Genomic DNA, 60,948 nt, shown 5'->3' on the forward strand with positions numbered 1-60,948 from the left:
ACTGGCGACCTTCCGGTATCAAGACCGATCCGCTATCCGTTCGGCCACCGCTGCCACAAAGTCTGCCCTCCCTTCATGTTCCCCAATGGGTGTTCACCGCTCGTGTTGTTGCGAGCACATATTGTTCACATTTCACGAGGTGATTTGATATTTCACACCAAAACATTGTGAAACCATGTCAAGTTGTGGTCTCCTGTGGTGGCCAATGATTTCGACAATGGGGCAATGTGTTTAATTTGACGAACGAGGGGTGTGCGATTCAAATTATGTATTAAGAAGGCTTATTAGCTCTCTCCCGATACTGGCACAGCTCGCATGTTTTATAAACAGCTAAACTATTTGACATGGCTACGAGCTGCCAAAAACAATACAGACTCAAGTGTCTGTTTATCTTTTGAGATAGAAAGATTTCAACTACATTCAGCAACCTAGCTTCCCTATTTTGGGCATGAATTGAATTCTGAAGATAGCAGGTCCAATAGCATGGCTAAGCTTCTAAACTCAAAGCTCAATGAACTGATGTGACTGACGTGTAGATTCCACGGGGTCCCCTAGACCCTAGGGCCTAGGGTAGGTAGGTACCTCACAAAAGACATGCAGTAATAGTGGTCTCTATACTGCCTCCCCCTGTCCAGCCTTGGCCTGATGGAGGGGAACTGGTTGGAAAGAAGTCACTTCCTTCCTTGAAAGAAGTCACTTCCTTCCATGCATACATCCAACCGGGGAAACTCCCCCCTGGCAGGTGAAAAGAAGCGGCTTGGACTCCTTGTGCATTGAAGGAAGCATGAGGTCAGTCCGTTGCTCTCCCCAGGTTGGCAGAGGGAGTGTAGCGCCCAGGATTACATTAGATAAGATAATTGACACTGGGTGAAAAAATGGGTTACTAAAAATAACATAAAACGGAGGCTGTACTAAACCCACAACCATTCTCTTCTCTTATGGGGGTCCCTGGCACAAACATCTTTTAAAATGGGGGTCCGCACTCCGCAGCCTATAGTATATGTATACATTTTGGGAGGAGTCCTTAACACGCACATGTTTGAGGACCACTATAGTCTCGGAACCCACAGACGTTTAAGAACCACTGACATAAGGTCCTTACAAAGGTTATCACCAAGTAGTCTGGTAAACATGAAGAACCCAGGCATGAAACATAACAAGCATTCACTCAAGAGCAACAAAGAGACTTCTTGATGGAAACCACACCCATTCCCCATATAAATGCACCACGTCTCTGTGTGTCTGTACGTCTGTAATCCACGTAACTTGAGAACCGTAGGCCAGTGCCCAAGGGGCGCCGCTCTAGTCTATCTTATCTAACTATAAATGCACCAAGTCTCTCTGTGTGTGTGTTTACGTATGTCCGCCAACGGGCAATGTTCTAGTAATTCAATAAAAACCTAAAAACTTGTCCAAGAGTTCAGCCGGATATCTTATTTTGAAGACCATTAACTCCCGGCCGATAACCGGAAGTTAGTGTAGCCCCCAGCCGAGACCCGGCCTACAAACAGACCTGCCAAGCCCAATTGGCAGGACAGGTTGTGCGTCTGTCTGACGAGTAGACTGGGGTTCAATCAGGACAGGTTGTGCGTCTGTCTGACGAGTAGACTGGGGTTCAATCAGGACAGGTTGTGCGTCTGTCTGACGAGTAGACTGGGGTTCAATCAGGACAGGTTGTGCGTCTGTCTGACGAGTAGACTGGGGTTCAATCAGGACAGGTTGTGCGTCTGTCTGACGAGTAGACTGGGGTTCAATCAGGACAGGTTGTGCGTCTGTCTGTCTGACGAGTAGACTGGGGTTCAATCAGGACAGGTTGTGCGTCTGTCTGACGAGTAGACTGGGGTTCAATCAGGACAGGTTGTGCGTCTGTCTGACGAGTAGACTGGGGTTCAATCAGGACAGGTTGTGCGTCTGTCTGACGAGTAGACTGGGGTTCAATCAGGACAGGTTGTGCGTCTGTCTGTCTGACGAGTAGACTGGGGTTCAATCAGGACAGGTTGTGCGTCTGTCTGACGAGTAGACTGGGGTTCAATCAGGACAGGTTGTGCGTCTGTCTGACGAGTAGACTGGGGTTCAATCAGGACAGGTTGTGCGTCTGTCTGACGAGTAGACTGGGGTTCAATCAGGACAGGTTGTGCGTCTGTCTGACGAGTAGACTGGGGTTCAATCAGGACAGGTTGTGCGTCTGTCTGTCTGACGAGTAGACTGGGGTTCAATCAGGACAGGTTGTGCGTCTGTCTGTCTGACGAGTAGACTGGGGTTCAATCAGGACAGGTTGTGCGTCTGTCTGACGAGTAGACTGGGGTTCAATCAGGACAGGTTGTGCGTCTGTCTGACGAGTAGACTGGGGTTCAATCAGGACAGGTTGTGCGTCTGTCTGACGAGTAGACTGGGGTTCAATCAGGACAGGTTGTGCATCTGACTGACGAGTAGACTGGGGTTCAATCCCCGCTACCAGCGTATCGCTGCATCAGCAATGACCTTTTTTAAATCATTAAAGGAGCATTCAGTGATTTGAGTGATTTGGGGGAAAAAAACGGTCCACCCCGTAACAAGATGTGCACATGCACACGCTCTACAGTGGGGGAAGTACAACAGACCAACCGCACGTGCACCAATGCCCGCCCCACTCGATCTTGATTGGAGGAAGGCCCCTCTCATCCTGATTGGATGAAGGCTTTGCCACCCAAAGCCCAAACCGAAACTAAGGTTTCTTGACCCCAGGGGCTCACTGGGGACAGGGAGGAACTCCTTATATGGTCAGCACACTTTATAGTAGGGAGGATTATCCAAAAAATAAGAAAAAATAAGTGATATTTGAATTAAGTGAAATCACTGAATATACCTTTAATCGAATTATTAAATTATTTTTGTGACAATTAATCGTCAACTTGAATTTGGAATCGTGACAGTCCTACTGAAAAGATATCAGAGCCTGTAACTGAGTCCAAACGTAAAGAACAGCCACAGCACACATGGGCTCTCTGCCCGCCTGCTGCTCACAACCACCTATTATCTTTACCTCTATGCCTTCAGCTTGTTGACTAGTTGGACAGATGCCAGTTATTTTATTTAGATAAGATAGGTTTACTTGTTTACTTGTGGACATAATGCTAAGCATGCTATTTAGATACACGTAGACGCGCGGTTACCTTGTAGCGATTGTAACCATTGTTTTCCAGGAACTGTATTTACTTTACAACGGAGCCTGTTGTTGGTGGACTAGGCTTCATGCCTCCCAGTGGTGTAAAGTAACTAAGTACATTTACTTAAGTACTGTATATAAGTACAATTTTGAGGTAGGCCCATTTTGTACTTTCATCAAGTATTTCTGATTCCCAGTACTTTTACTTCTACTCCACTACATCAGATAGAGTCAGATATTGTACTTCACCACAATTATTTGAAAGCTTTAGTTATTAGTTACTTTGTAGAGTTTGATTATTATTACAAAACATACATTAACCGCTTAATTTCTGCCATTTCATTGTGAGCTTGCGATCTACAAGCCTGCACAATAAGTACTTTCTACTTTTGGTACTTTAAGTACATTTTGATGCCAATACTTTTGTACTTTTACTCAAGTACATGTACATGTTGAATTCCGAACTTTTACTTGTAACAGAGTATTTCTATATTGCAGTATTGATACTAAAACATTTGAGTACTTTTTCCACCACTGCCCGTCATGTACTTTGTAAGTCTCTCTGGATAATCTGCTAAATGCAGTGATGGACAGTATGTCACAGTAAAAAAGTACATTTACTTGATTACTATTCTAAAAAAAAAACAAAAAAACAACAACAATGTGTATCTGTACTTTACTTGGAATATTTGAAAATAAATTTGGTAAGCTTATGACAAAGTCAAATATTTTACTTTTGACTCCAATCGTACAAAATTAACCACTTTAAAAACAAAAGTAAAAATGTCCTCATTTTTGTTTACTGTATTAATGTTAGTGTCATCACTACCGTATTGTGTCGAACATAAGACGACTCTGACTAAAAGATGACCCCCATTTTTCAAGACTCATTTGTGGAAAATGAACATTGAATGTCAAATAGTCTAGTCCCTGATTATAATACGACCAGGTTTGTTAAGATATTTCCATTGAAATAAAAACCGTAGTCTTATATTCAGGCCAATAGGGCAGGGGTTCTCAACCCGTGGGTCGCGACCCCTCGGGGGGTCGCCAAATTATTTTAGGGGGTCCCCAAATTATTTTTAAAAAAAAAAGATTTTGTTTTTTAATTTTTTTTCACGATTTTTCAAAAATAGCAGACCTACAAGCTCGTAGTGGCGCGCTATGAGCTTGTAGATCTGCTATTTTTAAATAGCTAAATTATAACAATGCTTAAAACACCAAAAGGGGTTCCCGCCCAAAATGGTTTAAGGTTATTGTAGCAGTCAATTTATATTGGGGGTCGAGAGGGGGCGGGGCGGGGGTCCCGAGACATTGCCAAAGCATTTCCGGGGGTCCCCGGCCAAAAACGTTGAGAACCCCTGTATTATACAGTAGCATTCTCTTAGCCGAATAAAGCCTCAATGCTCAGATAAGTGTGCTTAGCCACATAAACCGCATAATGGTTGAGAGGAGTCACTCAGAGTGCTATACTAGTGTATTTTCTGTTTTCTGTTATTATGAGGAAAGCTTTCACAGAAACATAGCCGGCATGGGGTTGATGTGGTTACATTCATTTCAATGGCTTGTAAACAAAGACCCATAAACACCATAGGACATGATTGGACTAAACCAGAGGATCGTCGAGGTATGGTTATCTGACTCAGACAAACAAGCGGAACTGGAGTCTGGACTCTGGAATCAACCGGACTAACAGGTTCTCTGCAACGTGGCTATAAGCCTCGTGGAATTTTGATGTTGCGTTAAAGTGGCTGAAATGGTATGAAATATTGTCGCCTCCAGGTATCGGTTGACATGCCGTGGCAGTATACTGTTTCTTGGGGGGGGTGGGGGGGGGGGGGGGCAAAAGACTTTCATGTGAGTGTCATAGACGAAGGTGTCATTTTGCAGTTTCTGAAAGCAGAGTCATGCAGTTTCAAAAGGTTCATATGTCTTCAATTTAATTGTTGAAAGCATGTCATACAAGGTTTACAGTAAAATAATAGCTGCTTAGTTACCAGCTAGTTAGCTTATATTCCTTAGCATAGGAAACGTTTATGCTGGCGTCTAACTAACTAGGCCACATTAATGTATAATACAGGTTCTTATAACATACAAGAGACTGTATATTTTGGGGGCGGGGCGGGGCGGGGCGGGGGGGGGGGGGGGGGGGGGGGACAGACATTAAAGCCAGGTAGGTAAACTTAGTTCATAAACATTCAGACATTCTCAGCTTAGTGAACTTAAGGCCAGACCACACCAATGCAACTAGTCACTCCTTGCAACAACAGTTTTAAAGGCCAGTCCACACCAATGCAACTCCTTGAAACTGCCATTGGGGATAATGGTTGCAAATAGTTGCAAGTAGTTGCATGTTGCAAGGAGTTGCATTGGTGTGGATTGGCCTTATAGTGCTTGTTGCGCCCGTTGTGATGCACCGAAAATAGACGACCCGCAAGCTCACGTCGCAGTGCATGCGCAACACGTTGTGACATCAGCAACTGAATGTGTGTGTCTGTGATGTAGTTGTGGGGACGTGCAGTATAGGGTATAGGGTGGTCCTTGAGGATATGGTACAATGATGCTAGGGCCCAGAGTTCAATAGGGTTGAGAGACACTGAACTATAACTCTTGTGTCTTTGGTGTTTGACATGATATAGGGACGTGACGTTGACCTCCGGGGGGGAGAGAGAGAAGCAGCAGGGGGAGGAGTGTGTGTGTGTGTGTGTGTGTGTGTGTGTGTGTGTGTGTGTGTGTGTGTGTGTGTGTGTGTGTGTGTGTGTGTGTGTGTGTGTGTGTGTGTGTGTGTGTGTGTGTGTGTGTGTGTGTGTGTGTGTGTGTGTGTCTGGGAAACCAGCGTGATTCACACGCTATTCACCCCATACAGCACTTATTCTCTTATTCTATACGCAGCCTCGGGCTCTGGAGGCATGGAGTGAACTGAGAGAGAGCTTTGTTAGGAGATCTGAGTGTCTGTGTGCAGTGCATCTCTCTGTACGTACGTGCACCGTGCGTGCGTGCGTGTGTGTGTGTGTGAGGGGAGAGAGAGAGAGGGTCTTCAGGGACTCGACAGTGATAGGTCTCATTTGTCTCCTCCTGACTGACTCATCCTTCAAGTGGTTTCTCTTTCGATGCAGTCTTTCTTTCTGCTCTTTTGTCTTGCAGTGCTCAGTCAGCGTGGCTCACAACAACACACTCAGTCAATCAGTCAGACTGGCTGATCGGTCAAAACAAGGAGACACATCAAGCTAGCGGCGTGTTTTTCAACATGTCTGCTGAACAGCACATGGGCCGTGGTGGTGGTGAGCATAGATATTATAAGAAATAGATGCCTCATTTGCCGCTGCAGTTCATTGGAGCGACGTGTATCCCAATGAAGGCGGAAGTGCAGTGCTGAAGGCTTTTTTTTTTTTTTTTTTAACAAATCTTTATAACAGTCATGACAATATACATTACAATACAAAACAAGACAAACAAACAAACACAAACAACAAAGTTATTAACAATACAACATCAGAGCCAGGGGGGATTAGATTACTAACAGAAAACATTAAAGAGTGAACACAAAGCAACAGTTCTCCGCAGCTTTCTTATTTAGAAGTGCTGAAGGCATTTGCTGAAGGCGACTGCGTCGCTGCCCAAGTGACGTCACTCATGTGTCTCCTCCACGTCTCTCGCTGTCACTCAAGTGACTACTGGCCAATCACAGCGCGTCTTTTCCGGGACTTATGTTACGCACGCGGAAGCTTGTCAAGCTTCCGCTTTGCTTCCGCTAATGCTTTGCAAGGAATGTCGGGAAAATTGTGCCTTCAATGGTGACACGCGCCTCAGAGCCGGAAAGGGCGTCTATGTATATATGTCTGTGGTGAGCCCCCCAAGGTGGTGGCCGCCGGGGGAAAGGAGAGGAAAATTATAAAAATTAAGATCAAATAAAATGAATGAATGAACAGTTAATTTAATGGAGTAAACAAATAAACTGAGCAGTTTGGCGAACTGTGAGCGCACCCACGCACTTCAAAAAGGTTATGTGCAGTTGTCTTGTGGAAACATATGCCACAACATTTTGCTGCTTGTATGAGTTATTAGTGACAAATGACCACTCTTCATTCTTATTTCTTCATGACTCTGCATAAAGTATCGCAAAAAAAACGACAAACAAACAACAAACGCACAAAATAAAAAAGCATTACGATGGCTTTCTTCCTCTGTAGTATCTCAGTCACCATGGTAATTAATTAAGTGGGTGCAGCAGGTGACTAGAGGTTGTAATTAGTCACTATAGACCCAGCTGGAGGCCAATGGGGTGCTTAATTGTCTTGACACTGATTGAGTCGAGATGGAGAGGATAACCCAAAGAGGTCGTATTTGCAACTGTTAGGTACACCTCTAGCAAGCTGGTCTGTCCATTTTATTGATTGCTTGTTTTTTGTTCGTTCAATGAGAGGTGTCTGAAAGCCATTAACACACTGGCTGCGAACAGTGCGCATCAAAACAGCCTTCCCTCTCCACACACACACACACACACACACACACACACACACCGGAGGCAATTGCACGTTGACATTGACACCCCGCACAGCGTTCCAATCCACCACTGTTCTATTTCCAGGCATCGCATCATCCCGCATGTGCGCATGCTCAATTGGCGTTCCACCGATGAGACCTCTTTTGAGCTTGTGGGTCTGCTACTTTTGAAAAGTAACAGTTTTGGACGTATGAGGTTTCCACCTGAACATAGACAATATGTTATTGTTCACTGAATTCCAGGTCTATTTTACATTTTGTTTTTTTTACTAAATATCACTTGATGAAGTGGATCACTGTCACACTATTGGCCCTGAGTAAATTATGTCTGAAATCTCTCTGATTGATCTACGAGCACTAGCTAATTAACCAATTAAGATCGGTGTGTGTGTGTGTGTGTGTGTGTGTGTGTGTGTGTGTGTGTGCGTGTGCGTGTGCGTGTGCGTGTGTGTGTGTGTGTGTGTGTGTGTGTGTGTGTGTGTGTGTGTGTGTGTGTGTGTGTGTGTGTGTGTGTGTGTGTGTGTGTGCGTGCGTGCGTGCGCGCGAAAGAGAGAGACCACCGCTGCTAATATAAACACAGAGATTGACAGGGAGGTCTGTCAGCCATTGACAGTAATGACAGTAGTAATCACATAGATCTTGTAAAGCAGCTGGGAGGCAGACAAGGAGAGCATGAGGTTAAGAGAAGGTTCATCACGTTTCTAACCCTGGTGGTTCCCTTTTAGCCAAGGTGTTTTCAGAAGTCAGTGGAATCCATTGGACTTTCAGCGGAAGAATTTCTTGTACTCCAATTGTTTAACTACTATTACAATATTCATGTCAGTGGTGGGAAAAGTACTCAAAATCTTTAATTATGTAAAAGTATGAATACTGCAATATAGAAACACTTACAAGTAAAAGTCCGGAATTCAAAATGTACATGAGTGTAAGTACAAAAGTATTGGCGTCAAAATGTACTTTAAGTACCAAATGTAAAAGTACTCAAGAATGTCCCCTTTCACAAGTTCAAAATGTATTAAAAAAATCACACCCGTGTGAACTGAGTGGTGTAAGGTCTTATATAGCCTGTCTGATGTAATGAAATCATGTCTGACGTAATGAAATCACACCCGGGTGAACAGGGTGAACATAGCAACCATGCTCATTTTTTCTGCACAGACTAACAAAGCCAGTTGTAGGAGTGGTTTACACCACTCAATAATGAAATCACACCCGGGTGAACAGGGTGAACATAGCAACCATGCTCATTTTTTCTGCACTAACAAAGCCAGTTGTAGGAGTGGTTTACACCACTCAAAAATAATGTGAAAATAGCCGATCTACAAGCTCACAATGCGTCAAATCGTGACGCATTGTGAGCTTGTAGATCTGCTATTGCCAAAATATATATACTGCTAAGTGCTTAGTGTGTTTTCTAAGTAACTAGTACGTAAGGTTTTCAAATAGCCTAAATGTAGTGGAGTAAAAGTACCATATTTGCCTCTGAGATGTACAAAGCACAAATACCAAAAAATATATACTTAAAGGACCACTTCACCACTTTTCAACATCTCTTCATATAATTGGTCCTCACTAATGTTCATGATAAAACACCACCATTTTTTCCTACTCAGTCTGTGAGTAGGAAGGAGGGCTTTGGGCAGTTCGGACACCCGTCCACCAGTGACATCCTCATTAGGCAGATTTTTTTTTAAACAAGATTTGTTTTAAAATATATTTAGATTTTTATTATCGTGAGAACGATGGCTTCAACTTTTGCATTGCAACTTTTCAGGAAAAGAAAGCCTGCCATTTCTATTAGCTTGGATTCACCATCGATGATGTCACTGGTGGACGGGTTTCTGAACTGCCCACAGCCTTCCTATGAGACACAGACTGAGTAGGAAAAAATGGTGGTATTGTATCATGAACATTAGTTAGGACCAATTATAGGAAGAGAAGTTGAAAAGTGGTGAAGTGGTCCTTTAAGTAAGTTCGACTACGTTTATATGGAAAACCTTGTATTCCACAGCGTATTCCAACGTAATGAATCATATACCATGAACATTTCATCTCTGTCGGGTGGAAACCTCACATGTCCAAAACTGTTACTTTTCAGGATTTGAATTAAAAAACGGCAAAAGCAGCAGATCTGCAAAGCTCAAAATGCGTCGCTTGCGGATCTGCTGCTTTTGATGCTTCAGTACATCGACGCCGTGGTATGATCAAGTTGGGGCGTTACGAAACAAAAAGTTCAAATATGGAGATAAGAGGTTTCCTGCCCGACAGCAACGATATTCTATGAATATATATATACTATCACTAAATAATAAAACAAACGGAATAACACAGCGCACAGTTTAATATACAACCTGCCAGCTGATTCTCTCATCAGTTGATGAGAGCTCTACATGCAGAGAGTGGACACAGTCATGGAGTGCGTGCGTGCGTGCGTGCGTGCGTGCGTGCGTGCGTGCGTGCGTGCGTGCGTGTATAGCTACCATGTTAAGATCATTTGAACACCTCATGAACTCAAAGTGGCACCGTGCCCTGGTCATCTACTGTAATGGTCCACTAATGGATTTGCCAGATGTGTTTTTGTGTGTGCATCTGTGCATCCGAGAGAGAGAGAGAGAGAGAGAGAGAGAGAGAGAGAGAGAGAGAGAGAGAGAGAGAGAGAGAGAGAGAGAGAGAGAGAGAGAGAGAGAGAGAGAGAGAGAGAGAGAGAGAGAGAGAGAGAGAGAGAGAGAGAGAGAGAGAGAGAGAGAGAGAGAGAGAGAGAGAGAGAGAGAGAGAGAGAGAGAGAGAGAGAGAGAGAGCATTGTAAACCAAGGACAAACGAGTCGTTTCATGGCCATTACAGTAAATGGCTCTGAGAGTGACAGATTAACACCAAGTGATGCACTGATGCGCTGCCTGTTAGCTGTGTGTGTGTGTGCGTGCGTGCGTGCGCGCGTCTGTGTGCGCGTCTGTCTGACTGTCTGTCTAATGATGACCCCGAATCATGACCCCATATGCAAAACAAAATAATACCTGCTATAATAATTATAATAATACCTAATAGTGATTTATTGATCCTAATGGAAAAAATTGAAGCATCATGAATATAATTGTGTAAGAGACGACAATGTAAGGAGTTTTAAACAATCTTTCTGTGGCTCAGTCCTGAAGGGTTTTGTCTTGTAATAGATGTTATTGTGAGTAATCTGTGCAAACAAAGGTTGAACGGTGTGATAAATCCTTTAAATCTGCATCAACAAACAGCGGTTTTAATGGAGGGTGAAGTGGAATGGATCAGTGATGATGATGATGTGTGTTTCATAATCCCACAGCGGACCTGTGCAGACATGAACAGCCCCAACGCACAAACACACAAACGTCGTCACGAGACACTGACTGTCTAGGACAGTGGATCTCAACCTTTTCAGGCCGTGACCCCCCCAAAATAACCACATTTAACCCCCAAAACATGTGGTCCCATGGGGTCCTTAATAGGGTTCCCCAGTTAAATGATTGATAGAAGTTAGGAACCAAATGGAGAGATTTAAAAAGATCATAATCATAATCAAACTGGATGTCCTTCAAATTAAAAGGGTGAGGAAGGCGACATCAGGGTGAACTGCGTGTGTGCGTTTGTGCACGTGTGCGCATGCGTGCGTACGTGAGCACGCGTAATGCGTACATGCTGTGTGTGCTGCTTGTGTTTGTGTGAGGTGCGGCTCCGTCTTGCGTTATCACTTGCATTCCAAGCTACACCAACCCCTTTATTTAAACAAACTGCTCCCATGGCAACCGGGCCGGGGGGTGAAAAAAACTGCACTGAAACTGACACCCGCCCACCTCTCCCTTTTGAACACACCACAGTCCTAAACGTACACACAAATACACACACAACAACACACAAACACACGCGCGCACACACACGCATACATCTTAACTTGTGTTGTACTGTGTGTGTGCCTCCCAGAGGCGTACAGTTACACACGGGTGGGGGTGGTGTGGGGGTGACCTTTGACCTATGTGCCGATGAGAGCGTTGTGATGGTTGTTCAGGAGGAACGCACACACACACACACACATACAAACACACACACACACACACACACACACACACACATACAAACACACACACACACAGCGTTTTGAAGTGGTCAACAGTGTGCTTGTGGTGCTTTCAGCAGGGAGACAACGTCAAGGAACAACTATAGCGCCACAAATCTGCTGGGTCTGCTATTTTTCAATAGCTAAAGTTTAAAATAATGGTTAAAAGCTATACGGTGACACAGATGCGTTCCGGGTTTTAATGGGTTAAAATTGCTTGGTGTGTGTGTGTGTGTGTGTGTGTGTGTGTGTGTGTGTGTGTGTGTGTGTGTGTGTGTGTGTGTGTGTGTGTGTGTGTGTGTGTGTGTGTGTGTGTGTGTGTGTGTGTGTGTGTGTGTGTGTGTGTGTGTGTGTGTGTGTGTGTGTGTGTGTGTGTGTGTGTGTGTGTGTGTGTGTGTGTGTGTGTGTGTGTGTGTGTGTGTGTGTGAATTTTTGGGCAGCATCCCAGTTTCCATGGTGACATAATCTGCTTAGAACGTGCGCAATTACTCCCCATCTTCCCGTTTCATTGTGTAACCCGTACGGAAAGATCCCTTGAAGTTAAGAAGTGGCAGCGAGGTGTTCCCAAACAACCAACCAACCATCCATTCTGACAGCTACTTTCCCTGCCTGCCTCTCTCTCTCTCTCTCTCTCTCTCTCTCTCCTCCTTGTCAGCAGTGACTCATCATTGGTCTCGAGCCTAGAACCTAGAACCTAGAATCTGGAACCTAGAAAGCATGGTGGAAAATACAGTACTCACGTTTTCTCCTCGAGTAAAAGTATCAATTATACTGCAATGTAGAAATAATCTGTTACAAGTAAAAGTCCGGAATTCAAAATGTACGTATTGGTGTCAAATTGTAGCCTACTTAAAGTGAATGTACTCATCGTGCAGAATGTCCATTTTCAAATGGCTGTAATGAAGTGCTATTAACCACTTAAAAGTCTATAAAGAATCTAGTAACAAAAAAATTCAAATAAGTGTAGTGGTGTAAAAGTACGTTATATGGATCCGAGACTAGTTTTCATGAGCTTTCATTAGTCAGGTGGTTTCACCTGACAAAAATGTTACTTAAGTACATATACTTGAGTAAATGTACTTAGTTACTTTCCACCACTGCTAGACCGTGTGTCAACAGCAGGAGAGGCAGCCATGAAGGCCAGAGGTGGAAGAAGCACTCAGCTTCTCTTACTTAACCACTTAAACCCCATATGGTTGAGCGGAGTCCCCCTGGGGCTCTATCTAGACCAGGGGTTCTCAACCCGTGGGTCGCGACCCCTCGGGGGGTCGCCAAATTATTTTAGGGGGTCCCCAAATTATTTTCAAAAAAAAATAATAATAATAATTTTCACGATTTTTCAAAAATAGCAGACCTACAAGCTCGTAGCTATGAGCTTGTAGATCTGCTATTTTTCAATAGCTAAATTATAACATAATGCTTAAAACACCAAAAGGGGTTCCCACCCAAAATGGGTTAAGGTTATTGTCGCAGTCAATTTATATTGGGGGTCGGGAGGGGGCGGGGCGGGGGTCCCGAGACATTGCCAAAACATTTCCGGGGGTCCCCGGCCAAAAACGTTGAGAACCCCTGATCTAGACTAGTGTCTTTTTGGTTTTCTGTTATCGTGGGGAAAGCTTTCGCTGCCTGGAAATAGCCGATTGACAAGCTATTTTCTGCGACAGCAAAGCGAAAGCTTGCCGTGTAATTGGCTCTCATTCTCATCTCTCTTTGGTACTGTTTATACTGTATTCTTTGTGGGTTAGTCGGACAGTCCTTGGTAATCTTTAATAGTATAGAGGCATTCTATGGATAATAAGGGGTCAACCTCAAACAAATTGCAACAGAAACTCTTTAAACTATTTTTTGTTTCATAAATATGTTAGTAACAACATATCAAAAGTCCTAAGAAATCCCAGTGGTGGAACATATTGAAAAATGCTAAAATAGATGATGCTTTAGGTAGCATGTGACGTGTCAAACTCTGGGGTTTTCATGATTCTGAGTTGTAAGGATTTGTTTTGTACGAAAAACACTCCTTGGGCTAAAAAACGGCCTTAGCCACTTGCCCAAATGTGATAACCATCACATTTGTGATGACGGCTGAGGAGCCTGAGGAGTGTTTTTCGTGCAAAACAAATGCTTGGTTGTCAGAGCTTGCTCTCCTCCTCTTCCAGCGGTCGGTTCAAACCAGGGATGAATTTGAGTAGAGTTGCCTCTGGTAGACTGGTATATAAAGTACATGACTTGAATTGACCTTTCTGACGATACTCTAACACAGTGTTCTCTCCAATCTGTCGAACAGCACCTGATAATCGCATATAGTCTCACCATGGCTGCAAACATTATAGAGCGTCGCAGTCCCGCCCCCTTTCAGAACGACGAGGGCCCAGGAAATAATTCCCCATTCATTTTCCCCATAGACTTTTCAAAAAAGTATTTATTTAAAGACGTTTACACCGCGGACAAAGCCAACTCTTGTTGTGACAAAACATGACAATAAACACAATGTTTTGGGCCGATCAAATAGTAAGAAGAAAAACAAAACAAAAAGTGTTGTACCCTGCCTTTTTTTCTTCTTACAAATTATTTGAAGAGTTGGCTTTGTCCGTGGCGTAAATGTCTTTAAATAAATACTTCTTGAAAAGTCTATGGGGAAAATGAACGGGGAATTATTTCCTGGGCCCTCGTCGGGGGCGGGACTGCGACGCTCTATTGTACCGATCCATTCCATTCATCGCGACTCCATGTTTGATACTAAATTATACTTAAAGTACAAAAAGCAAAACAACCTAACCACTTAAATCCTCTAGACTTGGTAAACTGGATCTGAATTATTTTTCAGTCTACACCAAAATCTCTTTCCAAAAAGTGAGCTTGTCTGTTTTGGCTAATGTTCCCCCCCAGAATATGAATGCTGAAGTGGTTAAGAACAGTACTTGGAGTAAATGTACTTAATTACTTTTCACTTTGTTTTCACCCCTGAAAAGTTGGAACAGGAGGAAAGGCAGCCAGATTCCTAAGGATTGGCCACCATTAGGTCAACGGAACGGAAGCTACTTTGGATTAAGATTAAAGCCAAACGAATTGGGAAAAGAGATGAGTGAGTCGGCATTTTTGACAGACTCATAATTGTATTACACTGTACTCTGAAGTCTGATTCCCTGCCGCAAGGGAAACAGGAGATAGGCTCCTGACCTATGCTATGGGGCCACATGACTCGGGAGCGGTTGGTTCCTGAGGCTGTTTTGCTCACTCGAATCCGATTCCCTGCAAAGGTCATGGCGACGATAAAATGAGACCTGAGGCTGATTCTACGAAATGCCTTCAAAATCAGTGGTTCTCAAACTGATAACATGATATGTATTTGGCTGCGGAATCCGGACCCCCCATTTGATTTTTTTCTGTGCCAGCCATGGGCCCTCAGAAGAGAAGATTTTTCATTTATTTTGTTGAAAACTAGCAGATGTAGTAGGGCATTAAGCAACTAGTCGACTAGTTTACTAGTCGACTAGTAAATCCACTAGTCGACCTTGCTTTTTTTTTTTTTACCGATTTTGTAGGCCTCAATATCAGGTAGATTATAGTTATAGTCACCAATGTACACAGTTTTTAAATGTACAAATATTATTTTCAATTTTTTTTTTTTAAACATAAAAGGTGGTTTAACAACTAGTCGACTAGTAAACTAGGCAACTAGTCAACTAGTAAAAATGACTAGAAGTGAATGCCCGATGTACAAGCTGTGAGCTTGTCTATCCAATACATGTCCGGCTTTCAGGGGAATCCGATTACACTACTCCTACAAAGGACGAAAAACTATATAATATCACAGTATTGACTGTGAAAGGACTTCTGGCCACAATCCATTCTGTATCCAATAGCAAACCCCAGTCACTGGAATGCACGTTAGAATGGTGTCAAATTCATCAATATCTCTGTCATTGGCCCGACCTGACCTAATCCATGTGAAGCGTTCGACCTTCCATGTTCTGCGGGGAACATTAGGCACAAATAGCCTAAATATCTACAAGCTCACAATGTGTCGCAGACGGTCGCACTGTGACACATTGTGAGCTGCTTTTTTAGACAGAAAAAAGTAGTCCAAGTACATAGCGGCTATCTACTTGGACTGCTTTTTTCTTTATGGAAAGTAAATTGGACCTGAGTTGGCTATGTCATAGCCAACTCGGGTCCACTTTACTAAGTCTAGACACAGTGATTCCCAACCGTATTAGCTCGAGATGTTTGCCTCATGGGACCCAAACTAGTGAAAATAGCAGATCTACAAGCACACAACACGTAGCTTAGCTCCATGTTGCGAGCTTGTAGATTGGCTATTTTCACTAGTTCTTAATTATTTATGTTTATTTTATTATTAATGGATATACATTTACCAATCCTAACTTATTAGGGGGTGATATCAATAGACTTGGTGGGTGAAATCAATACATTACCCATCCTAACTATTAGGAGCAGTGAGTAATTATATTATTATTATTACAACACCCAGGGAGCTGTTAGGGGTTCAGTGTGTCTTGCTCAGGGACACTTCAACACAGACTGGAGCGAGCACAGAGTTGAACCAGCAACCTTCTGATTCTCAGACGGCCACAGTACTCACTTGAATATGGCCACCCCTACAATTACATAACACACACACACACACACACACACACACACACACACACACACACACACACACACACACACACACACACACACACACACACACACACACACACACACACACACACACACACACACACACACAGAGAGAGAGCTTGCCAGACTGCAGCACGTCCACAAACTGCTAATTCATCATATATGCATATGTAGCATTGCAGTGAAGCCCTCATGCACCAGGCAGGCAATATATATATGCTGCATGTCTCTCTTCTGCTTCATAATTTAAAACAGGATTATGCAATATGTGCATGCTCCAGGCCCCAGTGGGTATGAGTACCCCGAGCACCAGCCTCATAATGTCACAAGCTGCAATTCTCTACTTATGTAGCCTACTGTATGTCATTGGTTCTCAAACCTCCAAATTGATATATATATTTGGACCTTCTTCTGCAAAGGTTTGTGCCAGGGAAGATTTCCGTTAAAACAATTATTCAAAAATTGTCATTTTCGACATTTTTTAAAATATTCTCAAAAATAACAGATTTAGAAGCTGTTCTGCTGTTTTTGAATAGCCAACATAAATGGATAAAGTGGTTAAAATACCCCCACTTTGAACCGTGTTTTTTCTGCTGTATGTGACATGAGATAATATATTGCAGCTGCATTCACATGTTCACAGTGAGTAGCTGACATCATTTGGAGTATGACGATCGATGGCTTTGTGTCCAGGTAGCTCAGCTGTCTGTATAGACTACTAGAGCACTCTCCTTTGGACCACAAGGTCATGGCACAGGACGCAGGCACCTCCAACTCAGGCACAGGACGCAGGCACCTCCAACTCAGGCACAGGTCGCAGGCACCTCCAACTCAGGCACAGGACGCAGGCACCTCCAACTCAGGCACAGGACGCAGGCACCTCCAACTCAGGCACAGGTCGCAGGCACCTCCAACTCAGGCACAGGTCGCAGGCACCTCCAACTCAGGCATAGGACGCAGGCACCTCCAACTCAGGCACAGGACGCAGGCACCTCCAACTCAGGCATAGGACGCAGGCACCTCCAACTCAGGCATAGGACGCAGGCACCTCCAACTCAGGCATAGGACGCAGGCACCGCCAACTCAGGCATAGGACGCAGGCACCTCCAACTCAGGCATAGGACGCAGGCACCTCCAACTCAGGCATAGGACGCAGGCACCTCCAACTCAGGCATAGGACGCAGGCACCTCCAACTCAGGCACAGGACGCAGGCACCTCCAACTCAGGCATAGGACGCAGGCACCTCCAACTCAGGCATAGGACGCAGGCACCTCCAACTCAGGCACAGGACGCAGGCACCTCCAACTCAGGCATAGGACGCAGGCACCTCCAACTCAGGCACAGGACGCAGGCACCGCCAACTCAGGCACAGGACGCAGGCGCCTCCAACTCCAACTCCAACTCCAACCCCAAGTCAGCGTATGAGTTGCATGGTTTGGGTGTGGCAAGCAAGTAAGTACTGGGAGCTGATGGTAGGAGTAGCATACATTATGATCATGATGACAGGCTACTAACAAATTTCAAAACGTTCTGTATCTATCATTCATATTGATAGCAAATATAGCCTCATAAAAACAACAATAATGATAATACTATATGTGAATACAAATGAAAGCGCAGAACAATAACATGAAAAACAAATATGAAAACAAATACATTGAGAGAATCTACAATAACATTTAAATGATGGACATTTAGGTGACTTGCCACTAGATCTCCATTCAAAGTAAAACATTGGTGTGCCTCTCATTAGAACCAAACACGATCCCACAATCTTCCTCTTTGCAAGCATTGGGCCTCATGCGCCAATAAGTTCCTAACTTTTCCTCTTACATTTCTTCCTAAGTGAATTCCTAAGAGAAGTCCAGTCAGATTCATGAAACGTTCTTAAGTAGGCAGAATTGTTCGTAAGCATGTTCTTATGATGATGAATCCAAATCCTCGTAACTTGAAGGGGTGTGCCAGTTCATTCAAATTATCATAGGTAGACGCCCCACATATCCTAATTAGCATCCTAATTACCATAGGGAACCGCCCCACCAATCCCATATGTGGTGGGTATGGTGCGTTTGTTTGGGTTGGGTTGTAAACTCTAAACCAGTGGTTCTCAAACATTTTCATGTCAAGGACCCCCAAATTGACATGCATTCTGCAGACCCACATATGAAAATATTTTCTGCTAGGGAAATGTTTTGAAGATTTATCAAAATGTTTCGAAAATAGCCGATCTACAAGCTCAAAATGGGCAGTAATGGGACACGTTTGTGAGCTTGTAGATTGGCTATTTTCAAAGTATAAAATGGGATTAAAGTGGTAAAATGTTCCATATTTTGCTGTGGACTGCCTGGAACTTCCTCAAGGACCCATTGAGGTCCTCAGACCAAACTTTGAGCATCATGCAGATGGCGCTGTTTTTCCTTTATGTTTTCAGATTGCACTTAAGAACGAAAAAGGAACCCTAAGAGTGCTCCACAGTGTGCGTAGATTCTGTTCTTACCTACGAACAAATCACAGCTAAGAAAAGATTGAGGGATCCCAAAACCTTCTTAAAAACTTCCTAAGTGGGTCTAAGAACAAATTTCCTCTTAAGAACATCTTAAGAACGGTTGGCGCATGAGGCCCATTGTGAGCTTGATCAGCTATTTTCGAATGGCCAAAATGTACAGCTGAAGTGGTTACTGTATGTCTTGTAATAATAATCAATAAAGTAACTAGTAGTAACTAAAGTTTTCAAATAAATATAGTGTAGTAAAAGTGCAATATTTGCCTCTGAGAGATCAGAGTACAAGTAAAAGTATTGGAAATTGGAAATACTCAAGTAAAGTACAAATACCTCAAAATTGTACTGAAGTACAGTACTTAAACGTAAATGTACTGTACTGTTACCTTAGTTTACACCACTGCTCGCAGATCCTGCCAACACTGCTATCAGCCCTGCTGCCTGCCAATGCAGAGAACAGTAGCAGCCAGGCAGGGGAACTCCTAGGGAGAGGCCCATTGAAGGGTGATTGAAGGGTTTCACATTAGATTAGACACACAACAACCTGTGATTGAATGCAGGATAACCCCAGCATGACGTTTCTTTACAGAACCTAATGGTTCTATGGCCACTGTAACCATTAGGTTATCATGGTGTCATTGGTCAAGTCTTGGGGACAATTTAACAGCCTTCAGCAGCTCTTAAGTCAGCATACGGCTCAGGGGTAGAACGGCCGGATGAGAACCGCAAGGTCACCACTTACCAGTTCGATCCTGGGCTCCCCTGGAGTTAGTATCAAAGTAGGCTGAAAGGGACCTATGGTTTTTGGGGCATAGAGGGGTGGACCATCTCCCGGCTGAGACAGCCGGAGACTTCCTATTGGTTCACCAACCTATGTGCCCGACTCCACACAGCGGAGAACACTGGCGTTATACCACTTTGTGTGTAAGAACACTTAAGCTGCAAGAAACACCTAGCCCTGGCATCTCTTCTGGGTTTTTAAACGGCTGGTGGATCAAAATGACACTTGCGCGTGGCTGCAAGTTGACGCCGCGGCAAAAAAACGGAAACGCTTTGCCTGACGCAAGCGCTGACGCAAGCGCTGAAGCTGCACGTGAGCGCCATTTCCATCCACCAGCTGTTTAAAAACCAGGAAGTGACGCCTAGACTAGGCGTCTTCTTGTCGCTTCTTGGCACGTATACATGTCTGTTGACTAAAATGTCATTTAGTTTTAGTCATATTTTAGTCATCTGAAATGTTTTAGTTAATATTCTATTTTTAGTCGACTAAATAAAGGATTTTAGTCGGCTAAATCTACAGTTGATTTTGTCGACTAAAAAGTATTTTGGCAGGCCTTGATGACGTCGTAATGGCTGATTTTACACTTGTTGCATGCTGAAACTAACCGACTTACAACGCATCGCAATGTGACACTTTGTGAGCTGGTAGATCTGCTATTTTTAGAGCGAAAAAGGTGAAACAAAAGGTAGTCGACGAACATTTTTCATCATAGTTTTAGTCGACAAGTAACACCCAGTGGTTCTCAAGAAAGAGTCATGGGTGTGTGTGTGTGTGTGTGAAGAAATGTGAATTTTGGAAAATAACTTCTCTTATTATGGGTGTCCGTGGCCAAATACAAAGCAATTTCAGAGTCCTTGACATGGTTCAAACATTTTACTTAATCACTGGTAGCCTATAGTTTAGTTCATTGTACCTCCTGGACTGGCCAGACTGTGTACACAGTATAGTAACATACCATTGCATACCATGCATTAGTAGCCTATAGTAAGCCTATAGTAACTATACCTATAGTAACTAGCCTACTGACCAGCAACAGCAGCCAGACCGCATAGCTCATAGTATCCTGTGCTGTATGCGTGAGTTTGGGGAGCGTGGACTCCTCCCACCCTGCTTTCATGTTCCTGTCTGCAGAGAGGCATGCTGTGTGTGTGTGTGCACACCAGTCAGTCGGTCCACACACACAAGCACGTCGCACACACAGTCTGACACAGCAGCACCGCAGCACCGCCGCTGTTCAGTGGAACTAAAAGACACTGCGCATACCTTTCATCTCAACGGAGAACCTTCCGCAGCAGCAACCTGTCGGATGGATGGGGCGTAAATAACGAAAGACTGATAATCTGATATAGCCTACCTGTCGATATTTTTGCGGGACACAAAAACATCAGTTTTTTTTGGTGGGGCAGCTTTTGTGTTGCCAGGCAAGTGGAGGAAGAAGCCTGAGCAGGTAAGTCAAATGAAATGGGTTTGGCCAGAGAGACAGTCAGCGTAACCTTGTGTTCCATGATGATTATGACATCGTACTCGTAGTAAGCGTTGTAATTAGTACGAATCTCATTATTGCGAGACGAGTGTACACTACACTGTAACACTACAGTGTACAGTCTTTCACTGGCTTCCGATTTTAATCACATTTCATGGAGCAGTAGCCTACAAGGGATTGATTTTGAATGAATTGTTTCATGTGAGATAGGCTACCCTAATAGCTAAATCCAAAATCGCCTACAATGTCACCATAACCACACAACAACACACCCGCAGCAGACGTGTTTGAATCTCGAAAAATGTCAGATCTAAAAATTGTACAAGCTGGGCACGTGGGTGCCTGCTGCCTGGACGGATGGTAACAAATGGACCGTATGGACGTGGATGCAGTCAGTCAGTCAGTCAGTGCTGCTGTTGGTCATGCGTTCCAATGGCTTTGAGAATTGAGATTGTAATTCAGGTTAACAGAGGCTGATCCATCAGTGCCGAGCATTACAAGGTAAATGCTGAATGATTGAAGGACGCAGGCGGCGATCAGGCTGTGGCGAGAATGTAATGATTGAAACTTATATCGGAACAAACACAATCATGTACGACATGTAGTCTATTGTTATCTGATGGAACCAGGGAGGAGGATATAGGCTATACGTGATATACATTTACAACGATCATGTGGTTGCTGAATATTTAGGATCAGATATCAGAATAGGTTCTCCCTCTCCCGTCTCCCCCTCTCTCTCTCTGCTCTCCTTGTTGCCAATGTTGTGTGTGTGTGTGTGTGTGTGTGTGTGTGTGTGTGTGTGAGAGAGAGAGAGAGCGTCTGCGCGCTTGCGTGTGTTTGATGTGCCTCATTATTTATGTAATTATTTATTTTCCTATAGGCCTATTATTTGTTTTGGAAGTTCATTCTCCGTTTGTCCCCCTGCCTTGTTGTTTCAAATTCCAGAGTTTTAGAAATGCAAACCCTTTTTGTTGTTGTGTAATGGACCATGGAGTGTCGTTTTGTTCAGCTGTTGTGTCATTGTGTGTAGACAAGCTTCACTAGGGTGCTGTGCTGTCAGACTGTCTGTTGTTATACCTCTCATTCTAGTGAGGCTGAGGGCATTCTTCTCTTCATTTCTGTATCCCTGGATAAACACTAGTCTTTGTTGTGTATACACACTTGGACCCAAACTATAATAGCTTTCAGTTACTTTTGGTCAGAGAAATGATTATAACGTTCTCAGCAGTGGTGTACTGTACTTAAGTACAATTTTGAGTTTTTTGTTTATAACTTTCTTCAATATTTACAATTTTCCATAGCCTACTTTTACTTCTACCCCCACTACACCTCAGAGGATAATATTGTACTTTACACTCCACTATACAACTAGCCTATATATACAACTTTTGTTACTAGTTACTTTGTAGATTTAGTTTATTATAGCAAAAACATACACTAATAACCACTTTACTTCAGCCCTATATATATATATTTCAGCTATTTTCAAAAGATGTTTTATACATTTTGAACTTGTGAAATGGGACATTCTGCACAATGATTGCTTTTACTTTTAGTACTTATACTTTACTTTTGGTAAGTTGATGCCGGTACCTTTACTCAAGTGCATTTTGAATATGGGACTTCTGCTTGTAACAGAGTATACCTACATTGCAGTATTGATACCTTTAGTTTATTTACAGGAAGCAACATGATAAACAGTACTCTTTGTTGTGCATACATTCAGACCGAACTATAATAGTTTTCGGTTACTTTTGGTCAGAGAAATGATTATGATGTTCTGCAGTTTTTAAGGTACAAATCAGAGTTAATGGATGTAAATTTCATGACCACACTGTATTTGCATTTCTCAGTGAAATTAGGTGGACGTGCATGCGTGTAATCAAGTGTCATGTTTAATGACACGTTTCTATATTTCTATGCCCACGTAAATGGCATTCTATGAATGTGGAGATATTCGACTATGGGAGAGTCTGTGGGAGGAGAGAGACAGGGGGAGAAAAGCAGAAAGCTTATAATCAAAGGGCGCACTGGGGTCTGTCTTCATTATATGAGGTCAAATTCCACGGCTAGACCCGCATCGCATCAGTCATTTTCTTTGCACTCGACTATCATTTCTCTATCCTCTTTTTTTTTTTTTTTTTTGCATGTACACGAGACAATTTCCACAGACAGGGCAGTGTTTACTTAAAGTGGGATTCAGGTTTGTGACACGAACAAATGAACTCTGCGGAGGTTAAGCTCGCTGGCTCGGAAGTGAGAAATATTGGACCTTGAGCCGGAGAGACGGCCGTCTGGAATGCAGTGATGGAACAAAGTACTTGCATCTTATCTTGTACTTGAGTAAAAGTATAGAAATACTCTGTTAGGCTACATGTAAAAGTCCGGAATTCGAAATGTTCTTGAGTAAAAGTACAAAAGTATTGGTATCAAAATGTATACTTAAAGTAAATTAGAAAGTACTCTCATTTAAAAAAATAAAATGTATAAAAATCTTTTGAAAATAGCGGAATTGTATGTACATGAAGTGGTTAATGTATGTTTTGTAATAATCAAATCTACAAAGTAACTAGTAAAGTTTTAAAATAAATGTAGTGGAGTAACAGTACAACATTTGGATCCGAGATGTAGATGGAGTAGAGGTAAAAGTGTTGGAAATTGAAAATACTCAAGTAAACTACAAATATCTCAAAAGTAAATGTACTTAGTTACTTTCCACCACTGCTGGAATGTCAACAGTGAGGTCGATCACTCTGGTTTGTCAGCAAGAACGAAAACACTCTTAATTGAGATGCACAGAATAAAGATAAATAAATAGTATACCGGGTTTGGTGATGTTCTGTATTGCCAGAATCAGTTTTGTTTGTTTGTGTTCGTTTATCGGCTAAAAATGCTCCTCCTGAGAATCTTCATTGTACAATGTAAGTCAATGAGAAGCATAACTCCACCTTTGGAGTTACATGCCACCAGTGGTGGAAAAAGTACTCGAGTATCAATACTGCAATCAATATCAATATATGTTTTTAATAATAGTAAAAGTCTGGAATTCTAAAGTAGTCATTGTGCAGAATGTCTGATTTCAAGTTTTCAAATTTATGATAATCTTTTGAAAATAGCAGATTTCCAAGCTCACAATTTGTCGCGATGGGACCCATTGTGAGCTTGCACATCAGCTATTTTCAAATGGGCCAGCCTGCCGCACATCCTCTACAGGCCGGGCTGGTGCTTTGTGGTTCTGTGGGTGATGATTCGTTGCCGTGAAAGTGGAGTGGCACAATTGTGCGTGTGTCCATGTCTTACTAAACAGAACATTATACAGCCCTCCGTCTCATTATTCATTCATGAAGGTCAGTCTCTGGCCATCTGAACACCCTCTTTACCTACAGCATGACTGCTTGTTACTGGGCGTCAGTCTCGTTCTTTAGAAATGTCTAATCAGACTCTGTAGTCCAAGGTCGTGTGACTCACACACAGTGCCACTGGAATGGTTTTCCATGTTGTTGTGGGATGGCTCGGAAAAACGGTACTTTCCCAGCGCCAAGTGAGTCAAGTATAACAAAGCAAAAATGTCAACATGCATAAGGTTAAATTCTCTTCATTCTTCATGCCCCTAGTTGCTCTCCAGCTTGTTTTACTGGAGGTATGAGTGGACACTTTTGAAGAGCTGTTGTTGAACTTTGGTGGAAACAATGGTTGTATAGCTACATATATAGGCTAAGTCCAAGTCTCTCACTCTCTCAGCTTCTGTGCTCTGAGCGAGTAACCAGAAGTATCGATTCCTTTTCGCTCGGTGTGAGACAAAACAGTTCACACATTTTTAGCACGTAATGAATGCAAACAACGCAGATTATGCTAATAAAAAAATAATAATAATCCTGGTAATCTGTAGCCTAAATTGGGGAACAAGAATTCTCATGCTGTTCAATCATTATGCTTGACAGTATAGTTCTGAAGTGCAACAAAAGGTGATAGGTCACCATATCGGTGTAACACGAGCACCGGCACCTGTAGGCAGGAATCGCACCGCAACACATTGTGAGCTTGCAGATGATCTGCTATTTTCGGTGCATAAATAAAACCGCAACTAAGTGTAAATCAGGATTTAGCTAGCCTACTGTGTCTGTGACGTCGTTTTCCAGGTAATAATGAGTCTAGAAGGTGAAGGTGGGGTAATTTCCTATGGCTTGTTGCAAGGTAATTAGAACGGTGTAAAGAAAACGTTAAGGGGAGGGGGGAGGGGGGGTGGGGTGATCCCCATTAAACACAAGAACACACACACAGACACAGAGGAACAGGAAGAGGCGTGCGTGGGGGATTTTGTTAGAGGAATGAAGATACAAACATTAGGTTTGTGTTGGTGTGTGTGTGTGTTTGTGTGTGTGCGCGCGTACGCGTGTGTGCACGCGCGTGTGTGAGGGGAAATGGGGGGGGGGGGGGTTGTCGAGGGTGTGAGATTCACCCTGGTGAGACTTGCGCCTTTACGCATTCCAGACATTCCAGCCACCGGGATGGTTGAGGCTCCTTAGACCCTCTTCTTGTAGCGTGGGGGGGTGGGGGGGGGGGCCTTTATGTTGCTGGGGGTCACACGGGCATGCCTTCACTTCACTTTAAACAGAAAGCCCAGACCCTGTTATTTAGGAGGCCATGGGAACAAGGAGCACAGTGCACACCAGCGCTTCTAAAGTTACAAGCACACAGATAACAAGCTGAATAATGCTGTCAGACTGCAGTGTTTCCCAAATAATGGCCTGGGACGGGACCCATTTTTTCTGTGGTTGTGACGTTACCTCAAATATGTCCCTTTTTAATTTATTTTTTAGGTTCCTATAGTTATAATTCTTATTTCAAAGGATTTCCTCTCCCCCCCAAAAAACATCTATAAAAGGGAGACACCAAATGTGTCTTGGAACCCCTGTTTTCTGTCAACTCTCTGTTCACACTCACTCACAAGGTAATTCCTGTTCCATTTGCAGGGGTCTTGATAGTAAAACTAGCAACGGGAATCAATTAAAGTCAAATATATCTCAGCTGGAATGACACCGTAATGAGGAAACAAGTCCTTATCTCCTCTGCCTCGCTCTCAGACAGTTTGATGCAAACAAAAAAACAATGACAGCTTTGTTAGGTACAGCAGCAGCTGTACCTAGCACATGGAAGAAGACTCGCTTTCCCCTTTTGGCTTTCACCAATGGCTGTGAAGACCTAATAACCTAATTCACATCTCCTGTGTAACTGACTGAAGTGTCTTGTACTCATTTGTCTTGTGTTGCATTGTCTTTTGTCTTGTTTTTACCTTCTCCTGCCTGCAATCTCATTCACTTATTTTCTTTTGACTTCTTAATTTAAAATGTATGCAAATGTTTGGTTTTTAGTTTTTTGGCCACTGGTAATTGCGCAATTCCTCGTTTCCAGCATAGCGTATTTACGTGACACTCCCATTTTAAACAATTCAAAATGTACACAGGAAAAGAAACACCTCTGTGGACACAGCCCCTTTAGTGATGTGTCTTAATGTTTATGTAGGGTGGTTCTGGTGGGTGATGATGGAAGCAGTGACACCTGGCCTAAGTCACATTAATTAGACTCAGAGCTGGGTGTGACTATAAACCCGTTTTGCATCCATCTTCTAAAATGATGCACACAGGAGGATACATCTGCCACACAGTGAGTGAGCTTAAGTTAAAACAGGGAAATATAACATGAAACTAAATTAAGGACACCAGTTGGTAAAATTAAAATGTATAATTATTGGCGTCCATTAAGGCCTACTAGCGATAAAAAAAAAAGCATGTTGAGACTCTGAGATTGTTTAATCAACAGAGGCAGGTCTTAACACTTCATATTTTGTGTAAAACACTTTTGAATTGCCTTGTGTTTGGGATGTGATATACAAATAAACATACCTCTGTTCAGATAAAGTCATATGGGTCTTTGCACAACTTGTTATTGTAGACATACGGCATGTATGAGTAATACTGAACGTACACAAAACTGTGGTTTTGTATGTCAGTTTCTGAACATCATAGCCAACCCATACAGAGGAGCCCATCTGCATACTTATTAGAATAGTGTAGAGCAGTGGTTATCAACCTGGGGTCCGGGGACTCGCAGAGGGGTCCTTGAAAGGGGGGTCTGCTGCTAAATGATAGATAGTTAGGTCCCGAAAGAACCCTTAGATGTTTATTACTCTAAGACAGGGGTTCTCAACGTTTTTGTCCGGGGACCCCCGGAAATGCTTTGGCAATATCTCGGGACCCCCCTCCCGACCCCCAATATAAATTGACTGCTACAATAACCTTAACCCATTTTGGGCGGGAACCCCTTTTGGTGTTTTAAGCATTATGTTATAATTTAGCTATTGAAAAATAGCTCATAGCGCGCCACTCGGTGGCGCGCTACGAGCTTGTAGGTCTGCTATTTTTGAAAAATCGTGGAAAATAATTTGGGGACCCCCTAAAATAATTTGGCGACCCCCCGAGGGGTCGCGACCCACGGGTTGAGGACCCCTGCTCTAAGAGAACAAATGGACCCTCACGGGTCCATTTGGTTCCATTTGTACACTCTCAGAGTTAAATTAACACTGAGGGGTCCCCTATATATATGTGTATATATTTTTTTAATCAAATTATATCTGGGATCCTTGAAATAAGAAAGCTTGATAATCACAACGGTATCAATGCAGTCTAGTTCCCTAATCACAATAACTCTGTTTCCTCTCTCCTCCGCAGGCCTCGTTGGGAGTAACACCGTGTGGCGTTCGCTCAAGTTACCTTTCTCCTCCTCCTCTCCGCCCCACACAGCCATGTCGGGTCGTCCGGTGTCGCGTGGACCGCTCAGCAGCCACTTCTGACCCCCAAAAAAAACCCGCTTAGCGCAACAAAAAAGATGTCAGCGTGCGGCGACTTTGCAGAACACGTGTGGAAACCGGGCTCTTGTAAGAACTGCTTCCACCCGCTCAGCGCCCACCGGTCTCGTGGCGGAGGTGGCCCGGGTGGCGCGGTGCCGGCGGTCTGCCTGAGGGCCAGCGTGGGAGGAGGCGATGACGAGGATGGCGTAGCGGCGCCGTCGCCCTACAGCAAGCCCACCATCGCTGTCAGACCCACCATGATGAACGCTGCCGACACCAGCGACGTCACCACAGATGTCAATATGAACATAGAGCAGGTGAGGAAATGATTACCCATTCAGGAAGCCCCCTTTTGGTGTTTTACCCATTCAGGACGGGAACCACTTTTTTGGTTCTTGTTGCTATGTACAGTAAATTAGCAGCATAACATTAATATTTGAATATTTTCAGAAAACTTAGTTCAGTATTTAGAAGGCGTTTTTAGAATTGGCCTCAGTCCTAAATGGATTAATGTGTGTATTATTTGTACCATTTTGTGTTATGTACATTATGTTTTCTCAACGTCGGATCCAGGGATCATCAGTGGACCCTCATGGATCAGTTACTGTGACACTGTACGAATGGACCCCTCTGGACAATTTATTTCCATTTGCTACAGAGTTAAATGAACACTGAGGATTTTACAGAGATTGGGGTCCCAAAGAACTGTGTCAAATATGGGTCTGTGGGTATAATGCATGTCTTTGAATTTAAAAAGGTTGTGAATTATTCATGTATTTACTCAGGTGTCTACCCTCTTGTGTGTGTGTGTGTGTGTGTGTGCATGTGCATGTGTGTGTGTGTGTGTGTGTGTGTGTGTGCGCGTGCGCGTGTGTACATCAGGAGAACCCAAAGAGCCCAGTGCAGCATCTGGGCCTGAAGAAGCTGCTGGACTTGTCCTCTCTCTACATCGACAGCAACGGCTGTGGCCTCCAGAGTCCCAGTTCCGGAATCAAGATGGGGTACACCACCTGCTTCTCCCCTGGCCCCCTGGGACCCTTATCCCCTACAGGCCCCTTGTCCCCCACGGTCCTGCCCAAAGTGCCCGTGGTCATCGGAAACATCTTTGTCACCCAGGAGGAGGGCCGTGGCCCTCAGAGTTTTAAATTGAGTCCCGTTGGACAGACGATCAACACCACCACTACGAGAACTAACAAGAGCACTTACAATGGAGGTGGTGTAACCACTGCCAAATCCAATCATCAAGAACTCATCCAGAAATCTGCAGAGAAACCTTTAAACGTCACCAGTCCTGACGCTGTCAGTGTCCACAGCAACGGTATCAGCGCCGGGACTTCTGATGCTGGTATCACTTCTATCCCTTCCTCTTCCACAACCTTCACCTTTGACACAGTTACCCACAATCCCCAGCCACGCATTCCCACTCCCACCTCCAGCCTATCAGATTCCTCCTGTTCTTATCGTAGCAGCACAGACTCACTGCCGGGGCCGGACAGGTCGGGGTCGGGAGGAAGGCGGGCGGGTTCGGAGAGTCCCCGGAGCCCCATGGCAAGTCCACAATCGCCGGCCCACACACCCAACGGACAGCCAGAGACGGAACCAATATATGCAGAGAGCACAAAGAGAAAGCGCAGGCCGCTGGCCAACGGAGAGCAGACTCAGACCCGGGCCTCGTCTGAGCGCTGCGAGCCAGAGCTGCCAGCAGAGGGCCAGAGGGCCACCATCACTGTCATGGCCGCCCGCACGGAGGAGAACAACCGGACGTTCTACCTGAGTAGTCCCGACTCGGCCGTCAGCACACAGTGTCACTTCAGCCCCACCGCTCTGAAGGACAGCGGCACCCCCCCGGTGTTCCACTGGCCCAGCCCCGCTCACACCAACCCCGGTGGTCCCGTGAGCGCCGAGACCAGCCTCTCCGCCCTGTTCCAGGCCAAGCCTCAGTCCAGTCCGCCCATTCCCCCCAAGAGGAACATGCGCTCCCCGAAGCTCGGTACCTCCAGTCTCTCGTCAAGCACCTCCTCCGCCTCCTTCTCCCCTGTGCCGCTGCCTGACCTCCCCATGCTGGTCCTCCTCTCCCCCAGAGAGGGCCACCTCAAGCCCCACGCGGAGAACCACGAGCGACGACACAAGCCCAGCCACCACGGCTCCGGCTGGAACTGTCGCATCGAGGAGGAGGAGGAGGACGACGACGACGCGAGGAAAGAGGACGATGCGAGGGAGACGCCGCCGGCGGCCAACCCGCCGTCAGGAGCGGGGACGACCTCCTCCTCCACAGGGCCGGTCAACGGCGCCGCCGCTTGGAGGGAGGCCAGGGATTGGCGGGCGGCTCGCGGCGGGGCCCCCCCTCCCCCGGTGACGGAGCCAGGCACGGCCCCCCTCCTCCTCCCCCTCCCGCCTGCCCCCGACAATGGTGCCTGTCAGGGGCAGAGTGAGGGCACGGAGCCGGAGCAGGAGGAGGAGGGCAAACATAACAGGAGCATGCTGGCCAAGGCAGCGCTGCTCGCCGCCTCCTCGGAGCTGCAGGCAGCCTGTCCACCACCACCTCCACCCAAGAAACACCACCGGTAAGAACCACTCACACCCACTGTTATTCTAGTCACCTTAGGTCCAGTAGAGAAAATAGCCTTTGGAAATAGACATCTGAGCTTGTAGATTTTTTGATTGGGACTACTTTTGACTATATACTGACATTCCCAGAACAGGGACAGCAGGTTGAAAGGGTCGTTTCCTCAGTTGCTGTCGCCCAATTCAAAGGAGCGAGCAGGGAAAGCAGGATAATGGAGTGACTGCAGACGAGGGTTGAGAAATGTTTATTTATTATTTGTTATTAAGAATAAAGGGCCAAAAATAATCTCCAACAAAAACATTGCTGCAGGGATTGGAGGGCATAGACAAGTCAATTGTGGGCGTCTGGAATTCATATTAAAAATTCCATTCTAAATGCCTGTGTATTCCTTCACCAGCATGTAGAAGGATGTTTTCTATGATGAATTCCAGAATGGATTTTGATGGGGGGTTTTCCGTCACAATTTTAACAAAAAGTGTGATTGTGGGAAAATAGTATGGGGATGCTCAATGAGGCTAATAAGACCTATGAGCACTCATCTATTGTCTGACACACTGTGCTACGGTGTGTGACATTGCACCAGGCATTTTTCACATCCTTTTTGTTTTGCGTTTTGTGTGGACACATACATATTTTTATGTGCATTCATGACCCATGACAGCTAGGACAGGACATTATAGTACAGGACAGGACATGCTTGCCTAAACCACATGGTTGCCTGTTTCTTTGGCATAGAGAACCGGTGGACCAGATCAACTCCTGACTAAAAGTGTGCTTGTAGATCTGAGTCGCCAGACAGGCACAAACTTGTGTGTGTGTGTGTGTGTGTGTGTGTGTGTGTGTGTGTGCGTGTGCGTGTGCGTGTGTGCGTGCGTGCGCGCGCGTGCGTGCGATAGACATTGTGAGGTCCATTTTCCTGGTCCTCACAAGGAAAATGTTTGTTTATGGTAAAAAAAAAAGAGATTTTTAGATTTAGGAAAAGATTTGGTTGGGGTTATCTTTAGGGTTAGGCGTTTAGGAGTTAGTTATGCAGAGTTATTCAATGTCACGCAGGCTACAAGTTGTGAGCTTGTAGATATTTCCGGCTTTAGTGTTGGGGTTAAAAAAAGGACAAACAGTAGTAAAAATGACATTCACAAAATTGACGTACTAAAGCGTTGATGTGTCCTCACAAGTATAGTAAAATACAAGCACGTATGTGTGTGTGTGTGTGTGTGTGTGTGTGTTCACACACGTGCTCAGTACTTCCTTGCTTTGTGCAGCCATGCCAGTGACCCCTGCAGCGCCCTCTCCTTTCATTACACGATTATTCAGCCTTGAATCAGCCTCCTTTCTGTCGCTGTGTATTTCCCCACAATGCATTCCCTGTTCCATTCAAATACTAACAGTGTGACTTTTTCCAATTCTAATTTACACACAAACAGGCCTGTCAAATTGTTCCGTTTGCTGTGTCACATTGCTGTACATGCGTTTTGGCTGCCACTGTACACAATAGACACAGAACTGTGAAAGAAGAAGAAGAAGAAAAAAAACACACAGGCCTGTGTTATTGATATCGGCGCACAAAGACAAAACAGTCTCTTTTTTACAGTAGTTAATAGAGATGGATCATTGAGCATCATAATGTTAATATTAATATTTAGTGGTACTAGGGCTATTATCCATTAACCAAGTCATACGATGGTGTCTTATAGACTAGAGCACCAAAGTCTGCCATAATTTACACATCCTACCTGGGTCACGGTTATTCTCCCCATGCTGAATTCCCATAGACTTACTTTATATCGCATCAAATACGAATTGGGTTCCAAAAATACAAATATTATCCCACAATGCCAGCGCTTTCACTCATATGAAGAATTAGCTTATGGCGAGAAAACGCTAATGTTACTGCCGCCGAATTAGTTACATTTTCACCGGAAAAAGACTGTAACAAATATGTGTGACTGGCTATCGTAAGCAATACAAAGCAATCTCCCTGACAAAATCGACAAGACAGTTTGTTTATTTTTGGACCACAATGCTTATATGAGATGATTTTAAGATGACTCAATGTTAGTCTCCATAGAGAAATTACTTCTACAACCCAGGGGATGAACAACTGATGTCAGGACTTCTACAACTTGCAGATTGGCTATTTTCACTATATCTGACATTTTATTACCTTATTATCTTACCGTTCATATTAATGCAGACAGCTTAAATACCTTGACGAGATGTTCCTTCCAGAACCTTGGATCAATATAAGCCTGACACATATCAGTGCGTTTTCAAAGATACAGTACGTACCGCAGCACAGTTGACGCCCAGGGTTATTTAATCCATTAAATCATAGCGCCCAGCGATTTATAGCAGCGGAGCACATTTAACGATGGACCGGATGTTATCCCGGATGTGGCTGAAGTAGCTTGATGTAGCCAACCACTCTCGAGGCGATCGGCAACAACGGGAGGTATGATTAATTCTAACGCGACTCGCAAGGGGCCGCGGTGGGCCGTCTAACACATAATCTTTTCTTAGAATTGGACGGAATGAGTTAGATTAAGAGTTATTCAAGTTTTAAGATTTTCGATCTCGTCGGCTAAAATGGGGGGGGGAACATTTTCGATGACATCGGAAAATAACATCGAGTATTGCACAACAGACGCTCCCAGCCTGTGGAGCGATGCGATCGGTTTTGATATCAATAATCTCCGTCCTTTTGATCAATCTCCGTCTTGAGCGCTGGGCGTTACTAATTGATAGGGCGGAGGAGAAATCCGTCCTGTGCGCTCAGGGTGTTAACTATTCACAGACAGACAGACAGACAGACAGACAGATAGACAGACATTCCCTGAGGGAAATTCAGTTGTCATGGCAGCACAGCAATAAGGATGCCAAAAAATACAGGTAAGCAGTGGCGTGCACAGACATTTAGAGGGGCAGGTGCTCAAGTTAAAAAAGGGCACCTTGTGCAGCGCGTGGAACCGGCCGGTTGCCTTAATCCATTTTGGGCGGGAACCCCTTTTGGTGTTAGCATTATGTTATGCTTTAGCTATTGAAAAATAGCAGATCTACAAGCTCATAGCGCGCCACCGAGTGGCGCGCTATGAGCTTGTAGGTCTGCTATTTTCGGGGAAAAAAAAAAAAAGAGAAAAAAATGTTTTTTTTTTTCGTTTTTTTTCTCAAAAGGGCACATTGCCAAAAGGGCAGGGGGTGCTCTAGCACCCCCTAGTGTCTATCTGTGCACGCCACTGCAGGTAAGGGTATAGACAAGTGCAGAATAAGTACTGTAACACTAGTTACACAGTTAAAATAGGATAACAATATAAAAGACAGCTATGAAGGAACATGACATCAGTTATGCATAGTGTATAATAAGGCCAGCCACCAGTAGTTCTCCAAATGCCTTCTGTTTGTGCCACGGAGCCCCCTGTCTACAAAAGACATTAACATGTCCATCCTGGCTCCTGAGGGACTAGTCTCCGCTCAACCATATGGGGTTTAAGTGGTTATGTGATTAATTGATACAGTACTTTCTCCCTTCCTGGAAATGTAGCAGAGTCAAATGTACAATATCTGTCTCGAGTAAATGTACTTTGTTACTTGTCCACGCCGCTGTATAAAAGGAAGCCACGCTCCTCCTTCATTGGGCTGCTTTGTTGTGACATTCGAAACCCTCCAAAATGAAACTGTCAGCGGCCACATTAGCGTTTGTTCCTCGCGACCCCGCCGGTCAGTTGCGGAGTCACGCCTGTCGCCGATCACATTTCAGGGAGCCTTATTTTCGGTGGTAATTCTAGTCAGCTCCCATCTCTCTGCGCTGTTATGCCATTGCTGGCATTCTGCGCCGATAAAAATACACTTTGTCAAGATACATGTGGGAACATGCCTCACGCCAGTCACCCATCAACACAGCTTCTGCTCCTCTCACTTTATCTCAGTTGTCTTCTGTGGTGGTGAAAGGCAACTAATGTACATTTACTCAAGTACAATTCTGAAGTACTTTTACTTTACTTGAGCATGTCAATTTTCCAATACTTGATGCTTCTTCTGCACTACGTCTCAGAGGCAAATATTGTACTTTTACTCCACTATAATTATTTGACAGCTTTGGTTTTAACTTTAACCATACTACTTTTACCATACTTTAACCCTATTTTATGCTTCAGGATATAAAAACGCAATGCATTGTGAGCTTGTAGATCTGCTATTTGTGAAAGATTTGTCAAAATTCTGAAAACCTTTAATTGCCAGTACCTTTTCATTTTCAATACACTTTCACTTGTAACAGAGCATTTCGACATTATGGTATTGTTCCTTTAACTTAACGCAGAAATATGAAACTTATTTTTATTTGATTTTTTTCAATTTGTCCAGTGAGTTTGTATGGTAATGTTATGAGTATGTTAATACAATATAACTTATACAATCTGTAACCCATTTTGGGCGGGAACCCCTTTTGGTGTTTTAAACATTATGTTATAATTTAGCTATTGAAAAATAGCAGATCTACAAGCTCATAGCGCGCCACCGAGTGGCGCGCTATGAGCTTGTAGGTCTGCTATTTTTGAAAAATCGTTAAAAGGTGCCTCAAATCTTTCAGAAAATTGTCATGATTTAGAAAACATTTTTTTTTAATTTCGACGTCAGGTCTGAATGGGTTAATACAATATTACTTTATGTGGTTGTATTTGGTCTCCCTGCTCTTCTATTGAGACATTTAGATCATGTCAAAAGTCATGTCTCACCTACAGTAGACACAGGATATGACCGACTGAAGTTTGACCTGATGGTCAAGAAAGATTACATTGGCCCGGGCGGCTGGCGTAGCCGTCTGGGCACCTTGGCTGGTAATCCAGTCTGGCAGTGTGCCGCGGGTTGGACTCCCGATCCCGATGGCCTTTACTGCGTGTCATCCCCCATCTCTCTCCCAATTTCCTGTCCTACTGTATACCTATCCCTCTATAAAAATAAAAAATAAAGGCGGAAAAAAAAGAAAGATTCAATTCAGGAAACCGTGTTCAAATCCAGGGACCAGGGCAGAAGTAGCCTGGTTAATAAACCAGACCGAATCAGCCGTTGGCAAAAAAAAATTGCCTACCAGCGGATTACGGTCTGGCGAGGCTCAGTAGCACGCCTCTTTCCTACAACCGAGAACAGGTCGGACCAATCGGGACACGGTATGCAATATGGGCGGGCTTTGGTACAGTGACGTTCAATGCTTGAGACTTTTGACTGACAGTAGCTCTGACCAATTGCGTCAAAGAGAAAATGTTTGAACCCGCCCCCCGGGAAATGAAATCCAAGTGGAGCCAGCCCAGACTAATATACCGCGACAGTGTTGTGTGATATTAGTCTGGCTTATTAGCCAGGCTAGGGCAGAAGAGGAAAAGGTACATAGGTTAGTGCAGTGGTTCCCAAACTTTTTCATGTCAAGGACCCCCGTTTGCGGATTCCCCATTTGAAAAGATATGCCAGGGACCCCCATGAGAGAAGATTTTTACGGCTCTAGCAGTGATTCTCAACCCGTTAAATTTCAAGGACCCCCCCAGTTTGACATGCATTAGTCTACGGACCCCCAGTTAATGGAATTTCTATCTCTGGGACCCCTAATTTATATTGTAAAATCAATGTTAATTTAACTCAGAGAGTATACAAATGGAACCAAATGGACCCGTACAGACCCATACGGGTCCATTTGGTTCCAAACTATCATTTAGCCGGGGACCCCCTGGAACTCCCTCAAGGACGCTGGCACGCACGCACGCACGCACGCACGCACGCACGCACGCACGCACGCACGCACACACATCCTGTCCACTCTGCCAGGCAGCGTTTTGATGTGCTGAATCATTGAAGAGCCACAGATGGTGTGGAACATATCGTGGCTGTAGGGGGAGAAACCTCGTATCTCCACATTTTAACTTCCTTTTTTTTGTGGCCTTCGCCTTTATTTTATTATATTTTATGGAGGGACAGACAGTAGGCTGACAGGAAATGGGGAGAGAGATGGGGGGGAAGACATGCAGTGAAGGCCGTCGGGATCGGGAGTCGAACCCGCGGCACACTGCCAGACTGGATTACCATCCAAGGTGCCTGGACCGCTGAGCCATGGCCCAGGCCTTTAACTTCCTTTTAACCTTATTCAGACCTGAGACGAGATTCAACAAATGTCTTCTAAATCCTGACAGTTCTCTCAAGCCTTTTCATGTCAACGACCCCCAAAGTTAAATGTATTTGGCCGCTGACCTCCCCCCGCTGACCCCCCCCCCCCCCCAGAAGCAAAGATTTGAGTAAAAAATGTTCACTGTAAAAGAATATATATTCAAAGATTTGCGGCACATTTCTAAGATTTTTCAAAAATAGCAGATCTACAAGTTCACAACATCTTTGAATATGTATTCTTTGCCCCCCCCCCCCCCCATTTCCTGAAAAGTCACGTTTTTGACATGATATGAGATTTCCACCCGACAGCGATGATGTGTGACATCTCCAAAGGAGCTTTGTCTCTTAAAACATTTCAGTCTCTCCATTGTGTTCCGAGCATGTTCTGTCTGTGTGTGTGTGTGTGTGTGTGTGTGTGTGTGTGTGTGTGTGTGTGTGTGTGTGTGTGTGTGTGTGTGTGTGTGTGTGTGTGTGTGTGTGTGTGTGTGTGTGTGTGTGTGTGTGTGTGTGTGTGTGTGTGTGTGTGTGTGTGTGTGTGTGTGTGTGTGTGTTTGTGTTCGCATTACTAAGGAAACTAAGCCCAAAAACAACGTGACCTTACGGGGACATTGTGAGGTCCCCTGGGCCTGGGGCCTGGCAATGACATTTTTAGAGTTACAAATAATAAAAGATTGTTATGATTAGCTATTCAGGGTTTAGATTAGTGGTTGGGGCTACAAATGTTAAAAGTCAAGTTAAAAAAACACACACAAAAAAAACGTGCGTGCGTGTGTGTGTGTGCGCCTGTGTTCCTGACACGGACCACATTTGGGGACAAATGTTGGGCATGAAACCACTTATTTGGCGTCTGTCTGCATGTCAAATTGGGGATAAGATTGGTGTCACCACTTCCACTTAAAGATTCTAGTAAAGTTCCATAGAGTTGAGGTTGGGGTAAGTAAGGGATGAGTAAGAATGAAGTCAATGCAATGTCTCCAAAGGCATGCAAAACCAAAGTGTGTGTGCGTGCGCGTGTGTGTGTGTGTGTGTGCGCGCATGCGTGCCTGTGTGTGTGAGGGAGAGAGAGAGTGAAAGAGAGACGTGTGTGTGTGTGTGTGTGTGTGTGTGTGTGTGTGTGTGTGTGTGTGTGTGTGTGTGTGTGTGTGTGTGTGTGTGTGTGTGTGTGTGTGTGTGTGTGTGTGTGTGTGTGTGTGTGTGTGTGTGTGTGTGTGTGTGTGTGTGTGTGTGTGTGTGTGTGTGTGCGTGTGTGTGTGTGTGACTATTATGGGATAGCTGTGTTACTTGGGTCAGTGAAGGATGCCAGGGTGAGGGCGCCTTGTGGAGCAGATTGTTGCCCCTGGCAACTCCCAAACCGTCCCAGCTCACATAGTCAGTTGCCAATCATAGAAACAGAGCTCACAGAACAGACATTCGGATATTTCGAATCAGGAAGCCTGTCTTCTTCCCCCCCCTCCCCCCCCCCCCCCCCTCTCTATAAAGTGAAACCTGCGACCCCCCCTCCTGCTACGAAGCTATGTTGATCCCTTCTCTATAACGGAACAGCGTCTTGTTGCTGGGCTGACACACCACCTTTGCTCTAAAAAAGTCAACCTTATCTTTGTGTCTAGCCTACCAGTGGATTCTTATTCTATATGTGAGCTATGAGCGTTTTTTTTTAAATTAGGAGGATTTAACGGGAGCATTTATAGTCATATTTATATATACATATGACTAGTGTGCGTCCAGGGTTGCGTTACTGAAGCGCGGCACTAGCAGCGAGCCGAGGCGACATGGTGCCTGCTACGATCATCCTCAGCTTCCCAATATGAGGTAGGCAGCTGCATGGCGCCGGTAAACCCTTTTTCTCGTGTACCAAAGTATTTGTGTGCCATGTAAGCAATCATCTAAGCCTTAGATGATAAGATATATTACAAATATCTGCAAACCTCATCCCTTAGATTCTATAAAGGGATGAGGTTTGCAGATATTTGTAATATATGTTATTCCGTGATAGGTTGTTCAGGACAGGAGAGAGATGGTTGTGTGTTGGAAATGGGATGGTTTGGAAAGGCATTGGTGTCAGCCAACCGCCGCCTATCTTCTTCTCGTTTATCCTCCCCTCGTATCGCAGCCTGTCCTCGACGCATGCTGGTCATGGTCTGCTTTAATACGTGAGAATGTCGGAAACCATCCCTTGTACACTGGCGCACTGGGGATTCATTCAGCCCGACCAATCGCCCGAGGAGGAAAATAAAGTGTTTGCTGTTGTACTTTTTTCAAGGCAAGGAAGGGAATAGTATTATAAGTCCAGTACGAAAATTGCACTTTGAATTGGAAATCTAGGATTGCATTGACATGGTCTGCATCTGGAAATGTCGATATACAAAGTAATTTGTTTCCCTGGGAGGGGGCGAGTTAAAAATGTTCTACATAGCTTGTGATTTGCATAATGCCAACGTTTGCTTTAGCAAACTATGATGTTCAGCCTCTTTCTCTGATATTCCTGCAACTAAAGCAAGCTGCTGTAAAACGGTGCTCAACTGTGCGCTCTCTCTCTCTCTCTCTCTCTCTCTCTCTCACTAACCTTTCTGCATGTCTAATTATTACTGCATCTACTATAGCTGTAGCTATGCTTCCTGTACAGCAGATATAGTTACCAGCACTATATTTCACGGGGTAAATAGTATGGAACATGGAAGAGCATGGAACAGCATCTCTGTATGCGCTCCGGCTACTTAAGGCTGGGACTGAAATAGTTGCAGGGAGAGCTGAGGTAAACGTTCGGGAAGGTGAAATAGGCTAGATAAGTGATTCTCAAGCTTCTTTTAATTTCAGGGACCCCCGGTGTGATATGGCCACGGCCCCTCATTTGGTACGATTTGTATCCCAATTAACACCATAGAATCAACTACCCCCATTTGAGAAACACTGTGCTCTACAGTGTGACTTAAGGAGGGCAAAAAGAAACGATAATGCAAGAGGAAATGACTCAATATCACAGCAAGGTAATAGGGCCTAACAGAAGGAGGAAAGAGCAGAGAAACGTTCAAGGTTTCCTGTTGAACGTTAATACATCCTGGTAGATTCTCTTACAGACACACACTGGGTGCCATTGTTCTCCATTCTAGATTAGAATCCTCTGTTGCGCTGCACATATATGACTGTCTGGAAGCCTGACTCAGCCATATTGTGCTGCATAACACCGGCCCTCCATGATAAAAAAAAGCGGTGTTTCTCAAACCTTTTCATGTCAAGGATTCGCAAATCAATTATGCATTTGGCCGCAGACCCCCGGGTCTGAAAACATTTCAGGCTTTTTGTTTTGAAAATGTCAGATATTTCTATTTTTGAACAGGCTAATTTTGAACACTTGCTGCTGGGGACCCCCTGGAACCCACTGTCTTACAATACAAACACACTGGGTTCCATTGTTCTCCATTCTAGATAAGAATAGTTTCTTGCGATGTGTACTACTGTCTGGAAGTCTGACTCAGCCAGATTGTGTTGCGTAACACTGCCCCTCCATGATGAAAAGCCCTTTAAAGACCTACTGTGTGGCCGCTGCCGATAAACAGTGGTGGAAAAAGTACCGGTACTTCCTTTTTTTTTTTACTTTAGTGAAAGTATCAATACTGCAATATAGAGATACTATGTTACAAGTAAAAGTCCAGAATTCAAAATGTACAATAGTACTGGTATAAAAAAATGTTTTAAGTACCAAAAGTAGAAAGTACTCTTTAAGCAGAATGTCTTCAGTACAGAGGTACAGTACTGTACTTAGCTAATTTACACCACTACCGATAAACAAGGGGGGGTTGTGCCGACTCTCTCCCTCACACGCACGCACGCACGCACGCACGCACGCACGCACGCACGCACGCACGCACACCTACTCTAACACTGCAGAAGCCAAAGCAAGACAAACTTAGCTGCTGCAGGTCATCTGCTATAGTGGGACCGAGACGCGGTTGTTTTCACAGATCTGACATAAGCTCTGGAAGTTGAGCCCCATGTATTTTATAGTGGAGCTTATATTGGGGAAGGATTTTCAACATGATTTTGCACACGTTGGCAGTGGTGGATAAGTACAGTTACTTTACTCAAGTTCTTTTGTTTAGTATGTGTCGCAGAATGTGACACGTTGTCAGCGTGTACATCGACGGTTACATCGCTTTAGTTGGGGGGGGAAATGTCTAAACTTCATCACAGCATAATGCTTTGATATTAAAAAGACAATATGATCTGCAATCTGTAGTTTTTAAAGCAATTACTCCAGTACTTTAACTCGACTACAAATTTGACTGAGGAACTTTCACTTGTAGTTGAGTAATATTTGAGCAAACTTTGACTCAATATTGTGGTTGAGTACTTTCCCCCTAAGATACAGTATGTGTCACAACTTAAGGAAAACGTGAGAGAAAGGTAGTTTCCATTATTATGACTTACTATACTTGACATTTAACCACTTGAAGCCCAGCATCCTTATTCTGCCTCATTCACCAAAAATCACTGCTAAAATATCAGAACGTGATGCACTGTGAGCTTGTAGATCGGCTATTTTTGCAGCATTAGTAAGGTCCTTGCATTGGCCTTTCCCCTTCTTGTCACTTGTGTTGTATAGACTTCCTGTTTCACTCAAACGCATGTTTTGGAAACAGCCCTGGCTGCCGCACGACAACACTGATCCCTGATCAGCACACAGGCAACAAAGTGCTCATCTTCCCTCGCCGTTTGGCCTGCCACTAAGATACGTTTCTTTTATGCATGTAAGCCCTATACGTACGTAGCCCAGCGACCTGAAACTACTGTCATGTCTTTGTCAACACACTGCATTGCTGCTCATAATGTTGATAGGGGGACAAAAAGGACTTTTCACAACACGCGCCCAGATCGGTGAACCAATAGGATCCACCGCCTGATCCAGCCGGCGCCCGGCCCTCCTATACAAGAAATCACGCTGGCTGGGCCAGGCTATTTTCACCCCGGTTGCTATGGGCCATAATAACAGGTCCTACGGTGATGAACAGTAAAAGCATGTTTCTTAACCAACAATGAATGGTGTTGTATTGTGCGTTGACACACAGCGTCAACAATACCTCATTCAGTAAAGTAAGGTTATAATTACCCCCTGTGTTAACATTGAAAGTTTGAATGCGTGGCTACAGTTAAAAGACCTGCACTCATGCGCCCGCTTTTACATGAAATTTCACTTTTTTTTTATTACCTTTAGTGTCAGTTAATTTTGCATTTATTTTTTGTTTTTAGTTTCAGTTAAGTATAATACTCCTGGGTACAGTACTATACAGCATGTGCCCCGTTGTGTACAATGTGTGTGTATACGTTGTTGTAACTCAGCCCTCATAATGTCAATAAAAGAAGCCCTGCCTGTGTGTGAGTCAGGAAGTGAAACAAATATAATCTGAGGAAACCCGATCCAGCACAACACCGCAGGCTGGGGACATGGTGAGCACCATCACACCCCTCTCTGTAGTTAGATGGGACTCCCATCTCATCCCCTAATAACCAACATCCCCACCAACACCAAGTACATTTTTGGACTCACTGATGTACTTTACTTTGATTGTTTGTATTTCGATACTCAATACCTTTTCGAAGGAGAAAAGGTTCATTTTGAATGAACCACCGAAAGGTCCTTTCAGACGAGGAGCGGGTGATGCTGGATCAACGACAGGTCTGCTCCAGGTCTGCTCATGAGGAGCCTGGATCAACGACAGGTCTGCTCCAGGTCTGCTCATGAGGGCCGCGGGACGCATAGCGTAAAAAAAAGAGCTCAAAACAAAAAATGAAACGAAAAGAAACGCACGCCTCCCATTGAAAATGAATTACTAGGCTTGTCAGAAAGGAACTTTAGCCCTATTTCAAATAGGACATTTTTTCAATGTATTGAAAAAAGCAGATGTACAAGATCAGAACACGTTGTGATGAGACACGTTGTGAGCTTGTAGATCTGCTATTTAAATTTGTATGTACAGTATATAATCTTAGAAGATTTTGGAACTATAATAAGGCAATGAATGTACTTTTAATTTATTCTTGTACGTCTAAAAGCAAGTACTCCAACTCAAGCACAAGTTTGACAGAGCAAATTTCACTTGTACCACAAGTGAAATGGAGTGTACTCACTTTGACTCAAGTATTGGGGTTTAGTACTTTGTCCCCACGCTGCCCACTCTACTTTATTAATACCACACACATGTCATGTGTCAGCACATTCAATGTGCTATTTAGCGCTGTGGTTTACAATCTAAATATGGGTTAGTGTTGTCTCCCAGGCTTCCAGGCTGTTGTTTGAACACAAACCATGGTTTACATTGACACTTGATGATTGAACCATGGTTTACACTGACACTTGATGCTGAAAGAACGCTACTACCTTTCTCTTCTTTGTGATAGTGGTTTTAAATCCAAACATCATAAATAGGCACATTATATAATATATTAGATACAAATACTTTAAACTTCTACCCTAATACATCATCAGAGGCAATCATTGTACTTTATACTCCACTCCAACTTGAAATGGGACATTCTGCTTAATTATTTCCCACTTTTCTACATTTACAGCAGTGGTTCCCAAACTTGGGTAATCTGGACCCACAGGTAGTTCGACTATTTTTTATTGTGTGTGTGTGTGTGTGTGTGTGTGTGTGTGTGTGCGTGTGCGTGTGCGTGTGCGCGCGCACAATATTTATCTCTGGACAATATTAACCTTGAACCTTGGTTCCGAGTCCTTTTTTTTTTTGAACATAGATTTTCTACGTTGTGGTATTGCTACTTAAAGTACTGCATTCCAGTGAAAATCCAGAGGAAAATCTCCTGTTTTGGCAACAAAACTTAGAGAACTGAGCGAGACGACTACAGAGACACGCACGCAGTCATGGTGCTCATTACCTTGCTCCTGTGCCTTTTATCACTGCCTCTTTGTGTGTGTGTGTGTGTGTGTGTGTGTGTGTGTGTGTGTGTGTGTGTGTGTGTGCGTGTGCGCGTGTGTGCGTAAGGTGATAGTGGATCTTTAGTGTGTGCAGCCCACAGAGGAGAGTCTCATTCATTTTGTAAAGCTGCTTCAGTTTATGGTGGAAGTCTAGCGGAGGAACGGATAACACCGCAGGACACCGCCTCTTCTCAATCGTCGGCCCCCGTGGACCCCCATCTTCCCAAATGGGACCCTTAAAGAATGTCCAAAACGAGCAAAATATGAACATGAGCACATGAGGGCAAACAGTCGTTTTATCTGATCACAGCAAAGATTACGGTTAGAAGATAAACGAGGATGATCGTGTTTTGAATGTGGAGAAGATAAGATAAGACAACATAGAAATAATAGTCTGTGTTGGAGCAGGATTGAGTTTCAGTATTTGCACATACTGTACTGTTTACAGTAGGACATACATCCTGGCTCCCACGGTTTTCAACTGCGTCGTTCCGCCTACAGTAATAATAATGCAGACCGTTCTGAACATTTGTGTTAAGATGAGGCGGGTTTCGTGTGTAGCCATACTGTAATTAAATAACTCCTACTGCAAAACAAATGAGTCTAAGCCTAGCTAGCGCCTTAACAAACATGTTTTTTTTTATTGATTGAAAATTGTATTAACAGTTTGCAGAATTACAGTACATTTCAAGCACAAACTCAATACAAAGGCTGTTAACTGTGAGTGGACGACCCAATTAAGCATTACACTTGTTTACAACAGGGTCCACCATGTTCAATTCATCAAAACATTTAGAGACGTACAAATAGACACTTCTATATAGACAAAGAACAGAACAGGAATTCATCATAATGGAGGTAAAAAGGGAAAAGAAACATATACAGTGAGGGGAAAAGGGGGGGGGGGGGGGATTCAGATTTTACGGGGGCCAGTTTCGAATTGCAGCCATCCGTAGGTGCCCTTTGAGAGCGGTTTTGAAGGAGTCAAGGGATTTGAAAAGATATTTGTTTGATTCGACTCAAAAACTCACCTCTGTTTAAAGCTGAACGTTTTTCTGAAAAGGGAAGCTGTCATCTTCCAGTGAAAGGGGACAACTTCCTCTTCTGAACTTTTACCAGGTGGAATTAGAGACATCTCTGTAGCAGTTTGTAGATTGTGGAACTTAGAGTCAGAGAGACTTATTTCCCCTCTGGCTCAGCTATGTGTACACTACAGTAAAATCCTCATTGATAATTTAACCCTGAGTGTTATAACCTCAGAGTTAGATTAAACCCCATCATTTTACGGTGTGTGTGCCTCCAGCAAGGAAGTGAGGTAACCCAACAGCGCCAGTTTTGCTCAAAAAGCAAATTTCATCTCATGGGTTTATTAGGGACAGGTCGTAAGGCCGTGTCTATACAGATTTAATTAGCAGAAAAACAGATGGCAACCCCCTGCAGCAAAACTGACACTAGCTGCTTCGGTTTACTGTACATGTGGAACTAGTTCCCTCATGTTGTTGATTTGTCGGTGTGTGTGTTTTAATAGACAGGTGCCTTCAAGAGAGTTTGTTGCTCTGACATACTATACTGACTGATTTAAGGACTGATGTTGTTTGTGGTCGTTAATGTTAAAATGCTATTTCTTACAATTCGTAACATCTCTCTCGCTATTTGTACCGGAATCTCCTTTTTTCTGCTTTCACCTTTTGACATGCTTGGATCTCAAGTGAACTTCCTCTTTATGATGGCATTGATAGGAAGTAGACATACTGGGCAAGCATTTATCGGTGCTGTAAGTGAATGATATTTACTGGTTAAAACAATCTATTTCTATCAATTTCACCCAATCTGGAAAGAGAACCCCATTTTACAGCTTCAATTTTATAGTGCTCCAGTTCCAATTTTGCCTACTCAGGGTTTTGTGTCATATCTCATTTCACTTGTTTATCCTGTAGGCCATTTGAGTTCTTTCTCCTGGTATCCTGGCCTGAAAATGTATTTTACGTTTACTAAAGAATTGCTGAGACAGGGAGACCCATGTTACTGAACAAACACTCATAGCAATGATTACTATCATGGGAATGTAGATCTATCTATTTGACGCTTATTTTAAAATCACATATCACTTACTTAATAAATATACACTTACTAACATGAGCATCTGCTATTATACACAGAGATACAAGCAACCCGTGGCACACATACAGAGACATAGTTTGTGGAGAAGGGAATACAGGTATATCTCAATAGAACAGGAAAACTAGGTGGTGACTATGACTAGGTCGTCTACATTTCATGAGCTTTCTGACCAAAAAAGACCTGAATGCCATTGTGCAGTGTTTCTCAAAATGGGGTCCAGGGGGACCCTACTTGTTACAGGTCTGTAACTCTGAGAGCATACAAACAGTTCCATTTGTACACTTTCAGAGTTATGGGGGTTGTTGATTATTATTAATATTTGTTTTTCTCTTAAGTTTGTGAATGCCTTGGTTCCCCAAGAGTTAGGGTCATTCTCAGTTTGTTTCTCTGTCTGCATTCCAGAGTGTCCGGTAAAATGAGCGGGAGCAACATGGAACTTGACCGCTGCTGCCAACAGGGGTCAGTAGAGAGCCTCACCCAATCGGTACGCTGCGGCCTGGGCAGTGCCAGTCTGCCCACAGCCTCCACAGACAGTCTGAATGCTGACACTGGTGAGTACTACTAATTATAGCTGTGTGTACTGTACTGTATTGTGTGCAGTACTACTAATTATAGCTGTGTACTGTACTGTGTATTGCGAGTCAAGTCAGTTATGGGTATAGTTTTACAAGTGACCTTTGATCTATACCTCTTACTGATATGTTTGTATGGTGACGAGGCATATGGTGATGTTTTCTCTGATGCACCGTAATGAAAGTCCACGGAGGGTTGTGGTTTCATTTGAGGAAGTGACTTGTCGCCAGTGGTGGAAAAAGTACTCAATTGTTTTACTTAAGTAAAAGTATCAATACTGCAATGTAGAACTACTCCGTTACAAGTAAAAGTCCACAATTCAAAATGTACTTCAAAAGTACCCATTGTACCGAATGTCTCATTTTAAGTTTTCAAATGTATTAATGTTTGAAAATAGCCGATCTACAAGATGTGTGACGCATTGTGAGCATGGAGATCTGCTATTTTCAAATGGCCGAAATATACAGTATATGGGCTGAAGTGGTTAATGTATGTTTTGTAATAATAACTAATAAGTAACTAGTAACTAAAGTTTTCAAAATAAAGTAGTGGAGTAGAAGTAAAAGTATTGGAAATTGGAAATACTCAAGTACAAATACCTCAGAATTGTACTTAAATACAGTACTTCAGTAAATTTACTTAGTTACTTTACACCAGTGCCTATCGCTTCCACACCACACCATGTTATTTGAGTCAAAGTAGAGTAGCCTCGGAAACCCAGACGTTTTATTTCCTGGAAGAAAGAAAGTAGAGATACTCTTGGTCAAATGTTACTATATGTTGCTCAGTCAAAAACACAGTATTCAAAACTACAAATTTCATTTTTTATATATCAATGCATAGCAATGAATTTCAGAAAGTTTAGAAAAACAGCGAGTTTAGCCGATCTGCAAGCTCACAACGCATCGTGATTGTGCATTTGTAGAACTAATTTCTAGAACTAGTTTCACTGCGTTACTTAAGGACAGTAGTACTCAAGTAAAAATACTTTTTGACTGTCCACCACTGCTCATCGTCTAAAGGGGAACTCAGAGCAATGCCAGATACTGTGTACTACTGTAATGAGTATTGTTATGAAATAATCTGTCCAAATTATAATGTCCAAATTCTAGCGAGTTAAATTGATATTCATAGAATTTAAATTATTTTGAAGGCTATCTACTGTACCGTTTACAGTTCAGAGAATATAATCTATGAAACAATGAGAGCCTCCGGACTTCAGCCCGGTATGTTTATGAAAGATCTCTATCTTGCCCTTTGAATAATGTGCGGTCACGTTCCGCTAAGAGAAAGCATGGGATTCCACTGAAACTGAGTTGGAAGAACAATATACAAAAGGTTATTTTAACTTGTAAAATGAGAAAAGAGATAACAGATGGTCTGCTTATTGCTTTCTTTCTCTCTCTCATCGTCCTCTTTCAGAATGTAATATACTCTGTCTGGGACTTGGCCTGGATGATTTTGGCTTTGACATAATAATAATAATCCAAAATGACATCTTGTGGATGTCACTTGAATTTGAGAAGATGCGGTCCAATTGAGAAACGGAGAAACGCGCCGCAGTAATCTCACGCTGTTCGTGGATTTGGAGTTCAGTGTCTATTCTCTATGCGCTGGATGTAAATCTCGTGTGGATCTCCTCAGACAGTTTTAATTGCTGTAACTTCCTGGGGAATGTTTGAACAGATAATTATGGAGTCAGATAATGAGGGAAAAAAGGGGCCTGGGCTACTTCCTAAACGGTATACTTTCTTCATTACGGTCTTCCCCTTCCGTGAAAGCAGTCATTTACAGTCGACACCACACAATTATCTCAGCATCTCCTCTCATCTAATGCAATGTCAACATTTCAGTTTAGTCTTTAATTCTGCCATTTTGTCATAGCTGTACGGAAGGCATTTCTGAGCATCACCTTCGATGCTGAATTGTGCGTAGCCACCAGGTTTGCGTGGTCATCATCTTCTTAAAACTTCAATACAAATGCTTCTGAAGGGTTAAAGCACTGGTATGGCAACTGCATGGTATATAAAACCTTAAAATACAAAACCTTTTCTCAGGTGTTTTCCATCGCTAAAAAAAACGTGAAATGGGAAATGATTCGAATATGAAATACAATAAAATCCGCAGAGAGTGAAAATGAAGTACATTATAGTACAGCAGAAAGGAAATGAGCAAAACAAGCTCTAATCTCCAGAACAGTATGGTCAAAATCTACACCATAGGGCAAAGTTCATACATTTTACCTTCTATACCGATAATATTATATTGTTAGTTCATCACTATTGTGTAACCCTCGTTCATGGCAATAAAGGTGTGTTTGTGCTGGATGGGTGTGTGAGTGTGTAGTAAATGTGCGTACTAGTAACACAGTGGCCACCTACAAAACATGTGCTGATGACTCGGTACAGTCTTCAGTGTCTACCACGATTGTGGAGGCTGTTCATATTTAAACATTAACCACAGATGGGTGTGTCACTGTGTCCTATTCTGTATCTACAGTATGTCTGCTGGCCGGCATACCTGACTGTCTGTATCTCTGTCTCAAACACAAACACTCATCATTTTGAATCTCTGCAGTGTCGACGTCGTCAGGGCTATTCTACCTACCCAGTGCCATTAACGTACATGTTCTTTTAAAGGGCAAACTTTTGATAGTTATTTCAGTGGTATCACGAAAGACAAAGCTGTTGTGATTATATCTTCATCGTGCACTGAAGACATGGCCTCTTCAGGCTACAACTCACCCCCCTACCCACACATGTCTATTTTACTATACAGATATGTGTTGGTTAACATTCTTATTTCTTAATCTTTGTCAAGCAACCCAAATCTAATAATATTAATTTTGAATAATGTAGATTTTATTTTTATTAATTCATTTATTTGAAACATAAATATTCTCTTCTGGGGGTTCCTTGCACAAAATACGCAGATGGGGGTCCTTGGACAAATATTGATATATCAATTTGGGGCTCCTTGACACAGAAAAAGTGAGAACTACTGTCCTAAAACAGGGGTTCTCAACGTTTTTGGCCGGGGACTCCCGAAAATGCTTTGCCAACGTCTCGGGACCCCCGCCCCGCCCCCTCCCGACCCCCAATATAAATTGACTGCTACAATAACCTTAAACCATTTTGGGCGGGAACCCCTTTTGGTGTTTTAAGCATTGTTATAATTTAGCTATTGAAAAATAGCAGATCTACAAGCTCATAGCGCGCCACCGAGTGGCGCGCTATGAGCTTGTAGGTCTGCTATTTTTGAAAAATCGTGAAAAAAAAATATTTTTTAAAAAAATAATTTGGGGACCCCCTAAAATAATTTGGCGACCCCCCGAGGGGTCGCGACCCACGGGTTGAGAACCCCTGTCCTAAAAGACATATTTCTTTCTTTGTGTTTATTCTCAGGCTCTCGAGATGCATCACGGATGGCTTCCTGTTCTTCTCCGTTTCCAAGAAGTCCGATAACTTCAGCTCCGGGCTCGCCTCGCCCAGACCCGTTCAACAACGGCCTGAGCGGCGGCCAGCCCCCGCCGCTCCCGGAAAAGAAGATGGTCAACCGCACTGTGTCCGCCCCCGACGCCGCAAACGGAAAGCCTTTCGTCCGCGCCTACCCTCGCCTTCCGTTCAGCGGCTCGGAGAGCAACGTGTGCCGACCCGCCAACGGTGGCTCTTCCCGGGCCAGCTTGCCGTCCAGCCCCGTGGACCCGCGGCCTCTCTTCTCTTCCAGGTTATTTTTGTTTTTGCTTTTTTTCATTAGCTTAGATTTATTGTCTCCACCAGGCCGAAGGCATGGGGAGAGAGTATGTTTTGCACTCCGTCCGTGTGTGTGTCCGTCCGTCCGTGTGTGTGTGTGTCCGTCCTTCCTTCCGTCGGTCTGTGTACAGCTAATCTCCGGCACCGTTAACCCGGTCGATGCCAAACTTTGCACACACACTCCCTGGATGGCAACGATGAACCTCTGCCCCGCATTTTCCAGAACGGCCTGTTATAGCGCCACCATGAGGCAGCTTTTCACATTTTTACCTAAAACTGCACGATCTGCGTGAAACGTTGCATGCACACTCCCTAGAGGCCAAGGACAAACCTTTGACCTGCAATTTCCGCATCTGCCTTTTATAGCGCCACCAGGAGGCCGACTTTTGTAAAACACATTTTTTTACATTACTCCTCCAGATTCTGTCCAAAAATCTCACAAATCGTTACACAGTATCTCTATGGTCATGTGCTCAAGTTGGATCTGTCCCATATTTCATATTCCATCCTAATTGGCTATAATTGGCTTTCACAGTTTGCAAGATTGCCCCGTTTTGAACAATAGCCTCAAATCATGAACGCAGCATGCAATTTACGTGAAATCTTTCACACATTTTCTTACTAGGCTGAGGAATATATCCCACCCTTTTCACATTGGCCTGTTATAGCGCCACCAACAGGTTGATTTTTGCAAAACACATTTTTGGAACAAAATGCCTCAAATCATCCAATTTCCATCAAAGGCAAACATGTTTATATTACTCCTAAACATTTTGCCAAACATCTCACACAGTCCTATCCTCCTGGTGGAGACCTGTGCCCAGAAGGGCACTTCTTCTAGTTTGTATCTGTTTAGCATTTGTTTTCAGTGGTTTTGCTAGTTTCGTTTTATTTTTTGAAGGTTGTTTTGGTGTTAGTTTTTTTCTTTTTTAATTTGGGATAGTCAAGAGACCCCATAGTCAAGAGAAAAATAGCGAATATAGCCTATCTACAAACTCACTCACTATATTGACTACTTTCAGAGACTGGCTAAAAATAGCTGCAGCAGAAATATTGGAAGATTTCATATCCACCCAAAACATTAGGCTTGTATTTGAAATATTTATTTTAGTTAAGTTTGTTAGCGTTTATTTGTTATTTTTTTAGTTTTAGTTATTCCATTGAGACCTGGAACACATCCATGTCACGTTAGCGTTTAACCACATTAACCATTAACCCATTTTGGGTGGGAACCCCTTTGTGTTTTAAACATTATGTTATAATTTAGCTATTGAAAAATAGCAGATCTACAAGCTCATAGCGCGCCACCGAGTGGCGCGCTATGAACTTGTAGGTCCGCTATTTTTGAAAAATCGTTAAAATGTGCCTCAAATCTTTCCGAAAATTGTCATGATTTAGAAAACTTTTTTTTTTAAATTTCGACGTCAGGCCTGAATGGGTTAAATACGGTAATCATAACACTGGGTTCTTCTCTTGCAGTGAGTCTCTGGAGCGCTACCACGCCCCGCTAACCCGTCCCTCGCGCTCCCGGACGCTGGACGAGGCGCCAAAGACCCGCGGCGGGCGCCTGGGCGTCCACTGCCGGGGCAGCGTGACCTGCTCGTCATCCCCCCAGCTCAGCGCGCCCTTCTCGGCCTCAGAGAAGCCGTGCTCCGCAGCGGCGCCCAACTCGGGCTCCAGCCTGCAGCTGCAGACCCTGCTCAGCAACATCGACAGCCGGGAGGGGGTCTACTCGAAGCTCGGCGGCCTCTACGCGGAGTCCCTGCGGCGGCTGGCTCTGAAGTGCGAGGACCACTTCACGCGCTCCCAGAGGAGCCCGCTGAGGTTCGACGAGAGCAACTGGTCCCTGTTCAAGCTCACCTGCAACAGGCCCAGCTGCAATGCGGGCGACGCCGTGTACTACGCGGCTGCCTGTGCCTCCGACGCCAGCAGCTCCTATGCCGTGAAGGTAAATAAAATCACACATTCCCTTCAATCAGGGCCTTATTTAATCTCTTGAACCCTATACAGTATATGAAAATAAAAACTGAAATGATAAATTCCACTTTTCAAACACTGAGCGGCAATTGTTGGTTTCGTGGAATCTAAATTATTTTATAATGTTTTCCAGCTGAACATTAATCTGACTTTGACTGAAGGAGAATTGGAGCTGAATTGAAATCGACCCTGGAAGAAGCTAAAATTAATATATGTTCCCTTTGTTTCTTCTTTTTTTTTCTGCAGATCTGTAAAAGTCCATCCATGGAAGCCAAGCAGGGTCACCTGTATGGCTTATCAGTGCAGCAGAGCATGCCGCCTCACTTCAACCTCCAGCAGGACTGCGGCCACTTCAACGCCTGTGTCCCCCAGAGCATGTTGCCCTGCGACGAGGCCTCCTCCCAGCCCTCCCTCCCCGTGCAGCAGGCGGATCGTGAGCGGGTGGTGGTCATCACCCGCGAGGTGCCCCAGCAGAGCACCGCTGACTTCGTGCGGGAGTGGGAAGCGTTCCACAAGGCCCAGCCGGAGGTGTACGAGCGCCGCATCTGCTTCCTGCTCTTGCAGCTCTGCAGCGGACTGGAGCACCTGAAGGAGAACGGCGTCACGCACCGCGACCTCTGCTTGGAGAACCTTCTGCTGGTGCCTCACCACCGCCGGCTGTCAGCGGCGCAGCAAGGCCACGTGCCCACTCCCATGCCGCCGCAGCCCGCCGCCAACGACACCGTCACCAGCAACGGTTCGGGCGCCGGCGACAGCCAGCGTCACCTCCCGCGGCTGCTCATCAGCAACTTCGCCAAGGCCAAGCGGCGTTCTGCGGAGGACGCCGCCTCGGCCAGCACCGACCCGCGGGTCAAGCGCGACCACGCAAGGCTGGCGCCGGAGATCGTCTCGGCCGCGCAGTACCGCAAGTTCGACGAGTTCCAGACGGGCATCCTGATCTACGAGCTGCTCCACCAGCCCAACCCGTTCGAAGTGAGCCCGGCACTGAAGGAGCAAGACTACTCCTGCGAGGACCTGCCCCCCATCCCGGCCCTGTCCATTTATTCGGCCGGCCTGCGGCGTTTGGCCCAGCTCCTGCTCCAGCCCGACCCCATCAAACGCATCCATATCCAGGAGGCCAAGCGTGTCCTCCAGAGCCTGCTCTGGGGCCCCAGGAAGGACCTGATGGAGCAGCACGGCTCCGGGGGAGGCCCGGTGGAGGGCTCTCGTCACGAGGGCCTCCTCAACTGGCTGGATGTGAAACGGGCCCTGCTGATGATGAAGTTCGCCGAGCGTTCCCTGGAGCCGGAGAGGAACGCTGAGCTGGAGGACTGGCTGTGCTGCCAGTACTTCTCCTCTGCCCACCCTCTGTCTCTCTGCCATACCGCTGAGCTGCTCTACTCGCTCAAGTGAAAATGGGACGATGCGCGGGGTGCTGATATGTATTAGGGCTGCAACTGTCGGGTGTCTTCTTAGCGACTGTTCTTACGGTAACCTTTCCGATTGATCGACCAATCGGGAAGCATGTTTTCCGCAGAAAGCTGATCTATAAGCTCACAGCGTGTATCGGATATCGATCTATTGTGAGTTTGTAGATGTGCTATTTTTTTAAGTCGGTTTGATCAATTAGTTTGATTTACTGTTTCAGCACTAATATGTATGCATGGATACGTGCGTACGCGTGCAAGAGCGACCAGCGACGACAATATTCATGTCTCGACATCTCCCCCATCGTGTCCAGACAGTGTTGATGCTGTGGATTGCCCCCGTCATAAGGACGGAACTCCCTGTGGGAAATAATGTGAACCTGCCTGCTTATCTGTCTGCGCTACTGCCACATGCATGATCGCCATGCATCCAGACCCTCTCTCGTCCACACGCCACACATGCATGAGAGCCATGCGTCCAGTCCATACGTTTTACACATTCAATGTACTGCCATAGGAGACTAAATGACCTGCATAAACTCTGTGATGAACTGAGTAAATATGATATAGTATTTTATATATATATATATATATATATATATATATATATACATACACACACACAAAATACCTTGGACACATTCACGGAAATGTTTGCTCACAAATAAGGACTGATTTGTGCCACTGAGACAAATACATATGATATACAATATGGACTTACAGCATGAACATTGTTCATGGTTATAAATATATACAGTACCTCTGCCAAACCTTCAGTGATGACACTGTATTGTGTGTTTATCAACTATTTACCAAACATTTGTACTTAAATAGGCTTATAATGCATTTTTTTCCTTTTATTATTCCATTTATTTTTTGCATCTTAATTTGCAACTAACTTTAATTTCTCTAAACATCCATAAAGGTGGCATCAACAGTAGACTAATCTTACTGCACCATTGATGTATTTAATGGGCACGTGCGCTCACTCAGTGAATTCCATCTCGCAACACCATAGTCTATTGTAAATAATGATCATAAAAAGCCATGCTGCCTAATGTCACATAATGTGATTAATTTGATGAAACAATTGGCAGCGTATGTTACTGTTACAGCCAATTCGGAATCCCCCCCCCATCATATTTCATAGCTTTTGTTAATGCTTTTGGTGTAATGACTTGGTGTCATGGTGCCTTTTGTTCTCTATGTTACAGTAACTGAGAATTTCATATGTAAATGTTTATATTGCTTCCAACGTTGTGAAACTGGACTTTCACAGAATGTTCTGGGAACAGTGAGAGCTTTGTACAGAGATTTGTAGATGATATGGAAAGAGAATGAGCCCAAGCAGGTCTTAAAATGCCATGGATACATCCATATGAGCAGTGGTGAAAATACATATTTATGATACTATGTACTATTTGATATGCTATAGTAATCACTGGATTGCTTTTGTTTATTCACATGTTTACCGGTTAGCCTTGGGGTCAGCCCATGATGGCTACTGAAATAGCTTCAGTTTCTGAACTTTTTTTTTTTTTTTTTTTACCAACAATGTATCTCTTCAAAAAGCAGAGAGCTGCAAGAATTTAACGGTCCATATGCTGGTATTACTCTATGACATGCCATGATCTGGTCTCATCTAATACAATATTAATATACACATTTGTATTTGTGTGAATCCTCCTAATTGCCATCTATCAATAAACATATATTTTCTCACAATAACTGCAGTGTTCCAGTCCTTTGAGTGTATGCAGTGTATTGATAAATAATTCAATGCGTAACAACCACAACAAATCCATAAATACTTCACCACCATATTTTGTGCATGTTCACAGGTGACATTTAATATGGACATTTGCACTGTAATCTCCGGTATTTCTCAGAGAGAGAGGGACAGTGCGGGGAAGAACAAAGAAGAACAGCAGAGAGGTTTCCACTTTCCAGTCTAGACGTGTGTGTTCAGATCACCACTTTGAACTGTGGCTTCTGCTAAACCAGCGATTCTACCCAGATTAAAAACAGTAGGGCAGGTCACCAACAATTGACCTGCCCTTTTTACACATGCAAGTAGAACAAGGAAGCTAATGCTCTTGAACGTGACAGTATGACAAACCACCAGATTAAATGGAAATCTGTCCATGAACGCACACATCCAAATCATGGCCGTGTCTTGGGCGAACGCACAACGCAGACCGTTCCACCAGAGGCCATTCATGGAAGCGTACATGGAAACTGCGTAGAACGTACACAAGAAGGCACTAAAGACACACTCTGTGTATGGCGATCCTCCAGTGCTCTCACACTCACACACACACACACACACACACACACACACACACACACACACACACACACACACACACACACACACACACACACACACACACACACACACACACACACACACACACACACACACACACACACACACACAGAGTGTGGAGCAAAAGGCAGATACATTTACGTTACATACATTACGTTCAAAAGGATTGTTACTCATTAGTGCCACCCTGTGTTCAATTGTGGAATTGGAAGGTACTGGACCACACAGTGCTGCCAGGGTATTCACTACTTATAGTAGTCACTTCTCCATCAGTTCTTTTTTTGCAATTACTTTAGGCTTATAACAAATAGTGCTCTTCGTACTTCCTCTTAAAACACAAATGTACACTTTGTTGTGTAAGCTTCATTACTTCAACGATACAGCTTTATGCCATACATATACACGCACCTGGAAAATCAGCATTAGAGCAAATCAATTCGAAGCGCATTTGCAAATATGCAAATTTAAACCCTGCCTGGCAGAATTTGCATCGGTACTACCGCCCTAGTTGATATGTAAAAGGACTTGGGGGAGAAGCATTCTGAAGATGCTAATAGTGCAAAAGGTGCTGCATGAAATCTTTAAACTGTGGGGAAACCATCTCACTGGCAACCATGCATACAAACAACAGAACAGGTATGTAGCTGCATAAAGTTAAGGTATAAAAGGTAATGCAGTTAACTGATACATACAGTTTAGTATATGTACCCACACACAGAACAGTATTTAAACAGTGCAAAAGCTAAGGCACAGAGAAACAATGATAAACTTTGGGAACAGTGACACAGTAGAGGCATATATTAAGCCCAGCCATAACTGTAAGAGTATAAAAACAACCATGAATGGACTCTCTGCATAACTGTAGTTCCCTTTTCCAGATCTGGGTCAGTTACGGTCTTAAATCTGCAGTTAAAATCTGCTGTTGAGCCAAATGTAACTACAGTTATGCACAGAGCCTAATGTATGGCAAAGGAGGACCTGCTCATTTTGTCAAGGACGTGCCTCATATTCCTAAGAACTAACTACTACATCTTCAGCTCGAGTAGGTAGTGCATACGGCACTGGCTCTCTCTGTAAACGAGGTACTCGCTGTTGCCGAAGCTGCTTCCGGAGTACTGAGTCACGGCCACCTTCTTGCCGTCCAGAGTGAGGAAGGTGTCCTCGGAGGGGGCTGAAAAAAACACGTTTCCACACATAACGTAAATGTTTTGTTTCCCTCTGTTGCCATGTCTGTTATTTTCCTACATTAGGGCATCTCAAGCTCACTTAAGAGCATAGCATGGCCACAATAAGAACTACAACAACAGCTAATAAAACTTGTTAACTCTTACTCCGCTAGCATTTATTGAAAAATCACACCCGTGTGAACTGAGTGGTGCAAATCCCCCCCCCCCCCCGTCTGTCTGTCTGTCTGTCTGTCTGTGTCTCTCTCTCTCTCTCTCTCTCATTAGCAGGCAACATGCAGCACTATCTCTCTCTCTCCGTTTCTGGCACAACAGCGCCACTTTTGGTACTCATTGGTACTGGTCACACACATAGTCACACACAAACGGACATTGCTATTCGTTGGAGTGGTTGCACCACTCAAAAAGACCATGTGCACATTACTATATTTAGTTCTACTAAAACATAAAGCCTGGACCATTCCTAACACTTTTTCTTCAGTCTCTTGACTCTGTTCAGTCCCCCTGTGGCCCAGTGGGAGCCACCAACGGAACCACACACACACAGGTTAGGGTTAGGGCAAGGTAAATAAAAGGAAGGTACAGATATTGTTTTCGCTATCCAGCAATTCCAGCTGGCAGATTCGTCGCATTGGGACACAAACTGCAGCCGAGAGTTCGGTGGAATACATTGGACTCAATGAGAGCCAGGTGGACCAGCTTATAAACAAACTGCGACCTTTGTAAAAATACTCTACCCAGGAAAGTAAAAGAAGACATATCACACATTGTTTCCTGCTGTGTTTCTTTTGGATGTGTACACTGTATAATTATAACAACCTGTGATATGCCTTCCTTTATATTCCTGAACCGATTAACTGACAACGGACACAATCGTTCAGATACAACACACACACCATTCAGTCAACATCTGGTTCCGGTCGCGGTGTTTTGGATCTTCAAAATAAGGGTTGAACGGGGAGATATCCTGGCATATAGTAATCATTCTTTAATTAATCCTGGTGGGGATTGTGTTAAACTATCACTGAAATGACCTTTCAGTAGTTATTATCATAATTACCTTCCCCAGCTTGGTGAACAGACCGTCAATCTCCTCTCTCTGTTTGCTGTGCAGCGCCTGGACAGCAAACAGCAAACCGTGTCTGACGGGATAAATGAAAATAGCCCATCATCATTACGTCATAAAGAAGTGGAATGCGGCCAAGAAGAGAAACTGCTCTGATAAGGACATATATTATATATATATATATTAACGTGCAAGTCGAAGAGAAGAGAAGAACCTACTTTTCTCGGAGGCGGTTCACCTCCATCTTGAAGGCCTCGTCCTCAAACTCGGAGTCGTCGTCGCTGCTGGCGGAGGAGGTGTGGTTGTTCTGACTGACGTAGGAGGTGATGCTGTTCTGACTGACGTAGGCGGTGGGGATGTTTTTACTCTCTGCTCCAGCAGCCCCGTTAGCAGCAGCCTGGGGTGGATGCACCTGCCCGGCCCCTGCGCTCAGCTCCTGCGCTCGGCTAACGGAGAAGCAGCCGACACGGGCCTCCGGCTTGGTGATGACCTGGAATGAAAGAGAGACAGTGAGCGAAAGAATGAAGGAAGGGAAGACAGGAGAACATTCACATGCACGTGAAACCGTGATCCCATACCAGCGATTTGTTGCGTTTCTATACCTGATGCTCTCCTTTTCATTACTTTTAAACCTACCATGCACATGTCACCGTGATTTTATATACCCCCTGCTTGTTGTATTATGCTGGATACAATCTGCACAAGAAGCATTTCTGCTTTCCATAGTGTCATTCGTTTTGTGTAGCCAGACAACTATTCCACAATCTCTGAATGCTATATATACAGTAGAGTCTGGAACTACTGTACATCTACTGAAAGCCGAGACGGAAGCTGTCATCTGTTCGTCATTTCCATTCACATATAGGGCTAATCAACTACATCGATTAGCCCTATATGTGCACAGGCAGACTCTTCACATACTAGAGCATGTCTGAAATAAGTGTCAGAGCTGAAATTGACATGTAAATATGAAATAAATTCTCAAACATGTAGCTAGGTGTAATGTTAGAGAACACAGAAGTGAACCTTTCAAAAACCTTTCGAAATTTCTACAAAATCCAGTCCCTCATTTGGTCACATATTATAATTTGTCATATAAGGGTGTCATATAAGGGTGTCATATAACAGTGGTAATCATTTTATTAGAGTCGAGAAAATAAATGTATGTGTTAAATCAACTACTTGGAAGTAGCCCTATAGACAGGAAGGAGTACCTGGAAGCGTCCGATGGCAGTGGGCTGGGGGCAGGGGGGCCGAGCGGGAGGTCCGTCCACCACATCACTTCCTCTCAGAGGAGGCGAGGGGGGCGTCCTGGTCAGTGTGACATCACTTCCTCTCAGAGGAGAGCAGGGCTTCCTGTGCAGTGTGTTGTCTGGACTGGAAGGAGCAGACGAGGATGAGGAGGATGAAGACGATGAGGTAGTAGAGGATTGTGTGCAGGACGGACGCTGGACTGGACACACTTCTGTTGCCAAGGACACCTGACGATGGAGACAGGATGAGAGAGAGAGAGAGAAATTAGATGTCACATGTTACAGTATGCGAATTACCCTATTGTACTGAATATTTCCAAAGGAAATATCATAAAAAAACAGGATCGTATTATAATCGGGGACTAGACTACTTGACATTCAATGTTCTTTTTCCACAAATGAGTCTTGAAAAAAGAGTCGTCTTATATTCGGCATAATACAGTATAAGGCAGCACCATTTCTGTCTGCACACTCTTTGTCCCATTGGTGGAATGTGGACAGTTCAGGCAGAAACCTTTCTACCAAAAACAGCAGGATTCCAAGCAGCTTTTCAGCCTTTCTCTTCCTGGAAAGTAAGCATTTTGAAATATTATTGTTTGTTCCATGTGGCCTTGCCTATATCGGCAAGACATCAATACCTTTAAAAACACGCATATCCGAACACCGGAGCACTATCCGCAACAACGTTATCACTAGCCCTGTAGCTGTACATTTCTGTAAAGCAGGCCATAATGTCTCCACACTCAGATATACAGGGATTGAATTGATCCAACCCCCACAATTATGATATCAGACCATTTCTGTAATTGGCATCCTGTGTCTGAGGGTATGCATTTGAGTCTATGCATTTGAGTCTGTGTTTTACATGCCCATGGATGAACATGGACTTGTTCTCATTTCCATGGACATCCAGGGTCATGTGATCTACACTGTATCTTCTCTTCGATAGGTCTCATCCTGGTTGTTTTCTGGTACATATTTGTAATTGACTCTCTCTTAAATAAGGTATTGTGTTGTCCCTACTTTTTACTTGCATTTAGAGTAGACAAGAGGCGCCTCTTAAGTAGCAGTATGATGGCCTGATCAGCCTGAGTTCTCTGTGTATGGTTACAATGTCTGTAAATGTTTTGGGACAATTATGAATATATTGTATATTGTATATGGATTTTGTATATCTTGTGCAATGAATATATTTTGAGACTTGTACATATCACTTGTGTCAATGTCACCTGATCGGTGACGGTGATTGGGACTGATGGTTGATGGGCCACAGGTGTGGTATGTGACGCTACTATATATATACACATGTATTGTCTACTCATTCCTTGAAGGTCTGAGGAAGGGCCCGAAACGTTACCTACCAGTAAAGATATTTTGGGATCATCAAATGGTGTGCGGATTTTTCATTTCTTCATTGAGACAGAAATGGTGCCATCTTATGAGCATTAGTGAAGACCAATTAAAATATGAAGATAAGGCAGACACCTCTGGTACTGTAGCTTCGTCATTACAGGGTCTGTCTATGGTCTGTTAGAACTGAAATCCACAGAATTTAGTTTGAAACAAAACCACAGAAAGCTGCGAAAATAATTCAGCAGGGCTTCAGAACGTAACAGCAAACATTGGACACTGGAAGACGGGCAGACTAAAATTAAAT

At 44.0% G+C, this 60,948-nt stretch overlaps 1 protein-coding gene across 1 annotated transcript; it reads left to right on the forward strand.

Moving 5' to 3' along the window:
• Positions 1–20,843: 20,843 nt before the first annotated feature.
• On the forward strand, positions 20,844–55,075 carry prag1 (PEAK1 related, kinase-activating pseudokinase 1). Its single transcript, XM_079524380.1, has 7 exons — positions 20,844–21,100; positions 27,868–28,303; positions 28,869–30,550; positions 46,154–46,302; positions 49,729–50,050; positions 51,556–52,024; positions 52,300–55,075. Exons 2-7 carry the CDS (start codon positions 28,025–28,027, stop codon positions 53,443–53,445), a joined length of 4,047 nt encoding a protein of 1,348 aa, XP_079380506.1. The 5' UTR covers positions 20,844–21,100; positions 27,868–28,024; the 3' UTR covers positions 53,446–55,075.
• The last annotated feature ends 5,873 nt before the right edge of the window (positions 55,076–60,948 follow it).

The sequence above is a fragment of the Electrona antarctica genome (genome assembly GCF_951216825.1).
Source record: "Electrona antarctica genome assembly, chromosome: 16".
Taxonomy (NCBI): Eukaryota; Metazoa; Chordata; class Actinopteri; order Myctophiformes; family Myctophidae; genus Electrona; species Electrona antarctica.

Excerpts from the sequence above, each read along its gene's own strand:
- prag1 (XM_079524380.1), top strand. The coding sequence starts at position 28,025 with ATGTCAGCGTGCGGCGACTTTGCAGAACACGTGTGGAAACCGGGCTCT. Across the intron at positions 30,551-46,153 it reads CCACCCAAGAAACACCACCG|AGTGTCCGGTAAAATGAGCG; the intron begins GTAAGAACCACT and ends TCTGCATTCCAG. Across the intron at positions 50,051-51,555 it reads CGGCCTCTCTTCTCTTCCAG|TGAGTCTCTGGAGCGCTACC; the intron begins GTTATTTTTGTT and ends CTTCTCTTGCAG.